The 71,932-nt window shown below is 43.9% G+C and overlaps 2 protein-coding genes and 3 long non-coding RNA genes across 7 annotated transcripts; 1 reads left to right on the top strand and 4 right to left on the bottom strand.

Moving 5' to 3' along the window:
• Positions 1 to 29,781: 29,781 nt before the first annotated feature.
• On the bottom strand, positions 29,782 to 33,728 carry LOC140578718 (kelch-like protein 10). The gene is made up of 5 exons (XM_072700552.1): positions 33,660 to 33,728; positions 32,846 to 33,335; positions 31,984 to 32,598; positions 31,312 to 31,461; positions 29,782 to 30,191 (listed from the first exon to the last, which is right to left on the bottom strand). The coding sequence occupies exons 1-5, from the start codon at positions 33,689 to 33,691 to the stop codon at positions 29,865 to 29,867; spliced, it is 1,614 nt and encodes a 537-aa protein (XP_072556653.1). The 5' UTR covers positions 33,692 to 33,728; the 3' UTR covers positions 29,782 to 29,864.
• A 3,012-nt stretch (positions 33,729 to 36,740) lies between these two features.
• LOC140578855 (uncharacterized) lies at positions 36,741 to 38,065 on the bottom strand. Of its 2 annotated transcripts, XR_011983137.1 has the most exons (4): positions 37,955 to 38,065; positions 37,582 to 37,690; positions 37,086 to 37,156; positions 36,741 to 36,862 (listed from the first exon to the last, which is right to left on the bottom strand). It is a non-coding gene; the product is annotated as an uncharacterized lncRNA (long non-coding RNA). The 2 variants fall into 2 exon arrangements; XR_011983136.1 differs by having other exon boundaries at positions 36,808 to 37,156.
• A 320-nt stretch (positions 38,066 to 38,385) lies between these two features.
• Positions 38,386 to 40,880, bottom strand: LOC140578854 (uncharacterized). The gene is made up of 4 exons (XR_011983135.1): positions 40,604 to 40,880; positions 40,386 to 40,492; positions 40,138 to 40,306; positions 38,386 to 38,424 (listed from the first exon to the last, which is right to left on the bottom strand). It is a non-coding gene; the product is annotated as an uncharacterized lncRNA (long non-coding RNA).
• A 21,989-nt stretch (positions 40,881 to 62,869) lies between these two features.
• On the bottom strand, positions 62,870 to 63,903 carry LOC140578789 (uncharacterized). 2 transcript variants are annotated; one of them, XR_011983060.1, is made up of 2 exons: positions 63,140 to 63,903; positions 62,870 to 62,982 (listed from the first exon to the last, which is right to left on the bottom strand). It is a non-coding gene; the product is annotated as an uncharacterized lncRNA (long non-coding RNA). The 2 variants fall into 2 exon arrangements; XR_011983061.1 differs by having other exon boundaries at positions 62,870 to 62,978.
• Positions 63,904 to 65,881: 1,978 nt separating this feature from the next.
• Positions 65,882 to 71,672, top strand: LOC140578693 (kelch-like protein 10). Its single transcript, XM_072700494.1, has 5 exons — positions 65,882 to 66,094; positions 67,910 to 68,399; positions 68,647 to 69,261; positions 69,728 to 69,877; positions 70,994 to 71,672. Exons 1-5 carry the CDS (start codon positions 65,949 to 65,951, stop codon positions 71,318 to 71,320), a joined length of 1,728 nt encoding a protein of 575 aa, XP_072556595.1. The 5' UTR covers positions 65,882 to 65,948; the 3' UTR covers positions 71,321 to 71,672.
• The last annotated feature ends 260 nt before the right edge of the window (positions 71,673 to 71,932 follow it).

Genomic DNA, 71,932 nt, shown 5'->3' with positions numbered 1-71,932 from the left:
CGCCCCCTCATAATCCTTGTGTGAAATCCCGATTATTACCAGCCGTTTTGTATTATTTACATTACATCCTGTGTATTTCAGTCCGCGTTCGAGTATGTTTCCCCAGTCCTGTCATTAACGTCTTTCGTCGTTGCTGCCAGTCTGCCCCGAATGTACTGTTTCTCCCCAATAAACCCGAATTCCTGGCTCTCCGTATCCCTGGTCTTGCTTCCCCAGATGTGATTACAACAGAATGACAAGGGCCATTTGCGCAGGGGTCATGTCTTGCCCGCCCTGCCCCCTGGCTAGCCTTCGGTCCCTATGGCTCTTGTTCAGCAGCCGCCGGTGGGTCATCCGGCCCCGGTTCGGCAGTCGCCTTCAGTTCCCAAGCCTCCGGGTCGACGGTCGCCTGCGGGTCCATCTACGACGCCTTGTCGGTCACCTATAATCCCTCCTGCGATGCTTCGTCTGACTCTTTGATCACCTGCGCCTTTGCCGGCTGCGGCGATGCCTGTTCTGTGCGTCCGTCCTGTTCCCGGTGGCCCGTTGATGGTTTTGCTTTTGTTTTCCAGGTCTCATCTCCCCCATCCCATCTCATCACTCCCCTTGGGCTCGCTCGGAGTGCGTGCCTTTTGGGGGGGGGTTCTGATGCCCAGAATGCGTGCCTTTTGGAGGTTCTGTCATGCCCTGCTCATCGGATTCTCCTGTGTGCCATGCCCCCTCATTAACCTCAAGTGAAATCCCGATTGATACCAGCTGTTTCTTATTATTTACATAAAATCCTGTGTATTTCAGTCCGCGTTGGAGTATATTTCCCCAGTCCTATCATTAATTTTTAATGACATCCTTCTGGCTACAGATTCAGGGGACTATGTGATTCTAGTTCTTCTACACTTGACAGCTGCCTTCGACACAGTAGATCATAATATTTTAATATCTCGTCTGGAGCACTGTGTAGGCATTCGTGGTATTGCCTTGGAGTGGTTCAAATCGTATTTGGCTCAGAGAACTTTTTGTGTTAGGCTAAATGATTTTAGATCCTCCACTGCTTCACTGTTATGTGGGGTTCCGCAGGGCTCCATACTTGGGCCTCTGCTATTTTCACTGTATCTCCTGCCTCTTGGTTCCATTCTTAGAAAGCACAAAATTGCTTTCCATTGTTATGCAGACGATACTCAGGTTTATGTACCCCTAAAACGCAAGGATGCCTACTCCATACAAACTTTGGTTGTATGTTTAGAAGAAATGAAAGCTTGGATGGTGGTTAACTTTTAAAATTTTAATGAGAATAAGACGGAGGTGATAGTTTTTGGGCCTGGTGACACCAGTGGGTCTTCTTCTCCTGTGGACATGGGCCCTCTGGCACAATATGGAAAGCATGTTGTCACAAAAGATAATGATCTTAGATTGGACAGCCAGATCAGTGCAGTGGTGAAATCCAGTCTCTTTCAGCTGAGACGTTTAGCGAAGATAAACATTCTATCAAAAGATCTCTTTACAACTTTAATCCATGCTTTCATTACAACTCGGTTGGACTATTGTAATTCTTTGTATGTTGGTGTTAGTCCACATTGTCTCGTGTACAGCTGGTGCAAAATGCTGCCGCACACCTCTTAACTGGCACACGGAAGAAAGAGCACATTACTCCTGTGTTATCCTCACTGCATTGGCTGCCTGTTCATTTTAGAGTTCATTTTAAGATTCTTATATTTGTTTTTAAGTCTTTAAATGGACTTGCCCCACCCTACCTCGTTGAGCTGCTACATTTGCACTCTCCTTCCCGGCTGCTCAGATCGGCTGGTCACTTGCTTCTGGAGGTGCCGAGGACACAGCGGAAGCTCAGGGGGGATAGGGCTTTTTCCGTTGCAGCTCCTAAACTCTGGAATTCGTTGCCACTTCACATCAGACAGGCCCCTTCACTGCCCATTTTTAAATCTGCTCTCAAGACCCATCTATTCTCCTTGGCTTTTGATCCAGTGTGAGTTGTTGTTAGGGCTGAATGATATTCTGTTTTGACATCGAGCGGTAGTCACATCGCCGGAACATACGATGTGAAGGGTAGAAGCCCATGGTGTATTAAGAGAACGGTAGCACACAGTAAACACGAGTTTGTTGTATGACTTGTTGCTGGGGTGACATGCACGTTCCGCGTGCCTGCACAGTGATTGGTTCACTGTGCCGCTGCTCACCACCACAGACTGCATCTTGCAGTTGGTGAGTAATGACCATGATCTTTATCCAAAATAAAAATAAATTTTTACTAGGGATGAGCGAGTACAGCATTATCTGTATCTGTATCCGTATCTGTTAACCATATGAATTATCTGTATCTGTAGCTGTACTCGGAATGGGCGGGGCCTAACCCGGAAGTGGGCGGGGTTTGACCTGGAAGTGGGTCGGGTTGTCTTTAAATGGGTGGGGCTTTAACCGGTATGTTATTTTAAGCATGCAATTGATATGGGTTGATTAATTATGAAGTAAATTATGAAGTAAAATGAAGTAAATTATGAAGTAAAATGTAATGAACAAGAGTTTTCATCTCAACATAACTTTCTTTTTTTAACTTTTAATTTTTTTATGATCAGTGTGATTTCTTTTTTTTGGTTCTTTTTTATTTTTTTTATTTCCACACCAGGTATGTGTGAGTGAGTGAGTGAGTGAGTAAGAGAGAGACAGAGAGAGAGAGAAAGAGAGAGGGGGGGAGTGTGTGTGTGTGTAGCTTAATTTGTAATATTAATTATACCACAACTACCTTTATTTTTTTTTATAAAATACAGCAAGAAAGTGTCAGACACTCAGTGCGTGAAGTAAAAAAAAAAACTGGCTAGAGCCAGCTGACGGTTTAAAAAAGAAAAAAAAAACTCCAACAGGCAGAGACGCGAGTCGCATTCTACAAACAAACCTGAAGCTGAAGAAACCCTAAACGTTAACGGAAAAAAACCCGCGATCCTGAGTGACTGAGGGAGCGACAGAGAGAGAGAGAGCGCTGTTCTCTTCTCTTCTCAGTGTTCTGTGTGTGAGTGAGCAGAGCGGGACACAGCAACACAATAAATCTGTATGTGTGTAGGGGAGGGGCGCTGTGACTAGTCTATCACAGAACGCAGACACAGTCAGCTACCCAATGAGAATTTTTATTCAATCCGAGCACAGATATTGACTTGTATTACTCGTATGATACTCGTACTCGTCAAAAGTGCTTTATCCGTACCGGATACTCGTTTCAGCCGAGTATCCGGCTCAACTCTAATTTTTACTCAGCTTTTACTTAATAACCTGTCCTGAACCTGACAAAACTTGTAAAATGAATTTGGTGCATGTGTGTACGTAGAGCTTTAAAACGTAAGAAAAAATACAGACACTAAACATTTAATTTTAAACAAAAAATAGTTTTATGAGCACATTTGAGGAGCTCTTTTCCAAAACGCAATAACTCTATTTCAATAGTTTTCAGGGAAATTAATTGTTTTACCTAGACCCACACATTTTGTGAATATTCAATTTATCCTGTTAAAATGTTTTTTGCTTAGTCTGAAAATGTTGAATAATGATTATTAAATCAAACAACTATATTGTTGTTGATAAATTCAAAGTAAATTTTTTTTCTTTTCAAAACGCTATAAATCCATTTTCCATTTTTCCCAAAAATTGATGGTTGTCTTTTTTTAAAAGTCTTTTGTCTTTTATTTTTCATGTTCGCAGTTATTAATAAACAATTAAAATGTCCATCCATCCATCCATTTTCTCCCGCTTTATCCGAGGTCGGGTCGCAGGGGCAGCAGTCTCAGCAGGGAAACCCAGACTTCCCTCTCCTCAGCCACTTCATCCAGCTCCTCTGGGGGAATCCCGAGGCGTTCCCAGGCCAGCCGAGAGACATAGTCCCTCCAGCGTGTCCTGGGTCTTCCCCGGGGCCTCCTCCCAGTGGGACATGCCCGGAATACCTCACCAGGGAGGCGTCCAGGAGGCATCCTAATCAGATGCCCGAGCCACCTCATCTGACTCCTCTCAATGCGGAGGAGCAGCGGCTCTACTCTGAATCCCTCCCAAATGACCAAGCTCCTTACCCTATCTCTAAGGGAGAGCCCAGCCACCCTGCGGAGGAAACTCATTTCGGCCGCTTGCACTGGCGATCTCGTTCTTTCGGTCACTACCCACAGCTAGTGACCATAGGTGAGGGTAGGAACGTAGATCGACTGGTAAATCGAGAGCTCCTTCACCATGACAGACCGATGCAGCGCTCGCATCACTGCGGACGCCGCACCGATCCGCCTGTCGACCTCCCGCTCCATCGTCCCCCCACTCGTGAACAAGACCCCGAGATACTTAAACTCCTCCACTTGGGGAAGGATCCCATCCCCGACCCGGAGAGAGCATTCTACCCTTTTCCGGCTGAGGACCATGGTCTCGAATTTGGAGGTGCTGATTCTCATCCCAGCTGCTTCACACTTGGCTGTGAACTGTCCCAGCGAGAGCTGAAGGTCACGGTCCGATGAGGCCAACAGGACCACATCATCTGCAAAAAGCAGAGACCTAATCCTGAGGTCACCAAACCGGACACCCTCAACGCCCTGGCTGCGCCTAGAAATTCTGTCCATAAAAGTTATGAACAGAATCGGTGACAAAGGACAGCCCTGACGGAGTCCAACCCTCACCGGAAACAAGTCCGACTTATTGCCGCTCATGCAGACCAGACTCTGGCACCGGTCATACAGGGACCGAACAGCCCTTAAAAGGAAGCCCGGCACCCCAAACTCCCGGAGCACCCCCCACAGGACTCCCCGAGGGACACGGTCGAATGCCTTCTCCAAGTCCACAAAACACATGTAGACTGGTTAGGCAAACTCCCATGAACCCTCCAGAACCCTGCGGAGAGTATAGAGCTGGTCCACTGTTCCGCGGCCGGGGCGAAAACCACACTGCTCCTCCTGAATCCGCGGTTCGACACTCCGGCGGACCCTCCTCTCCAGAACCCCCGAATAGACCTTACCAGGGAGGCTGAGGAGTGTGATCCCCCTATAATTGGAGCACACCCTCTGGTCCTCTTTCTTGAAGAGGGGGACCACCACCCCGGTCTGCCAGTCCAGAGGCACTGCCCCCGATGTCCACACGATGCTGCAGATGTGTGTTAACCAAGACAGCCCCACAGCATCCAGAGCCTTCAGGAACTCTGGGCGGATCTCATCCACCCCCGGGGCTCGACCACCGAGGAGCTTTTTAACCACCTCAGCGACCTCCGCCCCCGAGATAGGGGAGTCCACACCCAAGTCCCCATACTCTGCTTCCACATCGGAAGGCGTGTTAGTGGGATTGAGGAGGTCTTCGAAGTACTCCTTCCACCGACCCAAAACGTCCCGGGTTGAGGTCAGCAGCACCCCATCCCCACCATAAACAGTGTTGATGTTGCACCGCTTTCCCACCCGAAGCCGTCCGGAAGTCGTTTTCCATGGCCTCGCCAAACTCCTCCCAAACCCGAGTTTTTGCCTCAGCAACCGCCGAAGCCGCATCCCGCTTGGCCTGCCGATACCCGTCAGCTGCCTCTGGAGTCCCACAGGCTAAATAGGCCCAATAGGACTCCTTCTTCAGCTTGACGGCATCCCTCACCACTGGTGTCCACCAGCGGGTTCGCGGATTGCCGCTGCGACAGGCACCGACTACCTTACAGCCACAGCTCCGGTCAGCCGCCTCCACAATGGAGGCGCGGAACATGGCCCATTCGGACTCAATGTCCCCCGCCTCCCCCGGGACATGGGAAAAGTTCTGCCGGAGGTAGGAGTTGAAACTCCTCCTGACAGGGGATTCAGCCAGACGTTCCCAGCAGACCCTCACTATACGCTTGGGTCTGCCAGGCCTGGCCGGCTTCCTCCCCCACCAGCGGAGCCAACCCACCACCAGGTAGTGATCAGTTGACAGCTCCGCCCCTCTCTTCACCCGAGTGTCCAAGACATGCGGCCGCAAGTCCGACGACACGACTACAAAGTCAGTCATCGAACTGCGGCCTAGGGTGTCCTGGTGCTAAGTGCACATATGAACACCCTTATGCCTGAACATGGTGTTCATTATGGACAATCCGTGGTGAGCACAGAAGTCCAACAACAGAACACCACTCGGGTTCAGATCGGGGGGGCCGTTCCTCCCAATCACGCCACTCCAGGTCTCACTGTCATTGCCCACGTGAGCATTGAAGTCCCCCAGCAGGAATGCTCTCCAACACCCCTTCTAGAGACTCTAAAAAGGGTGGGTACTCTGAACTGCCGCTCGGCGCATATGCCCCAACAATAGTCAGAACCCGTCCCCCCACCCGAAGGCGAAGGGAGGCTACCCTCTTGTCCACCGCGGTAAACCCCAATGTGCAGGCGCCCAGCCAGGGGGCAATAAGTATGCCCACCCCCGCTCGGCGCCTCTCCCCACAGGCAACTCCAGAGTGGAAAAGGGTCCAACCACCTTCAAGGAGACTGATTCCAGAGCCCAAGCCGTGCGTCGAGGTGAGCCCGACTATGTCTAGCCCGAATTTCTCAACCTCGCGCACCAGCTCAGGCTCCTTCCCCATCAGAGAGGTGACATTCCATGTCCCAAGAGCTAGCTTCTGCAGCCGAGGATCGGACCGCCAAGGTCCCCGCCTTCGGCCACTGCTCAGCTCACAATGCACCCGACCCCTATGGCCCCTCCTACGGGTGGTGAGCCCATTGGAAGGGGGACCCACCTGCCTTGTTCGGGCTGTGCCCGACCAGGCCCCATGGGTATAGGCCTGGCCACCAGGCGCTCGCCATCGAGCCCCACCCCCAGGCCTGGCTCCAGGGGGGGGGCAATTAAAATGTCTCATTGCAATACTTTACATATTCCTAATCATTACTTTTGCTGGTTCTTTGTGACAGCTTTTAGGTGCCGTTTACATGAACGCGTCCTGCATCAGCACCGAAAACTTAGAGAGAGAGAGAGAGAGAATAAGATTTTTTTACTTATTTTGAGGAATTATAGCCTAATGAATAAACATCTGTTAAGAGCGCAGCCACGCTGGATTGCAAGAACGTTCACTAGGCTAAAATTAAGTTCGGCGCTTATTGGGGTTTGGAAAGAAACTGCATCTTGCAGTACATTTTAAACAAGGAAATTATTATTGGCGTTTATCGCGTTTTGGAAAAGAGCTCTTCATTTATTGTTTGAAATAAAACAGTGTGCTTCAATAATTAAAGTTCGCAATGTTTTGTTTGTTTTCTCCGCTTAGAAAATGCAGTGAAAAAGGATGGCCGCATTGATCGTGCTATAGGAGTCTGCAAGAAGCTGGTGAGCCACTTCTCTCACAGCTGGAAGGCCAGCGATGCCCTGGCAAAAGTCCAGAAGGAACTCAATCTACCATCACATTGTCTCATCTCAGAATGCCAAACAAGATGGGGTTCCAGACAGATGATGATCAGCAGGATATTAGAGCAGCAGCAGGCTTTAACTCAGGTCCTGTCTGCAGACAAGAAGCTGCGGCATCTAATTCCAACCTGGCAAGATATAGATGTGCTGGAATCTGTAAGCAAGTCACTGGGCCCAATGCTGGATTTCACTGATGTACTTTCAGGGGATGAATACGTCAGTGTCTCCTTTGTAAAGCCAGTTCTTCAGCTCTTCAACACTTCACTACTGGAAATGCGAGAGGAAGACACAGACCTGACCAAGAACATAAAGAAGAAGATGCTGGACTACCTCAATGAGAAATACGAAGATGATGATACTCAGAAGCTGCTAGATATGGCATCTTTTTTGGACCCCCGGTTCAAGATGGACTTCATCAGTGCAGACAAGAAGACCCAAGTTAAGGCCAGAGTGGTATCACAGATGATGGAATGCCAGGAGAAATCAAGCTGCAGCACTGACGTGGAGCCCAACGTTACCAGTGCACCCCAGGCAAAGAAAGCAAAGAAGTCATTGGGAAGCTTTTTTAAACAGAGACAAACTGAAGCAAAGGGTGATTCCTCTCTGACCCTAAAGGATGCTTTGGAAGCAGTTAAACACTTACCTGCTAACACCTCCAATAGACAAAGAGGAGGATCCACTTGCATGGTGGAAAGTACACAAACTAAGCTTTCCTCATCTCGCCAGACTTGCCCGCAAATACCTATGTATTCCTGCGACAAGCTCGCCGTCAGAGAGACTTTTCAGTACTAGTGGCAACATCGTCACTTGCCAACGAACCTGCCTCAAGCCTGCAAAGGTTGATAGACTTGTGTTCTTAGCTAAAAACCTTGAGTAAGCAAAGCATACAGCATACATAAGCATGCATGATCATGATCATGCTAAAGAATACTCAGTTTAGAGGTTTTATTTCATTTTGTTTAGCCATGATTATGATGATGACCAACACTGTTTTACTTTGGCACTTTTGCTAAGAAAAGTTGACTTAAAAACAAAAGATTGTGAACCAAAATGCTTATAAGTTGTTTTATAAAAAAAAATATATTGAAGTTATGTTATGAACCAATCAAGGGGATTGGTGTTGCAAAGCTGCTGTTTAAATGTGTTCAGCTTTTCTGTTTAGAAGATTTAATACAAAATATATAAAAATTTTATTTCATTTTGTTTATTTCATATATTTAGCCATGATTATAATGACCAACACTGTTTTACTTTGGCACTTTGGCTAAGAAAAGTCGACTAAAAAGATTGTGAACCAAAATGCTTATAAGTTGTTTTATAAAAAATATATTTATTTTAAGTTATATTGTTGTAAACCAATCAGGGGGGTTGGCGTAAAGCTGCTGTTTTATTTAAAAATGTGTTCTGCTTTTGTGTTTACAGAAATGTTCGAATTTTGGAATAAAATATTAAGTGACCTTTTTGTCACTTGTAATGAAGCTTGCTTATTAGTGAAATTATTAATATGTAATTATTGGTAATTATTGACTTTAGCCTGGATTGATGGCTCTCAATATCGCAATATATATCGTTTGGAAAAAAATATCGCAATGTAATTTTTTTCCAATATCGTGCAGCCCTAGTTGTTGTTCATATTCATGTTTAGTTGTGGTTATATTATGTTATGTTATTTTATTTTATTTATTTTTTGATTTTATGTACTTTATGTTCCTATGTTCAGCACTTTGGTCAGTGGTTGCTGTACGTAAAGGGCTTTATAAATAAAGTTGACTTGACTTGACTAATGTCCATCGTTGCTGCCAGTCTGCCCCGAATGTGCTGTTTCTCCCCAATTAACCCCGAATTTCTGGCTCTTCGTCTCCCTGCTCTTGCTTCCCCGGATGTGATTATGACAATAGTGATACTTGGATTAGGTTACTGACCACATTGTTCACCAGGTACTTAGTAATTGTATAGGACTACTTTTTTAAAATGACCTTCCCTGAACTTGAAAAATTGCAAGGACTGCAATAGCTGATTTGAGATCAGGCTTTCTCATATCTTCATACTGGCCAGACATAACAGCACAGAGAGTTTAAGTTTCACTAAAACTTGGTGCGCTTTTCCACTGCACCAAGTACAGTACTTTTGGTCCTTTCGCATTTCCGATCGAGTACCAGTACTAAAGGTTCCAGTACCGAAAGTGTCAAACCAGCAGAAGTACTTCTTCAGTAATTTGGTACTTTGGAGTGGGACTTGAAACGCTTTCTTTGTCGAGGGGTTATGCATATAGTTACTAGCATTTTTTTTTTCTTTCAAAATGTATTAGAGTGTAATTGTTTTAATGTGCATGGAATACTGGAACTGTAGAATTTATTGAAGATGAAGGCACTATAATAAAAATGCTCACCTTACATTTTTCTTCTGTTTTAGTAATTGTCTGATGGCTGAACAGAAATCAAATCCTTTATGGCAGCATTTCACCAAGTAAACACCAGGAAAAGCCAGGTGCAAAATCTGTAGCAGACTGGTGAGCTTGGGAGCTGAAGAAGGAAAAAAGAAAAACACCACGAATTTGTGAAGTCACCTGAAGTGTCACCACCTCCAGGTTTATAAAGATGCCCAGGAAGAAAAAGCAGTAGCTGCTTCTGCAGCCAAATTAATACAGCCCACTGCAGCAGAAATGTTTGATGCTCAACGGAAGTGGCAGAATTCTGATCACAGGTAAAAAAAAATTGACACTTTAATTACAGAAATGATTGCCACAAACAACCAGCCAAGGATGGCCAGCGATGTCTGGTGGTCAAACCGGGAAAGGACACAAAACACTGAGACAACAGGAGCTGACCCTGACACCATTCCTACTATAGATTTGTCATCAGATGAATCTGCCTCTTGGCATACTGCAGGGTCCATTCCAACCTCCTCCGAAGCTGGATATTGAGTACAAGGTATAGGATTTAGTTCTGTCCAATGTACTTGCTTGATTGGGCCCACTGCACCTGATGGCTAAATCTGATAGACATTCCCACGGTCATCTTTACACCCAATCACTTCGTAATGCGCTGCTCTTCAAGCGTCCTGAATCTTGTTTCTTCCAGTGGGACGGTTCCTTCTACACACTAGCATGCCATGGGGCAGAGTGGTTAAAAGCTCACCACAGTCTTGGTCTTGTTCTGGGCCCCTAAGCTCCAGCTGCCACTTTGCACTTGCATAGACAGAAGCCAAATGTTCCTTATGTTGTTCCACCCAGTGAGCAACATCTCTATCCTTGGCCTCGTCTGTCATTCCTAACAGGAAATCCACTGGTAACTTGGGCTTCTGTCCAAACATAAGCTCATAGAGAGAGTGCTTGGTAGACTGATGAACAGTGGTATTATAGGCAAACAGGAGCTGGGGCAGACACTGTGGCCATTTCTGTTTTTGTTCCGGAGGTAAGGTTCATGCAGAGTACGGTTAAACTGTTCACACTGACCATTGCCTTCGAGATGATAGGTGTAGTTCTGGTGTTTTGTATGCCATAGATGTCACACAACTTTTTCAATAATTAATTCTCAAAACTTCGGCCTTGATCGCTATGAATATGGCTGGGTACTACATACTGTTAGAACCATCTTTCCGTCAAGACCTTAGCTACCATGCTGGCCCTCTGATCCAGAGTGGCATTGGCTTGGGTGAATTTGGAGAATACATCTGTCACCACCAGAATATTCTCCTGTCCGTTGCTAGCCCGATCCATCAGGGTGAAGTCTAGAGTCTCTTGTAGATCCAAAACCTGAGCTGACTAGCTATAGCTGCCACACACTGTTTACATTTGAGACACCACTGCTGTACGGCCTTCCACATCTTAGGCTAATAACATCTTTGCCTTAGCAGGACAACAGTCTGCTCTACCCCCTGATGGCCATGGTTGTCATGAAGACTACTCAAAACCTCCTCTTGTAAACTACTAGGGAGTAACAGTTGTAAAACACTCTCTCCCTCTGGGGGTAATTTCACGGCTCTGTAGAGAGGTATGTGCTCCTCACACATATGCGGCCACTTCCGGGCCAGTTCCCTTAGCCCCTCAGGGCCCTGTTTCACCTCTGCCGGAGTTGGGGGGTTTCCTTTCCTCGAAAACCATAACACTGTACTGATCAAAGGATCCAAGGCCTGTAGCATGACTAAGTCCGCCTTCTCCCATATAAGCACTGGTCCCACAGCCTGGATCAAGGCCATGAGGGACCCGTTTGTGGCTTCTATAGGGGTGACAGCCGGGACAGAAATGCCCAATGACACCAGGATCTCGCTCTGCACTTGTGAAGGCAAACAGGACAGGGTATCCACATTTGTGTTCACTCTCCCCGGTCAATATTTAATCTTGTAGTTAAATAATTCTAGTTGGGACACCCACTGTTGTTCAACTGTCTAACTTGACGGTCCGCAGGTAGCTTAAGGGATTATTGTCTGTGAAGACTATGAAATTAGTGACTAGCAGGTACTCCCTAAACTTCTCAGTCACGGCCCATTTCAGAGCCAGAAGTTCCAATTTCATGGAACTGTAATTAGACATATTGCGTTCCGAGGGTCACAACCCACAATTAGCACAACCTACTGGCCGACGCTGTCCATTCTCCTCCTGGGAGAGGACAGCCCCCAGACCCAGATGGCTGGCATCTATCTCCAGAATAAAAGGCTTCGTAAAATCGACATGCTTCAAGACTGGAGCACTGCCCAGATTTTCCTTCAGCTTAAGAAAGGCTTGCTCACACGACTCATCCCAGAGCTGCACAACCAAGCAGAATTCTCTCTTTGCCCTTTTCACCTTTGGTTCCTGGCAAAGGCCTACTAGCCTATGCAAGGAGCCTGCAATAGTGGCGAATCCCTCCACGAATCTACAGTAGTAAGAGGCAAAGCCCAGAAAGGAACGCAAATCCGTGAGACTGATAGCTTTCCTCCAGCTAGCAACAGCACTAACCGTCTCTGGGTCTGTAGACACTCCGGCCGCTGAGATCACATGCCCCAAGTACTTCACTTCCTTCTGGAAGAGATGGCTTTTCGATAATTTCAGCTTGAGGTTATGTTGTTGAAGGAGGCCCAGCACCATCTCTGTCTGCTCCAGATGTTGCTGGAAAGAGCTGGAAAAGATGACTATATCATCTAAATACAACAGTAGAGCCTGAAACCGTTGATCTCAAAAAATCCTGTCCATCAACCTCTGGAAAGTGCTGGGTGCATTGCACAACCCAAATGGCATCCTGCAAAATTCAAACAGGCCAAAAGAGGTGCAAAAGGTAGTCTTTTCCACATCTTTGGGGCAACTGGAACCTGATTATAACCACTTGTGAGGGGCAGCCGCCATCTTTAAATTTCCCCATGTCAGTCACTGCCTGCCCTCCTGCACAAATACCAAGGGAAACTAAAACAAGGAAAGCTAAACGTTTTTGGTTAAATTTTATGTTTTCCGGAGTTTTCTTAAGCACTTGAGATTGGATGTATGCTTCAACATTTATTGGGATTCCTAATTGTTTCATATACTTTTTGTAGTAAATCATCAACATGCCTTCCCAGGTCTTCGTAAAAATTATTATATTTTCTCCAAATTACATATTATAGCCAGCTGAGTTCAGAGTGGTGAGTACATTTTGCATGGCTTGGTCAGCAGAGTGAAGAGCAGATGACTACAGAGCCAAACGAAAGATGGGATGAGGGTGAAGACTATCGCTATAGAACTAATCAGTGTTGTACGGTTAGTCACCTTTGCGCTGTTACGCGTCCGACTGATTTAAACCTGAGATGCCCCCCCACAAAATAGTTTTTCTATTATAGTTTTTGTAAGTACTTGAACTTTTATTTTTGTGTTAAATGCATATATACACATATCACATTAAAAAATTGTATCTCAATCCCCCTTCTTTACCCATTGTGGCTTTTTGTAAATCTTGGGTCAGACATTTAGGAGAAAATGGCTCTTTGCTTTAAAAAGGTTGCCGACCTCTGGCCTAACGGGAACATTAGTTTAGATAAAGAAACACCTGGACTACATGCACCACTGATGTCTCCCGTCTGTGTTCTTTTCATTTTTAAACAGGGTAGTACATTAAATAACTACTGTTTCATGTCCCAAATGTTACAAACAGGTGTTTAACTGTGTGGTAAAAATAGTAAAGTAGTGTTTTAAAGTGCAAGATTGCTCGGCAGGACCAGCGAAAGTAATGGCGTGTTGCTTCTTAAAAACCGAACATTAACATGGTTTGTGAAAAAGGTGTCCATGTTAAGAGTGAGCAGTCAGCTCAGTTGTATTGTGTGAATCTGGGCAACAGCCACAGACTTCCATTTGGTGAGTGTGTCTCCGTTAAGGCTACATGCCTATCCTGCAAGCAGCTCTTTTTTAACAATACCAACAATTCATAGGACATGTTGTGCCCAACGTATAAACAGTCCAAAGGTGGTGCTAGACACGGACACCTTGTCTGGTGAAACTCAAACAAGATCTAAAGGAGAATGAGTACAGTGTTATGGCAAGGCACAGCATAGGCAGAAAAAGGTGACGTTCCACAGTGTGGCTCCAGCACAAAGGGGTTTATTAGGAGGACAGAATGGGGAAAAACGCAAATTAAAGGGATCATAACAAGCTCAAAACGAGACGGGAGCAATCAGAACTTAATCTCATTTGTCTATAGAGGATAACTGCAGTCAGTGTTTAGAAACACAAGATAAACCAAATAGTATTACTGTGGAGTCTGGCCAGTACATATTGCAAGAAAAGCTGAAGATTCCCCAAGATGTGTCATACCTCTGCAAGGATTTGAATGCAATAATGAAAGCAGCTTCAGTGATACATGAAAAGTTGAAAAGTTCTATCTTAACAGAAAACTGCCTGCTACTTGTCAACAATCAAGATGAAATTGTATTACATCCGGCATCTACAGGACACAGACACTGATGCAGAACAAAGTATATGGCTTTATTTTTTGTCAGGCTTAGACAGATATGAACTTACCCACAAATGAAAACTTTTATTTTCTGGACTGACCAGTGGCCAGCCTGAGAATGCAGGCAACAGCTCCCACACAACGCATTAAATGAAGAAGTTTATTTCTACAGTCAGGACCATAAATATTTGGACAGAGATGTTTTTTAATTTTTAAGTTCTGTACATTACTATGGAAGCGTAATGCATTCACTTAAGAAAAAATAATTCTGCTCTTTTTTTCTGAATTAATGACATAATTATCTCAGAATTTCTGAGATAAATTTTTCATGTAACAAAAATATGCTGTCACGTTCAGCTCCGAACACTCCTCGTGTGTGCCACGCCCCCTCATTACCTCCTGTCGGAATCCTGATTGTTGTCACCTGTTCCCTATTCCGTTTGCCTTGTCTCTTGTATTTAGTCCTAGTCTCAGTCAGTCTTGTCAGATTAGTCATTGTGATGTCATGTAACGTTCGTCTGTTTGCTTCCCCGGTCCTTTTTCCCTAATTAAATCCCCGTTATTCTGACCTCCTGGCTCCGTTTCCCTGCTTCCCTGTTTGCCTTCTTGCGCAACGTGACAGAATGACTAATCTCTCAACCAAGCTCATCGCTGTCGGGGAGGACCTCTCGATCGACGAAGAGGTGATCCACTGGACCAACCTGCTGGAACTCCGCGACGATCCAGAGGCGCGCCCGCTCGTAAAGAAGTGTTGGAAGCTCTTGAAGAAGAGAGAAAATCTCAGTGAGAAACAGCTTCTCGTAAGGGTGGAAGAACCCCTTCGTCGGCTGAGAGAGAGAGTGGCTGTTTGCTTCGGCCGCTCAACCCCCCAGCTCCAGAAGGAACCGGCGTAAGCAACGCTGAACGCGGCAAGAAGGAGAGGCAGAGCCTGCTCCCTTACGACCGTGGGGGAAGACGCCACGAGTACCGCCCGTAAAGGGGTAGTCCCAGGCACACCGGATCTGCAATCAGCTCCTGTTGCCGCTGCCCTGCCGCCTGCTGCTGCAGGTGCCGCCGCTTTACCAGCGGCACCGCCTGTCCTGCCTGACCCGCCTGTCCTGCCTGACCTGCGGTCCCTGCAGCTGCCGCCGCTCTGCCTGCGGCAACACCCGAGGCGCCCCCTGCTGGCCGCGTGATGGCGGCGCCCGCCGAGGCCACACGGCCAAGGTGCCTACTGCAACATCCCATGGGGTTCCTGAGCCACAGCCCTGTCTGGAGGATGTCAGCAGGTTTCACCTCCTGCAGGAACGGTACTGGCGGGTGGTTGGCAAACCCGCCATAAGAGACTCCCTGGAGGCAGCTCCGCTCCTGGAGCAACTCCGCAGGGAGTTTGCCACGGCAGCCCCTGATTCCCCACTCCAACAGCTAGCCCGGGTGGAAGAAACCCTGAGGCAGCTGCGTCTGCGGCCTGCTGCCGCCGCTCCTCCTGCAGCGCCCCCTGATGGCCGCACATTCGCTCTGCCCGCAGCACTGCCTGAGGTCACCGCTCTGCTCGTCCAGCCCGGCTCTCCTGTCCAGCCCTGCTCTCATGTCCTGTCCATCCAGCCCTGCTCTTCTGAACTGCCCGTCCAGCCTGTGGCCACGCCCGCGGCTCCGACAACCTCACCTGAGGCCCTGCCTCTAATTCCCCCAGCCCTGATCACTGTCCCCGAGGAGGTCCCAAACTGTTTGACTGCTGCTCCTTCCTCCGGGGAGGAGGAGGGACTTGAATCGGATCCCTCGGGGATTGCCCTATGGACCTCCCTCGAGACTCCCTCACCCTTGCTTCAGCGAGGCAGACACCCCCCTGGACCCCGCCTGTCAGTTTCCTGTATGGGACGGGGACACAGGCGTCGGGCCTGGGATCCGCCCACCCGGCCCCCTGGCTCGCCCTCACTCGCTTTGGCTGGGGCTCGGGGCGCGCCTGCGGCTCCTCCGGCTCTGGGTCGGCGGTTGCCTGCGGGTCCCCCTCCGCGGCCTCGTCCCCCGGTCTTGGTCCCGCCTCCGACTCCATGTCGGTCACCTCCGGGCCCACCTGCTTCGGCTTCCTCCTCCTGCCTGCCTTCGTCGGTGTTCCGTCCTGTTCCCTCCGTGTCCCCTCGGTCTGTCCCTCGCCCTGTCTCCTTGTTCCCTTTGTGGTCCCCTCCTGCTCCCTCCTTCCTGTCGCCTGCGGCCCCTCCGGCCGCCGCCCGTCGCCCGCCTGGGCTCCCTCTGGCTCCCCTTTGTCCCCCTTCCATTCCTGTCTGGTCTCCCCTGTCTGCTCCTCCTTTCTTCGTCCCGCCTATTTCTCCTCCTTGTCCCTGTGTTCCTCCTCCGTGCACTCCTGGCCCCTTCGTGTCGCCTGTGGGTGCTTCCTCCGTGTCCCCCTTCTCTGTCTGTCTGTCTGGGTTTCCGGTCTTGTGTGGGGTTTTGTCGTGGGTCTTGCCCCTGTGCCTGTTCTGTGTCTCGATTTTGTTCCCTCTTCCTCGTTGATGTCTTGCTTTTGTTTTCCAGTTCCAGTCCCTCGTCTCGTCCGTCGCCTCCCCTCGGGCGCGCTCGGTGTGCGCGTTCAGCTCCGAACGCTCCTCCTGTGTGTCACGCCCCCTCATTACCTCCTGTCGGAATCCTGATTGTTGTCACCTGTTCCCTATTCCGTTTGCCTTGTCTCTTGTATTTAGTCCTAGTCTCAGTCAGTCTTGTCAGATTAGTCATTTTGATGTCATGTAACGTTCGTCTGTTTGCTTCCCCGGTCCTGTTTCCCTAATTAAATCCCTGTTATTCTGACCTCCTGGCTCTGTTTCCCTGCTTCCCTGTTTGCCTTCTTGCGCAACGTGACATATGCTCTGTTTTTCTGAATTAATGAGATACTGTTTTCATGCAGGAAAAAAATACGCTCTTCTTTTGAATTAACGAGATACTGTTTTCTTTAAAAAATACATGGTCTGATACATGGTCTCTTGATTCACCACATGGCCAGCCTGAATGCATTTCAGATGCATCATCTTGTATCCGTGAAGCATGCCGTACTGGTCCAACTGATCCTGGAGAAACACTGCAATGTCCTGCACATCAGAATGGGATTTCCGTCTGAACAACCGCAAAACCTTGAGGTGCCTGTGCAAAGTCGACAAACTAGTAACAATGCCATCTATGGTACTTAAAACAGTGAGTATTTCCCAGTGTTTCAAACCTAGACCAAAATAAAACTGGATTAATCTAAGGTGTGACATTGTGGAAGTGAAATCGAGCTCTAAACTAGGCAAAATTAGAGTTTTTGAGGTTAATTTAGAAAAACACAACACTTCTTTTTACATAAAAACAGACCAGAATTATTTTTTCTCAAGTGAATGCATTATGCATTATCCGTACATTACCACAATAGATTTTAAAAGACACAAGTCAGATGCAGTTGAAGTGCAGACTTTCAGCTTTAATTCAGTGGGTAGAACAAAAACATTGCATAAAAATGTGGGGAACTAAAGTAATTTTTCTACACGATCCCCTCCTTTCAGGGGCTCATAAGTAATTGGACAAATGAATATAACTGCAAATAAAATATTCAGTTCTAATACTTAGTTGAAATCCCTTGAAGTCTTGAACTCATGGACATGACCAGACGCTGGGTTTCCTCCTTTTTAATGCTCTGCCAGGCCTTAACTGCAGCAGCTTTCAGTTGCTGTTTGTTTGAGGGTCTTTCTGTCTGTAGTTTAGTCTTTAGCAAATGAAATGCATGCTCAGTGGGGTTGAGATCAGGGGACTGACTTGGCCATTCAAGAATATTCCACTTCTTTGCTTTAATAAAGTCCTGGGTTGCTTTTGCTGTGTGTTTTGGGTCATCGTTCATCTGTATTATGAATCGCCATCCAATCAATTTGGCTGGATTTGAGCAGACATGATGTCTCTGAACACCTCAGCATTCATTCGGCTGCTTCCATCATCAAGAAACACTAAAGACCCAGTGCCACTGGCAGCCATGCAGGCCCAAGCCATCACACTGCCTCCACCATGTTTTACAGATGATGAGGTGTTCTTTGGATAATAAGCTGTTTCAGCCCTTCTCCATACTTTTTTTCCCCATCATACTGATACAGGTTGATCTTGGTTTCATCTGTCCAAAGAATGCTGTTCCAGAACTGTGCTGGCTTTTTTAGATATTTTTTTATTCTAGACTTTCTTTTCTTAAGGCTTATGAGTGGCTTGCATCTTGCAGCGAACCCTCTGTATTTGCTTTCATGCAGTCTTCTCTTTATGGTAGACTTGGGTATTGATACGCCTACCTCCTGGAGAGAGTAGTTCACTTGGCTGGCTGTTACAAAGGGGGTTTCTCTTCACCATGGAAATGATTCTGCCATCATTCACCACTGTTGTCGTCCGTGGAATTCACCAAAGCTTTCTTTCTTTCTCAGGATGTACCAAACTGTGGATTTTGCCACTCCTAATGTTGTGGCTTTTTCTAAAATTGTTTTTTTCTGTTTTCGCACCCTAAGGATGACCTACATACTGCGTTCATTTGACTGCATGTTATATTTTCACACCTCAATCTTCCAAATGCAAACAAGACACCCCAAATCAACTCCAGACCTTTTATCTGCTTAATTGATCATGAAAGAACAAAGGAAATGCCCACACATATCCATGAAATAACTTTTAAGTGAATTGTCCAATTACTTTTGGCCCCTTTATAAAGAGGGTGGCATGTTAATGAGCTGAAACTCCTAAACCCTTCATCCAATTTGAATGTGGATACCTAAAATGAAATCTGAGAGTCTACACTTTATGTCCATGCCCATTGTATAACTTCAATTGGAATATATTTCAGTAAACAGGTAAAATAGTAAAACTTGTGTCAGTGTCCAAATATATATGGACCTAAATGTATTTATTTTTTATGGCGGGGTTCATTCTGTGATGCATGGCACATCACTCCTCATCCAAGACTTCTGCAACCCCCAATCAACTACTCGTCATCCCCATTGTGGTTGACAGTTTAGTTGCATCTAATACATCCTCAAAAAATGCAGTAGTTCTGCAGATAATTAGAATGTCCTGCATGTTACCAGTATGCTATATGATATTTCAATTTGTTGCAGGTCCTACATTCATCCCCCAGTTTTTTTTTCTAACAGGCGACAGTTCAAAGTTCAAGGTCACTCACCGTGGTCCAGTCACAGTCCTTGAAAAATATTAAACTGCTGCACTTGTGTGGCACCCTAAAGACAGTTGTTTTTATTCTACAGTGCTACAGCATTTTATTTTATGTTTGATTTTTGCTTTTGTATTGCACACACTCTAAGGAGAGTAAAGCTTGAGGTTTACTATAAATTTTATTTTGCTTTTGTATTGCACAAACATTGAAAAGTGTGGATTTATTTGTTTTCTGGAAAAGCCTTTCATTTTGGCTACTTGAATATCTAATGTAGATACAGGGAATAAAGACCCGAATTTGTATTTGTGTGTGGAGTGTGATTTCCCTGGCCACAGCTACATATGAGCCTTGTTAGCAATTACGTAGCAGTATAATAATAATAATACATTTTTATTTATAATGCCCTTTACATCATAGGATCTCAAAGGGCTACAAGTTAAAATAAAACAGACAAAATAAACAATTTAAAAGTAAACAAATTTAAAACCCCTAAGTGGGGGAACCAAAGGTTTTGTTAAAAAGAAATGTCTTAAGACGCTTTTTGAAACAGTCAGTGGGTTGTGGTGCCCTCTTGAAGGCAGGGAGGGCATTCCACAGGCGTGGAGCAGCAACACAGAGAGCCCCATCTCCCATAGTCTTCAGATTGGTTCTGGGTGTGTGGAGGAGGTTTGAGTGCGTAGAACGGAGGTAACGTGTTGCGCGTTGTGGGTTGATAAGTTCTTTGAGGTAGGGGGGGGAGGCATGTCCATGGATGCATTGATGTGTAAGAAGCAAAACATTATATTCAATCCTGGTGGAGACGGGAAGCCAGTGAAGTGAGTGGAGGACGGGAGTGATGTGCTCATGTTTACGCACTCATCAGGATCCTAGCTGCAGAGTTTTGTATGTATTGGAGCCTCAGCAGGCTCTTGCTAGGAATCCCAAAGAGAAGTGCATTACAGTAGTCCAGTCTAGAGGAGATAAAGGTATTGCAACACAGAGTTGCCACACACCTCTCACACAGCTGGTGTGACACTCATGCTTTCAGACTTGAATGCTCATGCAAGAAATCTTTTAGCAAGTCTATAAATGGTGTACAAAACATTTAAAAACAGGCTACAGTCTTCCTTGTCACACTCTGTCACACATTGTTATTAGCCTCCATTCACCTTTATGCTAGGAGCTTCATCATTTGTTCATGATTAACCAATATGTATAGATACTATAGTCTGATATAGACCTATTGACAAACCTTTAATCTATAATGCAATATAGATACCTTCTTAATATGGTATAATGGTTGGTATAAGAATTAATAAAGCATTACAGCATCTTATATTGACAGTCATAAGGCATTACAGTGTTGATTATAATATAATATAAGCTCCAATGAAGCTCTTATTGATACCTTCATAATGCATTATAATAAAAGAATTAAGGATGCTTTGTACTGCATGTTGAATGTAACTATACTGCATTATAGATGAGAGCTTCATAAGGCATTCATAATGCATAATAAAAATGGTGATAATGTGTTATGAATTTGTTCATAGATGTTTATAGACATGACATTCGTAGAGTGTTACCCAAATCATTACTACTTAATCATTATTACAAATGATTATGAATTTGTAAATGATTTGTTCATCATTAACTATAGGCTTAGTAATTATTTAAGAATGATTTGTATGTGATCATTTCCTTTAATTCATTTATAAATGTTTACTACGGTTTTGTAAATGATTAATTAACCCTTAATTAAATGTTATGAATGTCTTAGAAATGTCTTAGAATTTGTAAATGATTTGTTCATTAACTACAAGCTTCTAAATGTCTTAGTGAGGTTTTGTAAATGATTAGTTAATGTTTAACTAAAGGCTTATATATGTGGTATAACTGAACATTATTATGAAGTGTTATCCATAATTCTTATGTCATCAAACCATCACTCTATAGGAGGGTGGAGAAATGTGGCACACTTTGTCCCAACTCATCTAACACCACCTCGTGGCTACATAAAGAATGGAGACCCCTAGCAACTTGGGATTGGAAGTCCTGTATCAGCACTGTCTAAAACCCCCAGGTACTAAGTTTCAAGTCTGCATGACCAATGGAGTTTGAGATATAAAATAAAATTATAATTTCACCAAGGGTTTGTCACCATCTTGTGGAAAAATGAGAGAAACACAGGCGAAATGAAGAATACACATTTACAGATAAGTTTGAGTTATTGCCAAAATAGGACACGGGAGGATGTTTATGGAGTAACAGATGTTGATGGTGTACCAGTCAGACCTTTGACATAGATCTTCTACCTAGAGACCAACAGGATAATCTAAAAATACTCCATTCTTACATCTTCCAACATGGGCGTCATTTACAGTGGACTACCCAGCGATAGTACATTAGTCAAAGTCAAAGTGAACTTTATTGTCATCTCAACTATATACATGTATACAGTGAGACGAGACAATGTGGCTCCAGTTCTTACAAAGTACAGATAAACCACTAACTTGCACCATCCGGGTACTTTCAGTGCACTGAATTTTGGCTTAGTTGTCAGTGTGTCAGTGACACACCCCATGGTCAAAGTCAAATTACATCAATGAGTCTGTTCTCCATGCCAGAGAGTTGGCAGATTGAAGGCAGTACTCATGATGTTATGGTACAAAAATCATATCCACAATGTCACGTAGTTACAGTATGTTATGTGTTAACATTATGTTTTCTGATTACCTTACCTAATGTCAGGATGTAGAGATAGAACAATACAGGACCAAATACTGATCCCTGTGGCACACCAAATTTGACCAGTGATATTGATGATGGAGTACATTTATCGGACACCTGAACATATTGATTCTGATTGGTCAAATAGGATTTAAACCACTTCATCATCATTCCACACGACCTAACATCAAATTAAAGTCTATGTAATAGACCAGAATGGTCAGCCATGTTGAAACCCACACTAAGGCCCAAAAGCATTGTGCTGCAGTCACAAAAAGAAATTGTGAATGCTGTAAGATGTTGCCAATGAATTAAAACATGTAAATGATACGCTGTGTGATACTGAAGTTGTAACGCTGTTCCATTTGGTGGAAAATTTGGTGGCTCAGGGTCAGGTTCATCTTGCCTAAGCTCTTCAGATACCGGCAAGCCACGATATTGTGCCAGATTATGCAACACACTTTTTGCGGACTGCATGTATAGCAGCACCCCAGCAGTCTTGTCCAGGCAGCGCCAGCAGCCTGAAAGCTGCCCTACAGTGTGCTCCACCACCGCCGAGCCCGAAAATTGGGGGCAACATTATAACGCCGCTCCTCTGCATTCTATGGGTTTGCTAGCAGCATGAGAAGCCATGACTTCAGTGGGTAACAACTGTCCCCTAAGGAATTGTCAAATGGTTAAATCAAACAAAGCTTACATGTAGTATTGGGCCAAATAATAAAATGGGAAAAATCGAGCAGCTAGCCATCACGTACTACCCCATTTTTAAGTTTGTTTCCAACACTATTATTTCTGAAAATGAACAAATCATGGGTTGAGCCATCTAATCACAACATTAATGCAGGGGTATCAGAAGCATTTTGAATGGGGGGGACACACTGGCATAAAACTAATGTGGGGGGATCCAAACGAATAATCATGAAATGTGAGGGGGACACGTCCCTATCAGATTTAATGGCGGCGACGCCCATGCATTAATGAGATGTTCGAATCGCACATATTTTGTACATTAATAGAGCGAAAGTTATGGCGTTAAATCAGTGCCAAAACTGAAGCTGTCACGTGACTCAGCGGCGCCAGGCTAGCAAACAGGCGCGGGCGCACACACACACAGAGACACACACACACACTGTCACGTTCGGGCAACGGCGAACTGGCAAGCAGGCGAATGGAGCCGTATACACGGACAGAAGGGGTTTATTAAGGGAGGGATGACGGACAGGCATAAACACGGTAACAATACAATGACGGATCTGGCATACATGGGGAGACGCGGACTCATATACACAAGACTAGGCAAACGAAACAGGAAACAGCTGGGCACAATCAGGAAAGCACACGTGGATAATGAGGGGGCGTGGCACACACTAGGAGCGGACGGAGCGGGGCGTGACATAACCCCCCCCCAAAGGCGCGCACACCGGGCGCGCCCGAGAGGAGGCGACGGACGGGACGAAACCGGGGAACAGGACCTGAAAGACAAAGCAAAACATCAACCAAAACCAGGGAACAAAGACGAGAAAAACGACAAGACCCGACAAAGGACAGGAAACGCAGACAAGCAAACAGAGAAGAGGGACACAGAGGGGACACCCACAGGCGACACGAAGGGGCCAGGAGTGTACAGAGGAGGAACAAAGGGACGAGGAACAGACACAGGCGGGACGAAGGGAGAAGGAGCAGACAGGGGAGACCAGACAGGAACGGAAGGGGGACAAAGGGGAGCCCGAGGGAGCCCAGGCGGGCAACGGGCAGCGGCCGGAGGGGCCGCAGGGGAGAGGGAGGAGGGAGCAGGAGGGGACCACCCGGGGGCCAAGGGAACGGGACGAGGGAGTGACGGAGGGGACACGGAGGGAGCAGGAGGGAACACCAGTGCAGGCGGGCAGGAGGGGGAAGCCGCGGCAGGCGCAGCCGGAGCCGGCGAAGGCGCCGTCCGACGCCCAGCCGGAGCAGGGGGGCCCAGAGGCGACCGACATGGAGCCGGAGGAGGGACCGAGGACCGGCACCGAGGATCCAGGGGGGGACCCGGCGGCGACCGCCGACCCCGAGCCGGAGGACCCGCAGGCAGCCACCGAGCTACAGCCAGGGGCCGAACGGGCGAGCCAGGGGGCAGGGAGGGCGGGACGCGGACCCGACGCCTGTGTCCTCTGCCCTTACGGGACACTGAAAGGCGGGGTCCTGGGTGGTGTTGGCCTTGTCGGGGCAAGGGCGAGGGAGTCAGGAAGGAGGTGCCCGAGGGTGTAGACTCGGGCAGAGCAGGGGGCGTGGCCGTAGGTGATGCAGCCGGAGCCGCGGGCGGGGCAGCCAGAGCCGCAGGCGGGGCAGCCAGGGCCGCGGGCGTGGCCGGATAGGCGGCTTCAGGCAGGGCCGCGGGCAGGACAGGCAGTTCAGGTGCCGGCAGGACCGGCAAAACAGGCAGTTCAGGTGCCGGCAGGACAGGCAAAACGGGCAGTTCAGGTGCCGGCAGGACAGGCGAGACGGGCAGTTCAGGTGCCGGCAGGACAGGCGAGACGGGCAGTTCAGGTGCCGGCAGGACAGGCGAGACGGGCAGTTCAGGTGCCGGCAGGACAGGCGAGACGGGCAGTTCAGGTGCCGGCAGGACAGGCGAGACGGGCAGTTCAGGTGCAGGACAGGCGAGACGGGCAGTTCAGGTGCAGGCAGGACAGGCGAGACGGGCAGTTCAGGTGCCGGCAGGACAGGCGAAACGGGCAGTTCAGGTGCCGGCAGGACAGGCGAGACGGGCAGTTCAGGTGCCGGCAGGACAGGCGCCGCCGTCACATGGCCAGCAAGGGGCACCTCGAAGGGCAGCTTGGGTGTGCGGCCAGCAGGGGGCGCCGCAGTCACTTGGCCAGCAGGGGGCGCCGCAGCGGGCCAGCAGGGGGCGCCACCATCACGGGGCCAGCAGGGGGCGTCGCAGCGGGCGCCGCCATCACGTGGCCAGCAGGGGGCGTCGCAGCGGGCGCCGCCATCACGCGGCCAGCAGGGGGCGTCGCAGCGGGCACCGTAGGCGTAGCGGTGGTAGCTGCAGGCGTGCGACCAGCAGGGGCCGCCTGGGCAGGCACCTCGGGCGTCCGGTCAGCAGGGGGCGCCTCGGTGGGCGCCGCCAGCACACGGCCAGCAGGGGGTGCAACCGCGGCGGGTGCCGCCATCTCGCGGCCAGCCGGGGGCACCGCAGCGGGTGCCGCAGCCAGAGTGGTGGCAGCTGCAGGGACTGCAGGCAGAGCAGGCAGGACAGGCGGGTCAGGTGGGTCAAGCAGGACAGGCGAGTCCAGCAGGACAGGTGGGTCAGGCGGTGCCGCTGGCAAAGCGGCGGAAGCAGCAGCAGGCGGTGCCGCGGGCAGAGCGGCGGCAGCTGCAGCAGGCTGGACAGGCGGGTCAGGCTGGACAGGCGGGTCAGGCGGTGCTGCAGGCAGATCGGCGGAGGCAGCAGGCGGTGCCGCGGGCAGAGCGGCGGCATCAGCAGCAGGCGGTGCCGCGGGCAGAGCGGCGGCATCAGCAGCAGGCGGTGCCGCGGGCAGAGCGGCGGCATCAGCAGCAGGCGGTGCCGCGGGCAGATTGGCGGCGGCAGCAGGCAGCGCAGCCGCGGGCAGATCGGCGGCGGCAGCAGGCAGCGCAGCCGCGGGCTGGTCCGGAGCATGCAGGTACGGAGCAGGCAGGAGGGATGCCGAGCGTGTTGGCGCTGTTCCTTTAAGGGCTCTCGGCACCCGGGGAATAGCGTCTCTTACGGCGCGTATTCCTCCGTGTCCCAGACGCTCCGGCCGGTAGAAGTACGCTTCTAAGGGAGGCGGCTTCTCCGGCGGGAAGCTGGCCAGGCTGGTTGCGGCGGTGTCCTCCCAGGCGGGGAGCAGAGAGCAGGCTCCTAGGTAGAGCGTTGGAGCTGCTTCCGCCAGCTCTCTGCTCCGCTTCTCCCGGCTGCTAACCAAGCGCTGGCTCAGGCGGCGAAGGCACTTACGTGCCCTCTGCAGCGGGTACTGTTGTCCGGGCGGGCGCTCTTCCTTGAGGAGGTCCGCGCCCCGGGTGGCCAGCTCCAGGGCTACCGGATCCTCCAGGACCTCGGCCTGGGATTGCCAATACACGAAATCTTGCAGGAGACCGAGCCGGTGGTGCTCGGTCTCCCGCGTCGTGTTGTTGTGGAGATCCGTCATTCTGTCACGTTCGGGCAACGACGAACTGGCAAGCAGGCGAATGGAGCCGTATACACGGACAGAAGGGGTTTATTAAGGGAGGGATGACGGACAGGCATAAACACGGTAACAATACAATGACGGATCTGGCATACATGGGGAGACGCGGACTCATATACACAAGACTAGGCAAACGAAACAGGAAACAGCTGGGCACAATCAGGAAAGCACACGTGGATAATGAGGGGGTGTGGCACACTAGGAGCGGACGGAGCGGGGCGTGACACACACACACTATAATATTTATAATAAAGTATTATAATAATGGGTCGCTGAGTCGTGCTCGCAATAATTAAACAGCACGGATAGTTCGGGGTTTAATCATCAGATGGCGTTTATTACACCCGCACTACTACAACCCACACACCGGCACTGCTCACCGTGCACGTCGCCCCGTTTACTCCTCATACACACGGTGGGCGCACGCACACATACACACACTACATACAACAATAAACATTAACCACTATACATGACATAACACACAGCACATTTATAATCACACAAGCGATTACTGAGAACTATTTACAAGCTGGCATCATTCTGACATGCCGCGCTGCTGGCCGGTACCTCCGCACTACAGTATTTATTTACTTATAAACTTTGTCCAAATTCTGTCCTGGGTTTTACCTAATAAAAAAAAATCACAAAAACACTTAAAGGTAATGAAAATTAATTCAGCTATACTACAAGATTTGGTATCGATCCGATACCAAGTAAATATAGGGCAAGTATCGCCGATACGATACCGATATCGATACTTTTTAATAATTAAGGTGGATGCATCATTAAATTGCTAAAGCTGAATTAATTTTCATTACCATTACATGTTTTTGTGTTTCTTTTTATTAATTGGTTAAAACCCAGGGCAGAACTTGGGCAAAGTTTATGAGTAAATAAATACTGTAGTGCAGAGGTACCAGCGGGCAGCGCCAAATGTTGGACTGATGTCAGCTTGTGAATAGTTCTCAGTAATCGCTTGTGTGATTATAAATGTGCTGTGTATAGCGGTTAATGTTTACTGTTGTATGTAGTGTATGTGCATGTATGCGTGTGCCCACCGTGTGTATGAGGAGTAAACGGGCCAATGAGCACGGTGGGCAGTGCCAGTGTGTGTGATTGCAGTGGTCCAAACAATGTTAAAAAAAAACAATGTGTCCTGCCCCAATCGTCCGCTTCTTCCGTGTGCCACGCCCCCTCGTTAACCCCGTGTGGAATCCCCATGTGATCAGCTGTTTCTGGTTCTCGTCATTAGTCCTCTGTATTTCCTCTGCATTTCAGTTTGTTTCCCCAGTCCGGTCATTGTATTGTCCGTCTGCGTTTTGCCAGCCTTGCCTATAATTAAACCCCGTATTCCCCGATACCCTGACGTCTGCACCTTTGTCTCAGTTCCGTCCCTGCTCGGCCCGACAATATTATTATAATTAAATTTATTAATGGTTTGTTGTTAATATTAAAATAATGAATAAGAAATCTTTATTTTTAAAAGTATTTTATTATATAACAATTACTGTTACTGTCTATCGTTGTCTAAATGTATTTTTACTGTCTAAATATATGTATTCAGCTAGTGTAAACATGCAGGATGCTATCACAGCGAATGCAAGGCTGAGACTGAAGCTTTACCCTTTGTTTCCGCTGAGAGACGTGCCGTGTGACTCATTTCTCCACACGTACAAGTTATCTTAGGTTGGCAGTTTGACTTCTGAGATTCAGATCGAGCTCTAGGTAATTATTTTTCAAACTGGTTGGTTCGACTTTTAAGAAATTCGAGTTCTAATGAGTTTGAGAACTGAGATACCACTGTGTGTGTGTGTGTGTGTGTATATATATATATATATACAGTATATATGAACGAAATAATTTATTTCCTGGCTCATATGTCCTGTCAAACTTGGCTCATATATTCCAATGCATATACTGTAAAACCATGGATTTCAAAGTGAATTTTCTTAAAAATGGTATAGAGAAAGTTGCCCAAATTTGATGGAGGTATAGCCTAGGCCCTTGCCTTTCAGCAGGTACCAGAAATATTTATGCCTTCGGGGATAATCCTGATAAATGAGTTGTCAAACTTGGCTCAAATATGCCAACGCATGTACTGTAAACCCATGGATTTCAAAGTAGATTTTCTTAAAAATGCTACAGTGAAAGTTGACCAAATTTGGTGGAGGTATAGTGTAGGGCCTTGCCTTTCATGTGGTAGCAGAGATGTTTGTACCTTTTATGGAAATCCTGAGAAATTACCTGTCAAACTTGGCTCATATATTCCAATGCATGTAATGTAAACCCATGGATTTCAAAGTGGATTTTCTTAAAAATGCTACAGTGAAAGTTGACCAAATTTGGTTGAGATATAGCCTAGGCCTTGCCTTTCAGGGGGTACCAGATATGTTTGCAGTGTTAGGAAGGTTACTTTTAAAATGTATTCCACTACAGATTACAGAATACATGCCCCAAAATGTAGTTTGTAACGTATTCCATTAAGTTACTCAATGTGAGTAACGTTTTCTGAATACTTTGGATTACTTAATACATTGGCATGCTTTTTACAACTGCATGAATGTAGCAATCACATCCTGCAAATTCTTGTTTGTTTTTCTCTACCAATTGGCTGTTAAGCCCAAATCTCCCTGAATAGACAATATATTTACTGTAGAAGAGCAAAGACTTGGGTATGTTAACATAAGATGTTTTGTCTGCTTAAAGATAATAAAAAAAAGCCATTAAAATTGTGCCGGACAGAGTAACTGTGAATATCACAGCATAGACTCCATTACTACTCCAATACTACTGTATTTATATGTACAATATAAAAACAGCACAGCTTCCCATAACTGAAGCATGAGTGTCCCATCTTACCAGAGATAATGCCGCACACAAATACTGGCATTTGAGTTGTATACACCCACAATGGCGATTCGACCCACAATACACTGCAGCTATAGCGAGTGTGCCATCATTTTTGAAAGTGTAAAATATACTACTACTAGCCTATTATTATTATTATTATTATTATTATTATTATTATTATTATTATTATTATTATTGGATACGCCAGGCAACAAGAAGCCCGTGCCATTCACCCTTTTGCAGATCTCGTCTTTGTTTTGGGACATTAAAAGCCTTTGAGACGGATGTAGCACTAAATGCTGGGAAATTATTTTCTCCTTACTATGAAGTTTGGCATCTTGAACAAGCGTCGAGAAATAGCTTACAGCCTGTAGGCTTCTCCGCAGCCGTCAAGGTTTAAGCAAACTGCCAAAATCATAATGTTTATTTTTATGAAGAATACAGTGAAATGCTTTTTCTGGCAAAAAGTACCCCCGGCTGTGCTATACATACAAAAGAAATAAGTACTAACATCACAGAAAGATAAAGATAAAGAAAGATAAAGTGCATATAGTATATATAATACACATAAGTATAGCCCCTCCCCCCGCCATTTTTTTTTCCTTCGGATATGCATCAATCTCATTATTAACTTTTAGTGCACTCAGTTGACGAAAATAAGTCATAGCAACAGAAAACTTTATTCCATGGGGTTGTAGTATAGGGTTACCCATTGGGCATTGTCTTTCAGGCGGATGGGTTTTTCGCCTATTGGGTGCTCATCAGGGACTCGCGCGGGGCAGCGTACTCTACGATGCTGGGGAGCGCCGGCACTACACAGCAGCTGAGGCCGCTGCGGGGTATGCCCATGTCTTGGGCACGGTACCAACTGCCGGTCTCAGCATCATAGCACTCCACTTTTGTCGTGCTTTTGAACCCATCGAAGCCCCCAACCACGAAAAGCAGGTCATCCACCACCTCAATGCCGAAGTTGCAGCGAGGGGTAAACATGGGGGCCGTAGCACGCCAGCGGTCTGTCAGAGGGTCATAGGCCTCCACACGCTGCAGACTCTCCAAACCGTTGGAACCACCGACCTGCAAGATGCCAAAGGTAACAGATTCCTCAGATACCAAAGGGATGGGCAAACATCACCTTTCCCAAAGTCATAAACTACGTTTAAGGAATTTTAGGTTTAAGATACCAGGTTCCTTAGAACCTCCCATTGTCTATGTATGACACAAGTGTATAACTCATTTGTGTTTGATATACATGTCAGCCTAACTGCAGTGACAAGAGGGAGTTGGGTGACAGCATTTCTCAGCTGTCACAAATGACTGCATATGCTTAAATCTTTTGCTTTTATTATTATTACTACTACAAAAATGCTTGCAGTTAAACAGTGAAAAAAGCAACAATCTGAACAAAAATGTCTCGAACTACAAAATATAACTGTAATCAAAAAACTAAACCGTACTACCCATTCGTTTATAGATTGGAAATGAATGCAGGGTGGCTAAAGAAGGCACCATATATTTTTATGTGTATTGAGATAAGCATTCACAGCAGGTTATTTCTGATACTGAAGTAAATTGTTTTGTTTGGTTTAAGCCAGTGGTTCTCAAACTTTTTCTGTCATGCCCCCATTTGGAAGCAGAAGAAACCTCATGCCCCCACCCCCCACCTAAGCAACCATCTTTCAGATCAGCCAGACACCCCACCCTCACATTTTTAATTTATTGATATAACATCACAAACAATTTCTATTAAACTATTAAACTGTCTTTAAGCAAAATATATCAAGAAGATGAATTTGAATTAATGCAGTAAGAGCAATATCAGCTAGGCAGACCTCACCGTCTTTTAAACTTCGGTTTTAAGTGATTACCTTAAGACGATGTCTTTGTCTTAAAAGTGTTGCCTGTTTTTCATTTCATGTCAAAAATCTGTCCATTTTAGAATTTAAATGGTCAAGTTGTCAAGATTCTACAGATTTGTAGGTTAGTTTATTACTCACACGTGAAATGGATTTGTCATTTTTTCCTGGCTACAGGCATGCCCCACAGTTTGAGAACCACTGGTTTAGATGCATCTCAGTCTGTGACATTTACATCGTATGGCCATGAAATAGCAGCAAAGTTAAAAAATTGTGACTGTCACTGGTAAAACATGACACTTGACACCCATGGTTCAAGGTACGAGACAGTAGTCACTCACTGCGTAGATTTTGTCATTAAAAGCAATGACTCCAAGGCCATGCCGGGCAGTTCTCATTGGTGCAATCGTGGTCCATTGGTCAGTAAGTGGGTCGTAGCACTCAGCAGTAGATAGGATTTCAATCCCATTGAAGCCTCCACAGATGTATACCTAGGAAAACCAGCAAAAAAGCTATACTTTGTATGATTGGTGATAAGAGATGTGGAAAGAGTAAATGCAAATTTTGCTATTTCATGTTGAATCCATACATCTATCTCCCATCAAAAGTTTATTTACTACAGGGTCATGGTGAACAATGTACAAGCTGGGGGATTTAAACATCATTGTGACACAAACATCAAATTACGTACTACGGATAGTGCAGCAAGACCAGTTCATGTATCTCACAAGTTTTTGATTGTCGGAGGAATTTCACAAACACAGAGCCTGATCGGAACTCATTTACTCATGCTATTAAACTATGAAACCACAGTGCTACTCAATGTGCCACTAATGCAGATCAGTTATGCAAAGTGATTTAAGTTTCATCCAAATACTTAAATTTAGTGAAGTTGGCAATTATATACTAAAATCTGTCATTTGAACAGAAGGAGACCTGCTGAATGTGTATAATAATCAAATTCTTGGGGAAAATGAGAGTCAACACACCCAGATGCCCCTACATTGACCCACCTTGCCATGTATGGTGGTGGCACTGGCGTCACTTCGCCGCTCATTCATGGGCTTGATAAGGCTCCATTTGTTGGTCTCTGGGTCATACCGCTCAGCCGTTTTGAGGTCTCCGTGGCCATCAAAGCCGCCCATGGCATAAATATAGCCATCTAGCGTGGCCACACTCACTTCACAGCGGCGCGAGAGCATCGGGGCCACCTGGTGCCACGTCCGCGTGATGGGGTTGAACTTTCTGACGGTGTTCAAGCAGGTTCCGTTGTAGCAGCCCCCAATGTAGTACACAAACCCTTTGAGATATACAACCCCATGGTAGGCGCAGGGGATGTCCCCCTCCTGCGTGACGTCCAGCCAGCGGTCGACCCGGGTGTCGTAGGCCTCAATCCCATTGACCGGGCTGTCGGTGGAACCACCAGTGGCCAGCAGGATTGCAGAGGGCAGACGTGGACGGGTCAGTGGGTTTTGAAAGTCCGAATATGGTGGAACATTAATTTCCAGCTCATATATGGACTTCAAAACCTCACTAATGATGACCCTGCACTCCTCACTGGCCTTCACAAGGTCATTGTTTTTTACAGTCCTCATGAAGTCTTCAATGTTCATACGAGCCATTCGCACCTACACAGGAAATCAGATGGAGACACTTGTTTCATGTAAGACATTTGAGTGTCTTATGTTGCCCGTTAATTTGTTTCTCAGGGTGTACTGCCGATGGTAATACTTGGAAGTCTACGTTGTAGACTCAGTGGACATGAAAATGAAGGTTTAGTTTCTATCTACAGTAATAAGAACTAGGAACTTCACTTAATTTGCGTTCTATTGTTATTTCCACATGTCATTGAGAACATTGTAAAATTATAGTCACCTTGGGCAGCAGCATTGAAATATGGGCCTTGCGGCTGGCAGGCTCATGCATGACCCAACGGAGGATGGCGTCAAACACCACATCCTCCTGTCTGACGTTGAGCTCATCCCTTTCAATGATGTCACATAGCTGGGGCAGGGAGAGCTCCAGGAACTCCTCTGACGTGCTGGCAACCTCTGTGAAGTTCTCTAAGATGAACCGGAAGGCTGATTGGTGCAGCTTGGGGCAGTAGCAGACGTCAGCAATTCTGCAGATGCCAATGCAGTTGTCGGCGCAGAGCTGGTCCTCCAGGAAGTCACTGCAAGTCTGCAGGATCTCTGGGATGTTCAGCTGATCAGCAGCTGTCAGGAGGCTCTCCACATTGTCCACCGTGATGGGCACAGTATGCGTGTAGGCATACTCAATGATTAGCCCTAGTGCTTCGGAGGAAATGCCTGGGATTACGTATTCACGCTTCCCCTTGACATTCCAGCCACTGGTGAACAGGGTCCTGAAAAACAATGCAGATGTGACATTTAATAAATATGGGTTTTGCAGATAGAGTTAAATAAGAGGTTTTCCAGCTCTTTTGAACCACGGACCTCCAAATGAAAATCAACCAGAACTAGGGACCTCCTACCGCAGATGATCACCTAGGTAACTAAAAACTAGGGAGCAGAAGGGGGTGAGCATTAATACTTATATTTCTGGCAGTGGCTCCCCTTCAACATAATTATATGTCAAAGGTTAATGTGGTACACTTAGCAACTGTACCTTACAAGTATTTAGTAACCCAGTAGTACAACATCAACACACAAAAATGTATTTAAAATACTTTCTGTTATTTCTGTCAGGTGAGTGCCGCATGAACGCCGACCGTTTTTTCTGCTCATTGGAGCAAATCAAAGCGACCACACGGGCGTTCAGCACCGGCGTTTGGCCAGCTACGCGTTCAGGTGGCGTCAAATAAACGCTGCATGCAATGTTTTCTTGGCATCAAAATCCCGATGAACGCTAGGAAAACGATGCTATTGCGTTTACATGACGTTCGGTTGGTGTTCCGGAGGACCGAATATGTCCCACGATTCTGTACGGCAACTGAGAGAAACCACATTTTACAGAAAATGTGATACTCGTAATATCGGTATTGTACCAGCAGTGAGTTAATCAGCTGCTGGTACAATACCGATATTACGAGTAACCCAAACTGACGGATCAACTGGTGCTAATATTTTCACTTAAAATACCAATTTAAAAAGCTCAGTAGGCAACTGGAAATTTGGACATCTATAAGGAAAAACTCATTTAACTGATGTGCCATATCTGCTTTCTCTTTTCAACTGTCTTTACTCATAGGGTTCAACTGCAGTTAATACGAAATTACAAAAGCTGTAGAAATATTTCACACGGTGCGAAATCGAGTTAGATACTGGTATCTTTCCGTGTGAAATGTTCAGCACAAATAACCGTATCTTGTCTTTGCTATTTTAGTAATAAACTTTGAAAGTACACAGTGACTAAACAAAATATAAAAAATATATCTTCCTGTTCATATTATTTTAACGGATTTTTTTTTTCCAATTTCAGTCATTGCATTTCATGTTTGACCTTTGTAATATACGTACGTTTTTATTTTACAGTAAAATACCGTTATAACGGGCTTCAAGGGACCTGGCAAAACAGTTTGTTATTTCCAGAGTTGCTGTATGCCCAGAACACAACTACAGGACACCATTTACTCATGCCCCACCCCAGCAGACACACTTGTGGTACAGATTATTATATTGTACATGTAGTAATCCAACTTTACCTGAGCAGATGAATGACTATTAATAATCCCGACTACGTATCTACGCTGGATATCACCGGCACGCCAGGCGCCTTGTTGGCGTAGCTGCATGTCCGTTGTATATAGCCGAACAAAGCTACAGCTAAAAGCGGCCCTGATGACCAAATTGTTTGTCTGTTATAAGCTAAATTCCATAATATGTGAGTCCGCCATATCCGATTCTTTTCCTACATATTCTTAAAGGCGCACGGAAGGGACCAGCGGACCTCGTCCGTTATAGATATTCCGTTATAAGCGAGTCCACTTTAACGGTCTTTTACTGTAAATATTTTGGAATTAATTGGAATGCTAAGACGTGATTTTATATGCTTTATTATATTGATTATGTAGCAATGGTTGTGGTATTGGGAGTTTTACGGTTGTCATAATAGCGCCCCCTGAGGCTCAACAGGGTTTGCACCACGTTATTCACGAACTCCCGCCAGTCTGCGTTATACCTGGCTGGGAGAGGTACGTGTCTCAGGCAGTTGATTTGTAAAAAAAGAAAACCAGATTTTCATTTCTAAATGTAATTTAAGTTGTATACATTGATTATTACATGGGTGATATGAGGGCTTGAGAAGAGGGTTGTTCTGTGTAACTTATTTTATTTCTAAAGTGAACTTTGAGAGCACTAGATAGCTAACCAACTAGCCACATTTTTTTGCAGCTCTGTATGTTAGCGTTCAACATTTTATCTTCATGTAAAGCAGCCTACATTATCTCAGTTTATTTCTTCTATGTTAGGCTTGGTCTTACGGTGACGATTGAATCTCCGAATGTGCTCTCTGTTAATTTCACAAATGTATGTATTCTCATTATTACGATTGGAAAATAGTTTGTACATCGAAAGTTCATTATGTTGGATGAAGTTACGATGTGAAAAAGGAGGAAAACTTTCGGCACAGGGAAATGCAAATGCGTTTTAGTTCGTGCACCTTAATGCATGGATTAAAGTTCTCAGTCGCTATGACGGATTTCCGTCAACTGCATGAGTGCACTAAAGGCTATGAATGGGTGCCGTGGCTGGCCGGTGTTCTGACGATTTGTCCTACTTTGTCGAAGTATCCTACCGTAGTTTATTTCGACAGATATATCTATCGATTGGTGCTACCTTATCGAAACATCCTACCTTTATTATACACATGGGTAGATCATCTCGATGGGGTAAATAACACTATCTAAACATCCTACCTTTATTATACACATGGGTAGATCATCTCGATGGGGTAAATAACACTATCTAAACATCCTACCTTCATAATGCATATGGGTAGATCATCTCGATGTGGTAAATAACACTATCTAAACATCCTACCTTCATAATGCATATGGGTAGATCATCTCGATGGGGTAAATAACACTAACTAAACATCCTACCTTCATAATGCATATGGGTAGATCATCTCGATGGGGTAAATAACACTAACTAAACATCCTACCTTCATAATGCATATGGGTAGATCATCTCGATGGGGTACATAACACTATCTAAACATCCTACCTTCATAATGCATATGGGTAGATCATCTCGATGGGGTAAATAACACTATCTAAACATCCTACCTTCATAATGCATATGGGTAGATCATCTCGATGGGGTAAATAACACTATCTAAACATCCTACCTTTATTATACACATGGGTAGATCGTCTCGATGGGGTAAATAACACTAACTAAACATCCTACCTTTATTATACACATGGGTAGATCGTCTCGATGGGGTAAATAACACTAACTAAACATCCTACCTTTATTATACACATGGGTAGATCATCTCGATGGGGTAAATAACACTAACTAAACATCCTACCTTCATAATGCATATGGGTACATCAGTAACACATTTCCAAGGACTGAAATATACTGCAAAGCTGACACATTATATACAGTATAGTATAACAAAATATATATTACATACAACATTATAAAGTATGTGTAATATTTTCTATTGAACATATTAGGTGAAGCTTTTAAGGTCCATAAAGCACCTTATTTGAGGGCATTTCAAATAAAACAATAGCACATCATAGGAAGAATAAAAAGGCTTTAATTTACATACATTAATGAACAATAAAACACTCCAACAAAGACCAAAGAACAATACTTATTTATCTATACATTTTTTACAAACATATGCTATTTCAATTGTTTCATTGTATTTTGCACATTGAAAATGTGCCCAGCGACTGCACATATCACACTGCACCTGAAAAATAAAACATAACGATTAGTCTGAATATGGAAACAGTAATAATAGTGACTGATTCAATTAACTATTTGGTCCAATGCGGCCAAGCAGGTGTAGAAGCAGTTAATATGTTACTTGTTACGTTATATTACTAGACCCCAAGAACAAAATTATGATGAGTGAAAATGAGCATAGTAGGATATTATATTATTGTGGATGGTACATGTTGAAATATTGTTACCATTTCAATTGTGCTTTTGTTGGGATCATCTTCCAGCATGGAACAAACCAAGCAATAATCCTCTGCATTGCCTATAATCACAGTTGTTCTCATTAATATACAAGCTTTAACATGAGTCATTTGATTAATTTTCAGTATTTTGAAAAAGCAATAGTAGTGTTAGGTGTAACATACTGCTGTTATTCAACATAAGAAAATAATCTTCACTCAATATTTAATTTCCTTTCAATTATTTTATTGCTAGTATGTTAATATTTGCGGCTTCTGACAAAATAATTCTTCAAGCAAACCTAACTTAAAATTTGAAAGTGTGTTGCATCATGTTAGGTTTTCCAAAATGCAATATCAAAGATGTTAATCAGATATCATTTCAAACAAGTATTGGACCTTAGAACATTGGGATGCTCCTTTCACATTAACAGAACTTTTGCAGAACAATCCTTATGAGCTGTATGATAAAATATATTACTGTATGTGAATCATATCGTTGTATTACCTCTGTATTCAAGGAGAGCACAGGATATGTTCATCCTTGCAGTTCTCATGGCAGACTCACTGGTCAACACATCCATTAGCCCTCCTTTTGTGAGGTAGTTCTCCGCAAACTGTAAAAGAACCCTTGAATTATCTTTCCTAAACATAATGTCCTGAATATCTGTAGACTCATGACTAGTTTAACTGCTCACACGTAATACAAACAAGTTACTGATTTAATTTAAGAACAAGACCTTAAAACTGTTACCATTACGATTTTGTAATATAGTGATTACACATTATGACATGAATCAACCCTTCAACATTTTTGAAATGTGTCTGTTTGACCAGCTTTAGTTAAAAACCTCAAATCATAAAGAAAGGCTTATAATTACCTTCAATAGCAGAACTCCACAACTGTGGGAGTCTTTCTGCTTGTTGTGCTCCAATGTCTGGAACTGCCATTCACCCCCATCATCATATCCTTTAAGTCTTAGACAGTTCCTGTTGTTCAACACAGATACAGAATACAGTCTGCTAAAAAGGAAAACTGGCAACAATTGTGAGCCAGACTCTCTTCGTAAGTTTTGTTACCTCCAGCTACTGTACGTTGAATCTTTCGATCATAGTGGCCTTCCTTTCCCTCTGGATCAATGCATCAATGACCTGTATTGAATAAAAATTAAATTGAATTAATTAAAAGCATAAAACAAATTTGATTAACAGTAATAACAGTGTTTCACTCCAACCTCATCAGCAAGCCAATTAGTTCCTTGCAGTGTCCTGAAGGAAGTGTCATAAAGCTTGTATGGTCCCACAGCTGCTTCCACCTGCCCATGATCTCTTGCAGCCCACAGCTTCATGACTGGAAAGAAAGAAATATATATTTGTATGTGTGGTTTTAACGTAATCTGTGAACAGTTGAAGATGGCCAACGGGCTCTTATAGTCTTGAAAAGGCAATATTGTACAGGGGATGGACATGTAAGGATTGATTGACCTTTTATCCTGCTTGTATGAAACAGGCTGAGTAACCCTAATCAGAAATGATTGGGGCTAAAAGCGTTTATGAGTCTTGGAACACTATTTAGATATATTTATGTATGGGATTATTTTAGTTCATTCTAACCAAATTCATAAAGATAACATCCCTTCAAAAATTTCCTCCTTATACAAGTCAATTTAAAAAATTTGCAGTCTTAAAATTTCATTTTTCTTTATAATAATTTGTCGCCTCATGAATTATGCCGAATGTGTTTCAGTTATTTAGGGTAGTTTGTACATCCCCTGTACTTCACATTCAGCCAACAGGCCAACATCATGTACAATAAGAACCGGGGCCAAACTGGCAACAAATGACCAATTGGACAGAACAGCCAAAAGGTCAACATCATGCAAAGAAAGAACTGGCGCCAAACTGGCAACAAGAACGTTCATGTTAGGACCTTCGTCTTGTGTGTTTGTGGCATCTGTCTGGATCTTCAGTATTGCCTCAGCACATGATTTAACCTCTTTGGAGGCATGCAATGTTTCCTCTTTTTTGGCTGATGCAAAACAGATGACTGAAGGCCGTGAAGGAACTTGTTTTTTTTCTGAAGAAATTTCTGAAGAAGCATCCTGCTGATCAGCTTTTGTCTTCCTCACTTCAGATTCCAGGATAGAAACAACTGAATATGTGCACTGGCCTCTTCTGTAGGGCTTGAGGTGGCTGGTATTGTACTTGTTTTTCAAAGTCATTCCCTCAAAATTTTTTAGGGTAACTACTTTACCACTAATGGACACAATAATGTACGGCCCTGAGAAATCTGGCTCCATTCTTCCTCCTTTTCTCCCACGTTTCCTCATGTTGAGAAGCAGAACCTCATCATCAGGACTGTACACCACATTTCTGTACTTCTTCTGGGCTTTCCTGTCATATGCATCCCTTTGTTTTTGCTGAGACTTTTCTATGTTCTCATCGGCTGTTTTTCTAACAGACTCCATTTTTTGATTTTTCTGATTTAAAAATTCTACGTAACTATCCTCCTCAGGAAGAATAATGGTGGTGAGCTACAATTAAAAGTGCAAATGTAACAATATGGTAACTTAGACATTAACCATAAGAAAGTTATTTTTTAATAAAAAGAAATAAATATAAAACTAGTACATCTGTTGAAGAAACAGTAATCTACAAATAACAGGGCCAAAAGCATGGCAAATACAACAGAACAACTACGCAACAGTTATTGTTAAACCACACACACTACTGCTAATCACTGCCTCCTGAAGTCAAGGTCACCGACAGAGTCTGAGTAACACACAAGACATACATGAACAATTTCACATCTTCAGTTCACCTAACATCCAAGTCTTTAGGCTATGGGAGAAAACTGAAATACCAGGATGTAACCACTAATCATGGAAATGTCATAGGCATGCTAAGCAATGCCTCTATGAACTAGCACAATAAATAACTCCAAATAAGTGAATTATTTCATCATTTATCATCTACTTCTAATTTATATGATGTCATCAAATCTTCATTATTCATAATATATAATAATATAAATTTACACACAGAGCTGTAAGTAAACACTCACCGGCAAGTCAACTGGAACCTCTGAGGGGAACAATGCTTCTCTCCCATACATAAGTAGAAATGGGGAGTGCTTTGTTGTAGTGTGAATTTTGGACCTCAATGAAAAAAGTGTGGCGTCCAGAAACAAGTCCCAGTTGTTCTGCTGGTCGTTGACTAATTTCCTTAGGGCTCTAAAACGCAAGCATGATTACTAAAAAAATTAAATATTGTAAATAAATGTACCCTAGGGAACCTTCAAATAATACTTACCGTTTAATGTTGTCATTAGTTTTCTCATCCAGACCGTTTGTCTGGGGATGATAGGCTGCAGTCACTCTCCTCTCAACCCCTAGCACCTGACACAGCTTCTGGTTTAGCTTAACAACAGCAAGAAAAGTAACAGTAATTATTTTATTCAGATACATAGACAGATACAGTACATAGAGAGTATTAATAATTATTACTGTGAATATAAAATAAAAGCTTACTTCATTAACAAATTCCCTGCCTTGGTCAGACAGGATTCGTTTGGGGCATCCATGCCTATATATTATGGAGCACAGATACCGTCCAACCTCTCCAGCAGATTTTGTTTTTAATGGATATGCTTCGACCCACTTTGAAAAGTAATCAGTGGCAGTCAAAATGTATTGGTGGCCTTCTGATGTTTTTGGCAATGGGCCCGTCAGGTCAATTCCAATAAGGTCCCAGACAGCAGACACCTTTTAGACAAGCAATTTTTCAAAATATAAATAAACAAATCATCCAAACTAACAAACATTGCTCAATAGCAAATTGATTGCTTATGTTGCTGCACAAAAGAGTCAATGAAGGTCCCAAAGTAAATTGTGAGATTTTTTTGTCTACTATTACACATTTACCTTAATACACTGGAGTGGCTGAGCAATAGTCAAAGGTTTCCCAACCTTTTGGCATTTGTCACACTCCAAAACCTTTAACATGAAAATAATCAAAGTAAAAACCATACACAATATTTTAGATATTTAAAATAAATATTATTTTTATTTAAAAAAACAATAATATGGAAAAAACATACCCAGTTGTCAACATCTACAGACATGCCAAGCCAGTAAAATCTGGAGCACATGGCAGTGCGGGTTTTCAATACACCTGTGTGCCCGCCAATAGGAGAGGAGTGGAACTACTTGAACAGCTCCCTTGCCTCCTTTTTGGTCTTGATGACCCTCCTACTTCCAAAGAAGAGTTCCCCTTCTATATTGAAAGTAATACTTATTTAATGCCAGAATTAAATTGATAGAACATCAGATATATAGTGTTTATTATACTAACCCTTCAGAGTGAATTTGGAGGAATATCTCCCGAGGCCTTGTCTCTGAGACTTACCATACCCATCAGGGTATGATCCCGCAGACAAAAAGTTGAAAATTTCTTCCCACTTTTTTTCCATAGCTTAAAAAAGCAAAATAAACAAGTTCTAATTAGCACATTAAATTAACAGTTTATTTATTACACACTATGTCAACAAAAGCAACATATTACTTGGCATGAATGGTATATACACCGTATATGTTATATTTTATTATGTTCTTGTATTGCTTAGATTTGCATTTCCAGTATTTCTTCTCTTATTGTTTCATTCCTTATATACATCTGAGCTATATATAACGCACCATTTCAGGTTGACACAGTGATAGTTTTGTTTTGCTTACACTATGAAGATCTTGATAACGTCTCAAAACATAATAAGCACATTTAGGGAGGGCCACTGTTCCCCGCAGCTTAAATACAGCAAATAAAATGTGAGAGGAAGCAAGATTCTAAGAAGGAGTCCTAACAGAGTGAGTCTTTTAAGCATGGACCCTGGGTGTAAGACAAAATATATGGGAAATGTATTGTTAGTTAAATATACACAGCATAAAAAACACCATGGACAGTATTTAAACACTGAAGACACAAAAGGATCAACACCCACTTTTCAGTCTGTTTACTGGGAATGTTGCAGTTGAACTTGTTTTAGGTGAATATTTATCTGATTCATTTATGTATATTCCAGCAACTGTAACTATTATTATTGGCATTCAATGTATGTGGCCATTTGAACATTTTCTGAGCACAAATTGTAGCATACACTTGCTTAGAATAAGACATTCCATTCTGTTTTTCTACAAATGCATTATTGTCTGTGCTTATCTTAGTTGAGAGTAAAGCAATGATTACCAATTATGATGATCTGTCAAATATGTAACGTCAAAACATAATCAGGCAGGGCAGGCATTTACGGAAATCTGTGCATTGCGCATGCGCCCGCCTATCGGCCAGGCAGGTATACACATAGATGGGTATACAGATCAAATAGTGACGTACACGGAAAACCAGTGTGCGCATGCGTCCGCAGATCGGGCGAGGATCGCCGGCTGCACAAACTGGAGCCGCCTTCGTGACGACACGGATTTTCCTTATTGGCTAAAAAATGTAGTCACACGCACGATATCCCAGGGAGTTCCGATGCGTTATGGAGAAGCCTCTGGCTGCAGCTGCGGGAGGGCGGGGTTGGATGGCCACGCCCACGTCCAACATTAAAGCGGAAACCAAAGCGAACTCGTAGAAAGGAAGCGTTGTAGTGCCTGTTATGTTAGTAAGCTAAAAATCTTTAATTTGTGTCCCAGTGTAATTCCAGTCCTATCTATTATTTTGTTTGTCAATGTTTCTGCTGGACACACTATTGACTGTCAATTATTGCACAAAGATTTTACTGTGGGACCCACATAGTTGTTTGTGGTTGTTTTGCTGCTGGTTAAACGTTTCCGTCAGTTAGCTGACTATCTAGACGACTCACTATCAAAACTACAGTAACGAGGTAACGACCTTCTTACTGATAATATAGTTTCCGTGTAGTTAACAAGACTTAACAATTAAAGACTCAGATATTACTGTCTGCTCAAACGACTGTTCAGCATGCTTCCTATGGGTGTCTAGTTATTAGCAAGTTAGCAACGCCACTGTGGTAGCATCCATTAGGGCTGTGCCATATAGCAAAATATTTTTAGCATGATCATATCAAACGATATTGATAATTATCATGATGTAATTCAAGTCATTATTTCATTACTATTAATTAGGTATGCGCGTATCCCCGATATCGCGCTACCTGGATTTTTTCCAAAGCCGTGATACTACCCGAGCATGGGGCTGCAGTGCACTGCGTGTCTTGTGTTGCTCGTCATTGTTTTATGTGTTGTTTTTTCTGGAAACACAAATAATTGTGATGTAGTTTACACCTTCCCCTTCAAGACGAACTGAAAATTTTCCCGAAGATGCAGCAGCAAAGCGATCAGTTTTTAAAGTGAAAATTTCAGTCACGGAAACACGTCTGCAATTTCTTAAGATAAGTTATGAGAAGCATAATTCTTTAATGAGTCGATTTTTTATGATCTTATTTCAATGTCTGGCAAGTTTCATCCAATTTTATGGATTAGCAGTCCTGATTTTGGGTTTGCAAGATAATCATAATGGGTAATGACTGGAGGCCTGGCCGCCATCTTATTTCTCGTTTTATGTGATTGAATATTAATTATTTTGATTAATTAAATAAATTTTATTTAATTAATATGAAAAATGCTCTTGCCTTCTTCATCTTTTTACAAGCTTTCCATTGATACCAAATTTATTAAGATAGGACAAGAAATAAGAAAGTTACAAGCAGTTAAGAGTGCATTTGTTTTCGGGTCACAGATTTTCTATTGTTTTAATGGTGATTCTTGACAAATTGCGAGCAATATTACTGTTTTTTAAATTCGATAACTTTCTTATTTTATGTCACAGAATAATGGTCTTTACATCATTGGAAATGTCTCTTCAAGGTCTTTCCAATGACATAAAGAAAATGTCATTTTATTCCTTTTAAAAATTTTAGTCACATCCCTATATTAATGCTCTATTTTTGCTTAAAATGCCCTTAGAATTACCCTTAGATTGAGAACATTTGAATAAATCATATAAAATATTTTTTTTTGTTTTAGAGCGTAACACTAGAAAACGCAGACTGTACGTTTTGATGCTAGGTTGTTTCTCTTTTGTTTCAGGGACCGCAGGTCTGGGCCATATGTCCTAAAAATGATATCAATGATATAGCAAAATATTTATCACAAATGCATATGTAGAAAACAGACTGACAGGTGGTTTTGAGTTTTTCTGATTATGATGCCCGAATTGTTTTACTAATAGTTATGGAGAATGTGACCAATACTATTAAATTACACCAACAACAGACTCATACCTCAATGGAAGTTATGTAAAAATAGTATTTTATGATTTTTAATTATGCAGATGTTTAGGCTATATTATAATGCCCAGGATACTCAAGTTGATGATGATACAGTATGAATGTTCTGATGATATTTTATCGATATCACTTCAGGGATTCTTTAATGAGGACATGCAGCCTGGGTTCTGCAGGGAGTTCTGCCAACACCTTGCGGAAGACTTGGGAGTATGAATAAGTGGGTGGATGGATGGGAGTGTGAGTGAGTGAATAGGTAGGTGGATGGATGGGTGAGGGAGTGAATGGGTGGATGGTTGGGTGGGTATGTAAGGAAATTAGCAAATTGGATGACTTTTGAATTAAAAAAATAACAGCTACTGTGCCTTTGTTTCCTTGTCTACACACAGACCACACACATGATCGAACCACATTTGAAGTTTTATCAGCTTTTCATTAAAAAGCACAGTAGCACCAAATTATGAGTTATGTTGAAATAAGTGGCACCTCTGTATCATTTGTGAATAATTTGTCATCTATATCAACATTAAATTATAAGCAAGTTTATTTAATTTTAATGTTAGCACTGAAATAACTTACAGTGCCTTTGGAAATGCAATAAAATGCTGACTTGGAAGATGTTTAACTATCACTTGTAATTGAGTAAAATGGTGATAACTGATGTTACGAGCTCCGGTCTAAGGTTGAAGCCCCACAGAAAGGAATGGGAAAGGGTAAGGGGAGGACAAGACAATCAGGGAACGGAAATAGGGAACACAAGTATATATATTTATATATATATACACTCACCTAGAGGTTTTTTAGGAACACCATACTAATACGGTGTTTGACCCCCTTTCGCCTTCAGAACTGCCTTAATTCTACGTGGCATTGATTCAACAAGGTGCTGAAAGCATTCTTTAGAAATGTTGGCCCATATTGATAGGATAGCATCTTGCAGTTGATGGAGATTTGTGGGATGCACATCCAGGGCACGAAGCTCCCGTTCCACCACATCCCAAAGATGCTTTATTGGGTTGAGATCTGGTGACTGTGGGGGCCATTGTAGTACAGTGAACTCATTGTCATGTTCAAGAAACCAATTTGAAATGATTCGAGCTTTGTGACATGGTGCATTATCCTGCTGGAAGTAGCCATCAGAGGATGGGTACATGGTGGTCATAATTGGATAGACATGGTCAGAAACAATGCTCAGGTAGGCCGTGGCATTTAAACGATGCCAATTGGCACTAAGGGGCCTAAAGTGTGCCAAGAAAACATCCTCCACACCATTACACCACCACCACCAGCCTGCACAGTGGTAACAAGGCATGATGGATCCATGTTCTCATTCTGTTTACGCCAAATTCTGACTCTACCATTTGAATGTCTCAACAGAAATCGAGACTCATCAGACCAGGCAACATTTTTCCAGTCTTCAACTGTCCAATTTTGGTGAGCTCGTGCAAATTGTAGCCTCTTTTTCCTATTTGTAGTGGAGATGAGTGGTACCCGGTGGGGTCTTCTGCTGTTGTAGCCCATCCGCCTCAAGGTTGTGCGTGTTGTGGCTTCACAAATGCTTTGCTGCATACCTCGGTTGTAACGAGTGGTTATTTCAGTCGAAGTTGCTCTTCTATCAGCTTAAATCAGTCGGCCCATTCTCCTCTGACCTCTAGCATCAACAAGGCATTTTCGCCCACAGGACTGCCGCATACTGGATGTTTTTCCCTTTGCACACCATTCTTTGTAAACCCTAGAAATGGTTGTGCGTGAAAATCCCAGTAACTGAACAGATTGTGAAATACTCAGACCGGCCCGTCTGGCACCAACAACCATGCCATACTCAAAATTGCTTAAATAACCTTTCTTTCCCATTCTGACATTCAGTTTGGAGTTTAGGAGATTGTCTTGACCAGGACCACACCCCTAAATGCATTGAAGCAACTGCCATGTGATTGGTTGATTAGATAATTGCATTAATGAGAAATTGAACAGGTGTTCCTAATAATCCTTTAGGTGAGTGTACATTGAATGCCACTAATAATAGTTACAGTTGCTGGAATATACATAAATGAATCAGATAAATATTCACCTAAAACAAGTTCAACTGCAACATTCCCAATAAACAGACTGAAAAGTGGATGTTGATCCTTTTGTGTCTTCAGTGTTTAAATACTGTCCATGGTGTTTTTTATGCTGTGTATATTTTAACTAACAATACATTTCCCATATATTTTGTCTTACACCCAGGGTCCATGCTTAAAAGACTCACTCTTGCTTCCTCTCACATTTTATTTGCTGTATTTAAGCTGCAGGGAACAGTGGCCCTCCCTAAATGTGCTTATTATGTTTTGAGACGTTATCAAGATCTTCATAGTGTAAGCAAAACAAAACTATCACTGTGTCAACCTGAAATGGTGCGCTATATATAGCTCAGATGTATATAAGGAATGAAACAATAAGAGAAGAAATACTGGAAATGCAAATCTAAGCAATACAAGAACATAATAAAATATTAGGTCACTGTGCAGATAGCATTAGCAGTGGTAAGTTCAAGATCAATTTATCTTCAGGTTGTCAGCAACTCATTTATTGTGGAAAGTGAAGAATAAGTGAAGAGCAAAAACACTATGAGGGTAGTCAGTACTTGCTTTATATACAAATTATTTATTGCAAACAGTGTAAAGTAAAAATTCTGTTTTGAGAAAAGAAAAAAAAACACTTAGAAAAGTGAAGAGCAATAACAAAAATGTACAGTCCTACAGCAGTGTCACGCAGGGAGAGGGAAGGAGACCAGGATCCAGAAATGCGGGGAAGCAAGCGTTTATTTCGATTGAACAGGGGTTGTTCAGATGGAGCCGTAAGCTCCGTAAGGGGAAACGGGGCGAAGCCCGATCTCCGGGGAGCTCGGGAGATGGCGAGTTGGCAGATCAATCCGGAGGCGGCGAGCAGAAAGAATGGTCGAAGTCCGTAAGCTGAGGTCGAAATCCGAAGTGTCAGTCCGATACACTCACGCGAGACGGGGAGACAGGAGGGCTGGTTGACGAGGAAAGCCGGGCTCAGCGGGACGGACGGATCAAGGACGGGAGCTGGGCTGAGGAGGTAAGAGGCAGGAGTTAAGGGGCGCACACAAGGAGGACAGGCAAGGAATGGGAGTAGTGGGAGACGAAAGACAGAAATACGCTTGGTAAGGCTAATCATGAGCTCAATACTTCGCGACTTGGACGAGCTCCACTTTGCCCTTATGTAGGGGCGGTAAGTGACCTGGCGCTGTCCGCCCATGTCGGGTCCGCCCCCGTGGGCGTGACAGTACCCCCCCCCTGACGACCGCCTCCAGGAGGTCCACGCCGTTTGGGGGGACGCCCACGGGGTCGGGGCGCCGGCTTGTCAGGATGGAGCCGATGAAATTCCGCCGTCAAGGCAGGGTCCGACACCTCCGTGGCCGGCACCCAACTTCGTTCGTCCGAGCCCGTGCCGGTCCAGTCCACCAGATATTGTAGACGGCCCTGTCGCCGTCGGGAATTCAATACAGCCCGCACCACGGGTTCGGGATCATTCGGCACCGGAGCAGGGTCTTCCACTGTCAAGTCCGGGGGAGGACGAAGAGAGCTGTATTTCACAGGCTTCAAAAGGGACACGTGGAAAGTCGGCGAAATACGGTACAGTCGAGGCAACTGGAGTTTGACAGTTACCGGTCCCACCTTCTGCAGTATCCGAAAGGGTCCTATGTACCTGGCGGTGAACTTACGGCAACCCGGGATCCGGAGGTTCCTGGTCGACAACCACACCTGTTGTCCAACACGGAAGGGAAATCCCGGACGCCTGTGCTTGTCGGCTTGAACCTTGTGTCTAATAGATTGTACGCGGAGGGCACGCTGTATCCTCCGCCAGGCGCTCTGGCTCTCCTGATACCAGGCGTCTACTTTGGGGACGGTCCCCACAGGCGCATCCCAGGGGAACAGGGGAGGTTGGAAGCCCAGCACGCACTGGAAGGGGGTAAGGGCGGTTATTGGACTCACCCGGGAATTGAGGGAGTACTCTGCCCATACGAGGTGAGATGTCCACTTGGCGGGGTTGGATCGAACTAGCAGACGGAGAGCCTTAGACACCTCCCGATTAGTCCGCTCAGCTAAACCGTTTGATTGCGGATGATAAGAGGATGTCAAGCTGAGGGTAATATTCAGTTTCTGGCAAAATTCACGAAACACTCGGGACGCAAACTGAGGACCCCGATCAGATACAATATCTTCTGGAATGCCAGTAAACCTGAAGAGTTCCTGTATTAACACGTCGGCAAGCTCGGCAGCAGAAGGTAATTTCGGTAAAGGCACCAGACGACACATTTTCGAAAACCTGTCTACGATGGTAAGGATAATGGTTTTTCCGGCAGAGCGAGGCAGGTCGGTGATGAAATCCATCACCACGTGCGACCAAGGTCTGGAGGGGACAGGTAAAGGTTGCAACAGCCCCCCCGGGCTGAGGTTGCTGGACTTATTGCGAGCACATTCAGGGCAGCTGTCCACAAAGGCGCGAACCTCTTGTTGCCATCGGGGCCACCAATAGCGGCGGGACACCAAGCGCTGAGTCGCCGACACCCCTGGATGTCCCGTCCCGGGCTGGGAATGAATCCAGTGCAATAATGGTAAACGGTGCGCTCGCGAGACGTACCTCAATCCGGGGGGGCATCCAGAGGGGGCGACTCCGTTCTCGTTCTCCAGCCGGATTCTCTCCTCCAATCCCCATGTGATTGAGGACACAAAACAGGAGGGATCGAGGATGGGAACCGTGCGATCCTCGTTCTCGGGGGGATCGTACTGTCTGGACAACGCGTCCGCTTTCCGATTTTTCTCCCCCGGAAGGTAACTCACCCTAAACGAGAAACGGGAAAACCAGTGGGCCCAGCGTGCCTGCCGAGCAGAGAGACGTTTGGCGGACTGCAGGTATTCCAAGTTCCTGTGATCGGTTAACACTAGGAAGGGATGGCGAGCCCCCTCCAACCAATGTCTCCATTCCTCCAAAGCCAACTTCATTGCGAGCAGCTCCCTATCACCCACATCGTAATTACGTTCGGCCGAGGATAGTTTACGAGAGAAGTAGGCACAGGGGTGACGACGTCCAGTCTCAGGATCTCGCTGAATCAGCACAGCACCCACACCTGACTCGGAAGCGTCCACCTCTACCTCGAAGGGGAGCTCTGGTCGTGGTTGCTTTAGGATAGGTGCGGTACAGAACGCACGCTTGAGACGGTCAAACGCTTGTTCCTCAACCGATGTCCAGGGCAAACGGGTTGGCTTGCCGCGGGTGAGGGACGTGAGGGGGGCAGCCGTCTGGCTGAAATTCCTAATAAACCGCCGATAAAAGTTCGCAAAGCCTAGGAAGCGTTGCAACTCTTTTAGAGTGCGGGGAGGTGGCCAGTCCATGATCGCTGTTATCTTCTGTCCGTCCATGGCCACCTCTCCGGGTTGTATGACATACCCCAGGAATTTCACCTTTCCCTGATGGAATTCACATTTCTCCCCTTTCGCATACAGGTGGTGCTCCCGGAGTCTCTGCAGCACTTGCTTCACATGTCGTACGTGTGCCTGCTTGGAGGGTGAATAGATCAAGATATCGTCGATGTACACGATAACAAACTTATCCAACATGTCATGAAATACTCCGTTCATAAAAGACTGGAATATGGAGGGGCTGTTAGCTAAACCGTACGGCATGACTCGGTACTCGTACTGCCCCCTACTGGTGATAAACGATGTTTTCCATTCGTCGCCCTTGCGGATTCTCACCAGATTATACGCGCTTCTAAGATCCAACTTGGTGAATATAACCGCCTCACGTACTTGCTCCAATGCAGATGGGATCAAGGGAAGGGGTTCTCTCCTCTTCACGGAGACAGCATTCAGAGCTCGGTAGTCTATTACCGGCCTTAGTCCCCCATCCTTTTTCTTGACGAAGAAGAATCCTGCGGTCATGGGCGAGGTGGACGGCCGAATTATACCCTGGCGTAGTCCCTCCCGAATGTAGGTTTCCAAGGCATCTTGTTCCTGTAAGGAGATGGGATACAACCTACCGCGTGGCATGGAGGTTCCCGCCAGTATATCAATGGCACAATCGCAGTCTCTGCGGGGAGGGAGGCTGAATGCCTTCTCTTTACTAAAGACGTCTGCGTAGTCCCGATATTCCTCCGGAATGACGGACAAATCCTCTGGTTCAGGGCTCTCCACACCTGTTGCCTTACACGGGAGAGATAAGCATTCTCCAAGACATAGTTCCGACCATGATGTGATCTCTCCGGCACGCCAGTCTATACTAGGATTATGTTTTCTCAGCCAGGGGAGCCCGAGTATGAGGGGGTCTTTGGCTTGGGGTAGAACATACACCTCCATCTGCTCCGTATGCAGTGCCCCCACCGTCAACATAAAGGGGTGTGTCCGGTGTTCAATTGTTCCTTCCCGAATGTGTTCCCCAGTGACCCCCTGTACCTTAATGGGGAAAGCTAGCTGGTGGAAAGGAATCCGCAACTGACGCGCCAGGTTAGCGTCCATGAAGTTACCTGCTGCCCCGCTATCGAGGAGTGCCCGTACAACCCGATGTGCTCCATTGTACCACACTGACACCGGTACCGTGAGCTGCGTAAGGGAAGAGAGAGAGACGGAGAACACACCTACCGGCAATGGTGGCTCCTCTCGCCGAGGCCGAACGGGGCAAGCGGAAACGGCATGTCCCACTCCCCCACAGTACAGGCACAAGCCTCCCTGCGTTCTTCGTCTCCGCTCCGTAGTGGTGAGCGGTGATCGACCGATCTGCATGGGTTCGGTCGATTCGGATCCGGGAGCAGGCAGGGCTCGCATATGATCAGTCTGGCTCCTCCGGCGACGGCGATCTCTCACTGTATTATCCAGCCTTACGGCTTGGCGTACGAGTTCATCAAACGAGGAGACCTCACCCCTTGAGGTGAGCTCGTCTTGTAGGTCAGGATTCAGGGCTCGGAGGAAGATGGTTTGTAGGCAATCATCAGGCCATCGTAGAGCCGCTGCAATGGTACGGAATTCGAGTGAGAAATCCGCTGCGGTCCGGTTCCCCTGGCGACAGTCCAGTAGACGGAAGCCTGGACGTCTCCCGACTGCCGGGTGGTCGAATATCTCCATAAGGGCACGGTGGAACTCCCCACCAGAACGGATCAATGGACTTTGGTCAGTCCAGAGGGCAGTAGCCCACTCGCGAGCTCTTCCGGTAAGCAGTGATATCGTGAAACGTACTTCAGCTCCGGACGTGGTGAACATCTCCGGGTGTTCCTCGACGTAGAGGCCCACCTGCATCAGAAAGCCCCTGCATTGGTCGGGATCTCCATCGTACCGTTCCGGAAGGGCGATGGGCGGTGGGACGCTGGGACGTGGCGGAGAACCTGGCAAAGGCACTTGCGCAGCTCGAGCGGTGAGGAGCTGCTCCATGGCAGAAATGCGATTCTCCAAGCTCCCCGCTGGATCCATTGCCAGGCGAAGTATTCTGTCACGCAGGGAGAGGGAAGGAGACCAGGATCCAGAAATGCGGGGAAGCAAGCGTTTATTTCGATTGAACAGGGGTTGTTCAGATGGAGCCGTAAGCTCCGTAAGGGGAAACGGGGCGAAGCCCGATCTCCGGGGAGCTCGGGAGATGGCGAGTTGGCAGATCAATCCGGAGGCGGCGAGCAGAAAGAATGGTCGAAGTCCGTAAGCTGAGGTCGAAATCCGAAGTGTCAGTCCGATACACTCACGCGAGACGGGGAGACAGGAGGGCTGGTTGACGAGGAAAGCCGGGCTCAGCGGGACGGACGGATCAAGGACGGGAGCTGGGCTGAGGAGGTAAGAGGCAGGAGTTAAGGGGCGCACACAAGGAGGACAGGCAAGGAATGGGAGTAGTGGGAGACGAAAGACAGAAATACGCTTGGTAAGGCTAATCATGAGCTCAATACTTCGCGACTTGGACGAGCTCCACTTTGCCCTTATGTAGGGGCGGTAAGTGACCTGGCGCTGTCCGCCCATGTCGGGTCCGCCCCCGTGGGCGTGACAAGCAGACTGTCCTTTTTCATTTGACAGGTTATTCTCGGGTGAAAGTCTTCAATCTCACTAGAACAGACAAAAAAAAGTACACAGTTAACAATGTTACATGCACCATTTAACCTTGCAGGTCTTTTCCTGCAACTCTTATCTTCTGCTGTGCTGAAGACCAGCAAGGAACAAGTTCTGTGCTTCCTGTGTGGACACACCTGTCAGCTGAGCTAGAGCACAGATGATGGACTAAACAAAACAAACGAAAATACATATAAAACACTGTTGTACTAAAATCATGTAAGGTTGTCATTGTATTTCAATAAAAGAACTAATAGACAATTAAAAGCAAATATAGTAGAAGATACATTTATATGGGAACCTTTCGGATCTGTAGGGAAAACCATGAATGAGAAAGACATGAGGAAATATATTACTCGTCAAAATCCATGTCAGTGTTTCTGCCTGTTGCTATCATCTGTCATAAATATCATCATTGACATAAAAAAAGAATTTTGGTGAAACTGCATTAAATTAATTGTACAAAATCTGTCGATTCAGAAGCTTTCAAGGAACCTTTTTCACTTGGATACCATAGTGATAGAATATCCTACATCTGTATTTACAGTAAATTGATATGCATCCTTTATTCATGTTAAGCTCAGATACTTTAATAGAAAAAAAAAACTTTAATGCACATAACATATATACAAGCATAGTAAAACAGAATGTGGGCTTGCTTTAAAAATATATTCACTGAATTATTGACTGATTTGGTTGTACTGAGATGCAGAGACTTATGCAGGGCTAAAATAAATAATAATAATAAAAGTTAATAATCAACATAAAGAATTCCATGGCAATTCATTAGTCAACACAGTTGACTACAAAGTCATCAAGACGGCAAAAGACATTTTCAACAATATTAAAAATTAAAATAACCTACATTTTGGGTGAATTGATATCGAATTTGACATGGCTGCACAAACACCAGTACTTCTATGCAAGAAAACTATACAGATTCAATAATAACACATATACCAGTACCTAACTCGATTTCGCACCGTGTGAAACAAGCAGATATAAATTAACATACCTTCGGCGCAGTTCGCTCGTGTCCCTAGGCGAGAGATCACCGACTACTTCTCTACCTACACGCTGTGTAGCTGGTGTCGCGCATGTGTACGCAGATCGGACCAGGATCGCAAATCGGGGCCGGCCAGCCACGGCACCCATTTATAGCCTTTAGTGCACTCCTGCAGTTGACGGAAATCCGTCATAGCGACTGAGAACTTTAATCCATGCATTAAGGTGCACGAACTAAAACGCATTTGCATTTCCCTGTGCCAAAAGTGTTCCTCCTTTTTCACATCGTAACTTCATCCAACATAATGAACTTTCGATGTACAAACTATTTTCCAATCGTAATAATGAGAATACATACCTTTGTGAAATGAACAGAGAGCACATTCGGAGATTCAATCGTCACCGTAAGACCAAGCCTAACATAGAAGAAATAAACAGATAATGTACTGTAGGCTGCTTTCAGGGGCGATTCTAGGTTCAGAGCTTTGGGGGTGCTGAGCACCCAGAGAGCTGCCCAGCAAGGCAAGATACACTTTACTCGTCACAATGAGACTTTTTCCCTGCCTCTTTCAGTCCCCGCATCCTTAAATGTCTCCAGTTGTCCCGAGTTCTATCTGACTGTCTCCTTTGTGCATTTAAACCCCTGTTCCTCCCTGTCCTTTTCGTCTGTTGTCTTCGTCTCCATCATCAGTCATCATTTTACCATCTCTGTGCAAGTCTGCAAATTTCTTTATTAAATCCTAAGAGTTTCTCTGTGCCTGGGTCCTTGTCAAAAAACATGACATGACTGTTTTGTACATTTTAACAATTTAATTCCAACATTTGTGTAAGAAAAGCAAAACACTTTTTGGAATCAAATTTGATAAAGGTTTTTTTAAAATGCTGCAAAAGACCACTACTGCAAAAGAAGAATGGATTGGAATAAAAAAATACATATCCTAACCTTAATTACTGGAGGAGAGTAATGAATGATGCTAATAGTGAGTAAAAAGTAAACGGAGTGCATTTTTTGGACAGGAATTCACTTTTAATGTGTATGTATAATATAATACAGATACATAAAAAACACCCTCAAAAAATAGAACAGTCTGTGAAATACACAAATGTACAAAATATTAATAAAAAAAATTATAAAGATGGAAGCAACTTTGCCTATGGTACAATGTATGCAATGTATGAACAGATCTTTACTGCAGATACTACTATGACTCTGCAGATTTGTTTTTTTATTTTAACCTATGTCGCCTCACCTTGTGGCTGGCAAATCTGTCTATCACTTTTTGGTGGTCAACTCTCTCAAGCATCTCTTTCTCAACTGACATCACAGCCAGGTTACAGTGAGATTAATCTAGATTAAAAAAATTAATCATGCCCACCACTAATTAATATAAAAAAATACTATTAACATCACTAATAAAAAACTCTTCTCTCAGTGTACTTTCAATCAAAAGGCAAATAACCAAACCACGTGTACATTTAATAAAATATATGACTATTTAAACACTGATCCAACATTATTCTTGATTGACAGATCATGATCTTCTACTTTTACCTGAATGCCCGTCCTTTTTTTGAAAAAACTTCCTTATATCCATTATGAACCTGGCTGTCTTTCTGTGCAAAATACACGCACACACTCACACACACACACCAGAAGTTATAAAGTTAATGGGCATCCAGTCAGGGGTCAGGGTAAAATGCGGACTGTTTACAAACAGCGGATTCCGTGTTTATATACAGACGTGTCGCAAAAGACGCACGCCGCGTAGACAGATCACGTGGCATAGAAAGAAACCCATACGACGTTACCTAATCACGGGGTGCGTTCGAGGTGTGTCTGCAGCTGACGTTACGTGGAGCGTGATCTGCCGTCGGCAGCAGGGGTGGAGTATACGCTGGATGTAAACAAAGGGGTATTCGAGGAGCTCAGGAAGGCGCAGCAGCTGCGCGTTCAGCCAGTGCAATTTTGTCATCCATATTACAGAGTACAATACGATTGTCCTTATTGTTGTTAATGTTTAACAATTATTTCATTGTTGGTTTTTTTGAAAAATAAAATTGAAAATATATAATTTGTTGAGCGTTCTCTAGTCGTGTATAATTTGCATTTGGACGTCCAGCTACCATGAACGTCACAGTTTGTGGGTGCCTGTTCTGGATGAGTAAAATAAATCGTAATAAATCAATAAATAAAAATTTTTCTTTCACCAATAAAGTGTATTCTTAAGTATTTTTGTAGATCTCATATCGAAACACTATCGAACTATATCTTCGTGTTGTCTGGTTTCATTTTCTCATATAAGTAAGGCTACTGTACACCTTGCAAACACTCATGTGAAATATCTACACTATTATAGAAACGTCACATTGGTTGGCACTGTATAAGTCATTATATCAGAATTATTACAAGAAAGAAAAAGAAAATTGCAAAGCAGATCTGTTACATTTAAACATGGAAGTAGCATGTAGAAATAAGTCCCCCAGGGTTGGCATATACAGTAGTAGTGGAAAAGGCTAAATTTGTATTTTACGAAAACATTTAAAAGTGTTTGGGGCAGGATTTGTAATTATCCATTTTGTCCTATACACTGTAACAATAGGGAAACTGCCCTACATAATCTAAAAGTCCACAGAAGTGGCATGTAGAAATGAGGCCCCAGAACATGTGATATATTGCCAGGAAGGTCAGAATTTGTACTTTACAAAAATTTAAGATTGAAGATTCAAAAGGTTTATTCGTCATGTACACAGTTGTACACACACAACATGTAGTGGAATGTAACCCTGGTCACTCTGAGCAGCTGTGCATGATAAGAGAGTAACAAAATATAGAAAAAAATAAGAAAAATAATATGATAAAAAATATATGAAATGTTCAGCTGTACATAATCTATACATAAGTGATAGGTAAGAGGTATTTTGCTGTGCAATGTGCAAGAGGTCTGAGGTACTGTATGTGCCCATGATTTGGACAGTGTGAAGCAGCACCTAGAGGCATTGAGTATTGTCCTGATTTAGGAGCATTATGACCTGGGGGAAAAAGCTCCTCTTTAACCTTTCCGTTCTGGGATGCATTTCCCAAGACCATAATGGAGCAACACTGTTGTAAAGTTGCGTAGTTTGAACTACAGTTCTTGAGCTGTAGTTAGAAGCTTAGTCCCGGGTAAATACATCAGCGATGGTGGAAAATGCAGTCTAATAAGGGTATAGTCACCGTGTAAGTAAGAAATTTAATAATCTTTCATAACTAATAAGGAATAATTTAGCTCTACAATCACATATAATGTGAAGTTGTCTGAAAATGTAGTTTGAAACGTAATTGTTGTGTGGGTCTCTGGTCATAAGTATGGTAACTGTCGGTAGTGAGCAATAGGGACACCTTGCTGGGTGATGCGGGAAGAATCCTCTGTGTGACCCATCTGTACGTTGACGTCGAAATTCAACTCACCAGTGGCACTTGCACTCTCATCTAGCACATATTGTATGTTCTAGTCACTCTTTGGCTTCTTCTCATGTTTAGAAACATGTGTGAACAGTTTTGAGTCATTGTGTTTAAATGATGACTACTGTATGGTGGCTGTGCTAAACTTCTGCAGCCTGTGTTTTCTATTTTGCATCAAAGTTCACCACAGTGCTAAATGTGTTTTGATGAATGGGAATGTGTTTAGAGTTTTGCTCAAATCTGCAAATTGTGTTTAAAGTTTCACCAGAAGAGTGATTGATTCAATAAATGAGTTTTGGCAATTGGAAGTTTTGTTCCAAGAATGAGGTTTAGTCTTTTAGCAATTCAGAAAAACTGTAACAGAAACATAAGGCAAGGTAAACTTTAACTTACCAAAGCTCTTTGGGGCGGTCAAACCAGATGTGTCCAGTTTGTACAGATACTGCACAGTTAGGGGTAAAAGGCTGTTATGGGCAGGGTTAATCAATTGTACAGTTGTGCTTAAAATGGGGTATAAAATCCTTCAAATACTACAAAAGTTATGTAAGAGAACTTTTGTTTTCTGTCTTGTAAACAGGTACACCTACTCTTACAGTTTTAGACTTGACAGGTTTTAAAGAATTTTATATTATATTATATTATATTATATTATATTATATTAACATGACTATAGCGAATGTCTGTCAGCCCCTTTTGACAGAAGGGCCTTTTACCTATGTTTTCACAGAATCTGAGCCGGAAAAGTCAGATTGCTATGCCAAGAGTACAACTAATTTGAGATAATGCAAAAAACAGTGTGTGTGAAGTCATTTGAAGACTGAATTGTGTTACAGTGGAAAAAAAAAAACCACAACAGCACAATAAAGGGCAAGTCATTCAGGCAAAGTCAGTCAGAAGGGTGTGTGAACATGCTTGGCAAACTGGGTGATAAGTATAATGATGAATGCCTGCTCACCAGTAAGTTCATGCTTATTTCCTTACAGTATCTCTTGAGGAGGCCTGCCAATGGTGTGGACAGTTTCAAAATGAAGATGGTGACTGGATGAGGAAATTAATGTAGTCATTTGATAGATGTGAAAATATGGCTACTTGTCCTAAACTGTATGTTGTTAATCCCACTGTAGATACTCTGTGATGGATGCCAGAGGTGGCAACACCGTGTCTGTACTGGCATGACCAAGAGCCAATTCAAACACATAACAAATGTTAAACGGTATTGCACAGCTTGTGAAGAGGAGTCTTCTTTATAAAAACGCAGCCACACTACAGTGGTATGCAAAAGTCTGCAACCGCTTGTTAATTTAGCATTTATTCCAACTTTTGACCTTTTATTTTTAACCCCTTCGTTGAGCCAATGCATTTATTTGAAAACAGTGTTACAGGGGACACAGTAATAAAAATCAAGTGTTTATTCTAGCTTGGATTTACTTTTCTGAGTTTGTTTGTTAAAGCTCCCATGTCAGTTGTCTTATTGAGTAATATGCGTAATGTACTTCTCTGGCCAAAGGTGCAAAATAAATGTGTATACTTCATATATAGTAGAACAGACATGCGTCAAGCTTTCTTCATGTTCGTGTAGGTGGCCTTGAAAAAGGACTTTTTGTGTCTCAGTGATGGCTCAGTATCTGGTGGGCCACACTTTGTTCTTCATCACCTGCCTGCACCATGTTGGCTTTGAGTGAACCAGTTTGATGAGGTGATCATGGCTGATAACATGATTCCAGGCTGCAATGAGTGACTCAGTCAACTCATGTTGTGATTTTGGATGTCTCTTGGATATCTCCAAAGCCACCTTGTGCCACAAGTTCTCAATCGGATTCAGATCGGGAGATTGGGCAAGCCAGTCAATTGATCGATGTTGTTCTGACGCTTCCAGTTGATCACCTGTTTGGAGCAATGGCACGGTGCATTGTCATCTTGGAACAGGAACCAGCTTGTAAACAGCTGCTGCAAATAAATATATTGGCTCAACGAAGGAGTTAAAAGTAAAAGGTCAAAAGTTGGAAAAAATGCTAAATTAACAAGTGGTTGCAGACTTTTGCATACCACTGTAGTGTGGCTACGTTTTTATAAAGAAGACTCCTCTTCACATGCTGTGCAATACCATTTAACATTTGTTATGTGTTTGAATTGGCTCTTGGTCATGCCAGTACAGACACGGTGTTGCCACCTCTGGCATCCATCACAGAGTATCTACAGTGGGATTAACAACATACAGTATAGGACAAGTAGCCATATTTTCACATCTATCAAATGACTACAGTAATTTTCCTCACCCAGTCACCATCTTCATTTTGAAACTGTCCACACCATTGGCAGGCCTCCTCAAGAGATACTGTAAGGAAATAAGCATAAACTTACTGGTGAGCAGGCATTCATCATTATACTTATCACCCAGTTTGCCAAGCATGTTCACACACCCTTCTGACTGACTTTGCCTGAGTCACTTGCCCTTTATTGTGCTGTTGTGTTTTTTTTCCACTGTAACACAATTCAGTCTTCAAATGACTTCACAAACACTGTTTTTTGCATTATCTCAAATTAGTTGTACTCTTGGCATAGCAATCTGACTTTTCCAGCTCAGATTCTATGAAAACATAGCTATAAGGCCATTCTGCCAAAAGGGGCTGACAGACATTTGTTATAGTCATGTTAATATAATATAATATAATATAATATAATATAATATAACACAAAATTCTTTTAAACCTGTTAAGTCTAAAACTGTAAGAGTAGGTGTACTTGTTTACAAAACAAAAAACAAAAGTTCTCTTACATAACTTTTGTAGTATTTGAAGGATTTTATACCCCATTTTAAGCACAACTGTATAATTGATTAACCCTGGCCATAACAGCCTTTTACCCCTAACTGTGCAGTATCTGTACAAACTGGACACATCTGGTTTGACCGCCCCAAAGAGCTTTGGTAAGTTAAAGTTTACCTTGCCTTATGTTTCTGTTACAGTTTTTCTGAATTGCTAAAAGACTAAACCTCATTCTTGGAACAAAACTTCCAATTGCCAAAACTCATTTATTGAATCAATCACTCTTCTGGTGAAACTTTAAACACAATTTGCAGATTTGAGCAAAACTCTAAACACATTCCCATTCATCAAAACACATTTAGCACTGTGGTGAACTTTGATGCAAATTAGAAAACACAGGCTGCAGAAGTTCAGCACAGCCACCATACAGTAGTCATCATTTAAACACAATGACTCAAAACTGTTCACACATGTTTCTAAACATGAGAAGAAGCCAAAGAGTGACTAGAACATACAATATGTGCTAGATGAGAGTGCAAGTGCCACTGGTGAGTTGAATTTCGACGTCAACGTACAGATGGGTCACACAGAGGATTCTTCCCGCATCACCCAGCAAGGTGTCCCTATTGCTCACTACCGACAGTTACCGTACTTATGACCAGTGACCCACACAACAATTACGTTTCAAACATTTTCAGACAACTTCACATTATATGTGATCGTAGAGCTAAATTATTCCTTATTAGTTATGAAAGATTATACAATTTTTTACTTACACGGTGACTATACCCTTCTTAGAATCAGGCGCGTAGCCAGTAATGGGCCAGGGCGGCACTGGCCCGCCCACATTACTCCCTGGCCCACCCAGGCAAGTTTGATCAAAATACATTTTTAGTTTATTTTTATTGTTGAACATGATGGTTAGACGGTGTTTTGTTATTGCCTTTGCCGAATATTGCAAAATAAAGGTGTGTTTTTGCAGTTTGTTTGTCTATTATTTTTTCTACTCTCTAAGGTTTAATTATTATTTGAGTAATATTTTTTCTAGGAAAAAATATAGGCCCGCTCACTTTTTCAATGGCCCGCCCAAAATACAATTTCTGCCTACGCCACTGCTTAGAATGCATTTTCCACCATCGCTGACGTATTTACCCGGTATTAAGCTTCTAACTACAGCTCGTGAGTTGTTTGAAATACGCAACTTAAGGATAGTGTTTGCGAACGTTCCTTCGAACTATGGTTTTGGGAAACGCACCACAGAACGGAAAGGTTAAGGAAGAGCTTTTTCCCCCAGGTCATAATGCTCCTAAATCAGGACAATACTCAATGCCTCTAGGTACTGCTTCACGCTGTCCAAATCATTGGCACATACCTCAGGCCTCTTCCACATTGCACTTATATACCTCTTACCTATCACTTATGTATAGATTATGTACAGCTGAACATTTCATATATTTTTTATTTTATTATTTTTCTTATTTTTTCTATATTTTGTTACTCTCTTATCATGCACAGCTGCTCAGAGTGACCAGGGTTACATTCCACTACATGTTGTATGTGTACAACTGTGTACGTGACGAATAAACCTTTTGAATCTTGAATCTTCAATCTTGAATTTTCGTAAAGTACAAATTCCGACCTTCCTGGCAGTATATCACATGTCCCAGGGCAGGATTTCTACGTGCCACTTCCGTGGACTTTTAGTTGAAGATTATTTATGGCAGCTTCCCCATGGTTACTGTGTACAGGGCGAAATGCACATTTAGAAATCCTGCCCCGGGCACTTTCATGCATTTCCGTATAGTACAAATTGCGAGCTTTCCGGCAGTATATCACATGTCCCAGGGCAAGATTTCTACGTGCCACTTCCGTGGACTTTTAGTTGAAGATTATTTATGGCAGCTTCCCCATGGTTACAGTGTACAGGGCGAAATGCACATTTAGAAATCCTGCCCCGGGCACTTTCATGCATTTTCGTAGGCTATAGTACAAATTGCGAGCTTTCCGGCAGTATAGCACATGTCCCAGGGCAGGATTTCTACGTGCCACTTCCGTGGACTTTTAGTTGAAGATTATTTATGGCAGCTTCCCCATGGTTACAGTGTACTGGGCGAAATGCACATTTAGAAATCCTGCCCCGGGCACTTTCATGCATTTTCGTATAGTACAAATTGCGAGCTTTCCGGCAATATATAACATGTCCCAGGGCAGGATTTCTACGTGCCACTTCCGTGGACTTTTAGTTGAAGATTATTTATGCCAGCTCCCCCATGGTTACAGTGTACAGGGCGAAATGCACATTTAGAAATCCTGCCCTGGGAACTTTCATGCATTTCTGTATAGTACATATTGCGAGCTTTCCGGCAGTATAGCACATGTCCCAGGGCAGGATTTCTACGTGCCACTTCCGTGGACTTTTAGTTGAAGATTATTTATGGCAGCTTCCCCATGGTTACTGTGTACAGGGCGAAATGCACATTTAGAAATCCTGCCCCGGGCACTTTCATGCATTTCCGTATAGTACAAATTGCGAGCTTTCCGGCAGTATATCACATGTCCCAGGGCAAGATTTCTACGTGCCACTTCCGTGGACTTTTAGTTGAAGATTATTTATGGCAGCTTCCCCATGGTTACAGTGTACAGGGCGAAATGCACATTTAGAAATCCTGCCCCGGGCACTTTCATGCATTTTCGTATAGTAGAAATTGCGAGCTTTCCGGCAGTATAGCACATGTCCCAGGGCAGGATTTCTACGTGCCACTTCCGTGGACTTTTAGTTTTAGATTATTTATGGCAGCTTCCCCATGGTTACAGTGTACAGGGCGAAGTGCACATTTAGAAATCCTGCCCTGGGAACTTCCATGCATTTTCGTATAGTACAAATTGCCAGCTTTCCGGAAATATATCACATGTCCCAGGGCAGGATTTCTACGTGCCACTTCCATGTTTCAATATAACAGATGCTTTAATTGCAATATCCTTTTTCTTTTATTTATTTCGTGTATTAATTCTGATAAAATGGCTTGTAGAGTGGCAACCACGTTTCTACGTAGATATTTCACAGGAGTGCTTTCAAGCTGTACAGTAGGCTATAGCTGTACTTATATGAGAAAATTTAATCAGATAACACCAAAACAGTTCAATAGTGCTTGGATGTGAGATCTACAGAAATACAGAATTACAATAAAATACTGACATGTTTGGTGAAAGACATATTTATTTATTGATTTATTATGATTTATTTTATTCGTCAGGAATTAACAGGCATCCATGAACAGTGACGTTGGTAGCCATGGACATCCACATCTGTCTGACGGGAAAAGAGAGGGGAAAAATGTAGATTATCCTCGACCAGAGAACGCTCAACAGATAATATATAGAACATTTTCACATGTTTAACAAATTAACAATGACATTAATGTTAACATTAAGAACAATACGATTTCGGACATCCGTATTGTACTGACTGCGCAGTTGCACCGCAACGCTGAGCTCCTCCTTTTGTTTACGTTCGGCGGAATCCGGCGGAATCCGCATTTTACCCTGACCCTCCAGTCAGTTAGCTACCTTAGGTTTAATATTCGGAACATGAAAAAATAACCAGATTCTCTCGTTCCATTTCAAAGAGGACTGGTAAAACGGTTGGCAATTTAAGTTTTTAGATTTAGGCTATATAAATTTCAATGGGAGCAACAGGACGGTCAAAATATTGCTGATTTTCCTACAGAGTAGGGCGGATTGTAGGGTAGCAAACATCGTCAGAAAACGTGTTTTCAACACTGCAGTTTACCTGTGAGGGTAATGTTTTTCAGCTAATAAGAGACATGGTCTGACTCCTACTACCGAACTATATAAAGAAAGAGTTACTGAAGGTTAAATGCAGCTAACATGTCCTGTTTGAAGCCAAGTACTCACACCACCGCTCCAATGCGTCTCAGCCACCATTGCTGGAGCCAGTCAGAGTAGCGGAGAGTGAAGCTGGAACGAACCATTTTTCGGGGCTGGGGGGGGGGTATCTATACTAGTTATTAAAATATTACATCTGAATGATTTTTCATATTTTAATACTGTCTCACATAAACAGCATGAACTGTCAAAAAAAAAGTTAGAAATCTTTAGGGGTGCTTTTATTCATTTTGGGGGTACTGAAGCACCCCCAAAAATGGGCTAAAATCGCCCCTGCTGCTTTACATGAAGATAAAATGTTGAACGCTAACATACAGAGCTGCAAAACAATGTGGCTAGTTGGTTAGCTATCTAGTGCTCTCAAAGTTCATTATGACAACCGTAAAACTCCCAATACCACAACCATTGCTACATAATCAATATAATAAAGCATAAAAAATCACGTCTTAGCATTCCAATTAGTTCCAAAATATTTACAGTAAAAGACCGTTAAAGTGGACTCGCTTATAACGGAATATCTATAACGGACGAGGTCCGCTGGTCCCTTCCGTGCGCCTTTAAGAACATGTAGGAAAAGCATCGGATATGGCGGACTCACATATAACGGAATTTAGCTTATAACAGACAAACAATTTGGTCATCAGGGCCGCTTTTAGCTGTAGCTTTGTTCGGCTATATACAGTACAACGGACATGCAGCTACGCCAACAAGGCGCCTGGCGTGCCGGTGATATCCAGCGTAGATACGCAGTCGGGATTATTAATAGTCACGCATCTGCTCAGGTAAAGTTGGATTACTACATGTACAATATAATAATCTGTACCACAAGTGTGTCTGCTGGGGTGGGGCATGAGTAAATGGTGTCCTGTAGTTGTGTTCTGGGCATACAGCCACTCTGGATATAGTAAACTGTTTTGCCAGGTCCCTTGAAGCCCGTTATAACGGTATTTTACTGTAAAATAAAAACGTACGCATATTACAAAGGTCAAACATGAAATGCAATGACTGAAATTGGAAAAAAAATCCGTTAAAATAATATGAACAGGAAGATATATTTTTTATATTTTGTTTAGTCACTGTGTACTTTCAAAGTTTATTACTAAAATAGCAAAGACAAGATACGGTTATTTGTGCTGAACATTTCACACGGATATGATTGAAAGTATTTTACTGAGATTAGATAATATTAAACAGTAATAATGACACGTGATTTCAACCCAGAAGGTTCCCCATTGGCTATGGGGATCGAACCAGCAACTTTCGCGTTATAAGACAACAGCATAAACCACTGTACCACCGTGCAAAGCATTTGTAACATTTACGTAACTTGTGCATTTAGTCTGTCTGCAATTCATTGCCAAGCCAACTCCCTGGCTGTGTTTATGGCCACAGTATTGCCTTTTTTTTAACGATTACATCTTTGTATTTTTCATACAGCTCCATCAGCAGCGTTTGTTCTGCGGCGGAAAGAAACACCGCTCAGGTTTTACAGGCTTTCCGACTCATTTGGTCGATCTATCGTTCATCCATTCATTTGGACTTATTAAATATCGCGGGTGTGCGCACTAAGTGAGACTATGCAAGTCTGTCTTGAATGAACCTTGTTCAGTTAAAGCTGAACTGCGTTCGTGGAACGACATGAGGCTAAGTTTAGAGATGGAGCTAGGTTGAGTCTTGCCTTTCTTTAGCTACTTTCATGGAATACCCCCCAGTTTTAAAATAAAAGAAGGATTTTGGTGAAATAAACACACCACATTAGTCATATAAAATAGAAAATAAGAAAAACAAAATTGCCTGTCCTTTTCCCTGTTACACTCACAACCATAATCCGCAGATAAAATTCTTATTTGTCTCTTTCACACATCCACACACTCACTCATCCAAAAAATCCAGCGTTAAAAAGCGGTTACTTCTGTGAAGAGAAACACACCCGGCTCCCCCGCATTCTCCAGGGAAGGGGGATTAAAGTTACCCAGCCGGCAGGGCTCGTATCATTTCTCTAGTTATGCTGCCAGCCCTAAAGCAAACGCAGTTCCTATTCTTCTCTAAACATAATTAAATTCTGAGATAGACACAGTATTCTTACAAAAACTGTTAAAAAATGGTTTTACTCGTTCATTTTGCACAGATGATTGTACAAGCAGATTTATACAATTCTGCAAGAAAAATACAGATTTGAAAAAATACAGAAAAATATCTTACAACACTGCGAAGTAAGGACTGACTTTGAATTCTAGAACTTATTTCTGGTCTGTTTAGATGTCATGGAATGGCAGATGACATCAAAGACCATAAATGATGTCACAGAGGGAAGTATATAAAGGGCGATTTAACCTTTGCATTTCAGTCTGATACGATAAAGTATACAACATGGAGCCAGAAATTTTGTCCCAGAGTTTTAAAATTTTCAATGACCTGCGGCTGAAGGGGGCACTCTGTGATGTAGAGTTTGTGGCCAATGGTGTTAACTTCAAAGCCCACAAAATAATTATGTGTGGCTGCAGCTCCTATTTCGAGTGAGTAGCTGTGATCCATACTGTATATGCTAATGATGTCAAAATTTGGAGTGAGATTTCTCTCTTTTTCTGCATGACAATAAGGCCTCGTCCACATGGACGTTCGAAATGAACGCCCTTTGAACGCCATAGGTGTTTTTCCTGCGTTTTGTAGCTGCGTTTGATTGGCGTTTCACTGGCGTTCGCTTGAGATTTAAACAAGATGACGAAATCACATTGTAAAGTTCTAGTTTTATATTTGAAAATTACTTTCAATCGTGCATAATTTGCGTCTTTCATTTTCAGTTTTTTTGTGATTTTTTTCAGGTTAGGTGTGTGTGTTTCAGCCGCAGTTTTCTGAGTATGTCACACGGGTAATAAGTAGCCAAAGTTATGCTGTACTCTCGAATCCATCCATAATTGTTGAGGTATTGGAGAGAAGCGGGGTTTATATATTAATTGCTTAAATTTGGGGGGGATCAGCTGCAGTGTGTAAACTAATTTTTAAGCTAGAGATCCAAGATGCATTTATGTAAATTTTATTTACATCCACACATCCAACAATCTCGATCCCCACTGCTTATCCTGATCAGGGTTGCAAGGCTTTATGATAATTACGGTGTTCTGTCGATATATGCTGCCTTGTCGAAAAATGCTACCGTAGTGCTAATAGATAGCTCTAACCCTAACTCTTACCCTAACCCTAACCCCCCTAAAACCCTTACCTTAACCCTAACCCCTAAAACCTAACCCTAATCCCAAAATGGTGGAACTGCACATGCGCAGAAAGCCTCGATAGCACGTCTCGATAGGTAGTATTTTTCGACAGAACAACGGCCGTAATTGCTGTAACACTATAATTATTTATATCGCATGATTTTATGCTGAAATATTTCTACAGCTTTTGTAATTTCGTATTAACTGCAGTTGAACCCTATGAGTAAAGACAGTTGAAAAAAGAAAGCAGATACGGCACATCAGTTAAATGAGTTTTTCCTTAAAGATGTCCAAATTTCCAGTTGCCTACTGAGCTTTTTACATTGGTATTTTAAGTGAAAATATTACCACCAGTTGATCCGTCGGTTTGGGTTACTCGTAATATCGGTATTGTACCAGCAGCTGATTAACTCACTGCTGGTACAATACCGATATTACGAGTATCACATTTTCTGTAAAATGTGGTTTCTCGCAGTTGCCGTACAGAATCGTGGGACATATTCGGTCCTCCGGAACGCCAACCGAATGTCATGTAAACGCAATAGCGCGTTTTCCTCGTGTTCGTCGGGATTTTGATGCCAAGAAAACGTTGCATGCAGCGTTTATTTGACGCCACCTGAACGCGTAGCCGGCCAAACGCCGGTTCTGAATGCCCGTGTGGTCGCTTTGATTTGCTCCAATGAGCAGAAAAACAGTCGGCGTTCATTCGGCACTCACCTGGCGCCACGAACGCCAGAAAAACGCCTGGTACAGACGTCCGTGTGAACGAGGCCTAAGTATCTATGATAACAGAAAGTATTTTAAATACATTTTTGTGTGTTGATGTTGTACTACTGGGTTACTAAATACTTGTAAGGTACAGTTGCTAAGTGTACCACCTTAACCTTTGACATGTAATTATGTTGAAGGGGAGCCACTGCCGGAAATATAAGTATTAATGCTCACCGCCTTCTGCTCCCTAGTTTTTAGTTACCTAGGTGATCATCTGCGGTAGGAGGTCCCTAGTTCTGGTTGATTTTCATTTGGAGGTCCGTGGTTCAAAAGAGCTGGAAAACCTCTTATTTAACTCTATCTGCAAAACCCATATTTATTAAATGTCACATCTGCATTGTTTTTCAGGACCCTGTTCACCAGTGGCTGGAATGTCAAGGGGAAGCGTGAATACGTAATCCCAGGCATTTCCTCAGAAGCACTAGGGCTAATCATTGAGTATGCCTACACGCATACTGTGCCCATCACGGTGGACAATGTGGAGAGCCTCCTGACAGCTGCTGATCAGCTTGACATCCCAGAGATCCTGCAGACTTGCAGTGACTTCCTGGAGGACCAGCTCTGCGCCGACAACTGCATTGGCATCTGCAGAATTGCTGACGTCTGCTACTGCCCCAAGCTGCACCAATCAGCCTTCCGGTTCATCTTAGAGAACTTCACAGAGGTTGCCAGCACGTCAGAGGAGTTCCTGGAGCTCTCCCTGCCCCAGCTATGTGACATCATTGAAAGGGATGAGCTCAACGTCAGACAGGAGGATGTGGTGTTTGACGCCATCCTCCGTTGGGTCATGCATGAGCCTGCCAGCCGCAAGGCCCATATTTCAATGCTGCTGCCCAAGGTGATTATAATTTTACAATGTTCTCAATGACATGTGGAAATAACAATAGAATGCAAATTAAGTGAAGTTCCTAGTTCTTATTACTGTAGATAGAAACTAAACCTCCATTTTCATGTCCACTGAGTCTACAACGTAGACTTCCAAGTATTACCATCGGCAGTACACCCTGAGAAACAAATTAGCGGGCAACATAAGACACTCAAATGTCTTACATGAAACAAGTGTCTCCATCTGATTTCCTGTGTAGGTGCGAATGGCTCGTATGAACATTGAAGACTTTATGAGGACTGTAAAAAACAATGACCTTGTGAAGGCCAGTGAGGAGTGCAGGGTCATCATTAGTGAGGTTTTGAAGTCCATATATGAGCTGGAAATTAATGTTCCACCATATTCGGACTTTCAAAACCCACTGACCCGTCCACGTCTGCCCTCTGCAATCCTGCTGGCCACTGGTGGTTCCACCGACAGCCCGGTCAATGGGATTGAGGCCTACGACACCCGGGTCGACCGCTGGCTGGACGTCACGCAGGAGGGGGACATCCCCTGCGCCTACCATGGGGTTGTATATCTCAAAGGGTTTGTGTACTACATTGGGGGCTGCTACGACGGAACCTGCTTGAACACCGTCAGCAAGTTCAACCCCATCACGCGGACGTGGCACCAGGTGGCCCCGATGCTCTCGCGCCGCTGTGAAGTGAGTGTGGCCACGCTAGATGGCTATATTTATGCCATGGGCGGCTTTGATGGCCACGGAGACCTCAAAACGGCTGAGCGGTATGACCCAGAGACCAACAAATGGAGCCTTATCAAGCCCATGAATGACTGGCGAAGTGACGCCAGTGCCACCACCATACATGGCAAGGTGGGTCAATGTAGGGGCATCTGGGTGTGTTGACTCTCATTTTCCCCAAGAATTTGATTATTATACACATTCAGCAGGTCTCCTTCTGTTCAAATGACAGATTTTAGTATATAATTGCCAACTTCACTAAATTTAAGTATTTGGATGAAACTTAAATCACTTTGCATAACTGATCTGCATTAGTGGCACATTGAGTAGCACTGTGGTTTCATAGTTTAATAGCATGAGTAAATGAGTTCCGATCAGGCTCTGTGTTTGTGAAATTCCTCCGACAATCAAAAACTTGTGAGATACATGAACTGGTCTTGCTGCACTATCCGTAGTACGTAATTTGATGTTTGTGTCACAATGATGTTTAAATCCCCCAGCTTGTACATTGTTCACCATGACCCTGTAGTAAATAAACTTTTGATGGGAGATAGATGTATGGATTCAACATGAACAGCTTTTTCGCTGATTTTCCTAGGTATACATCTGTGGAGGCTTCAATGGGATCGAATTCCTATCTACTGCTGAGTGCTACGACCCACTTACTGACCAATGGACCACAATTGCGCCAATGAGAACTGCCCGGCATGGCCTTGGAGTCATTGCTTTTAATGACAAAATCTACGCAGTGAGTGACTACTGTCTCGTACCTTGAACCATGGGTGTCAAGTGTCATGTTTTACCAGTGACAGTCACAATTTTTTAACTTTGCTGCTATTTCATGGCCATAAGATGTAAATATCACAGACTGAGATGCATCTAAACCAGTGGTTCTCAAACTGTGGGGCATGCCTGTAGCCAGGAAAAAATGACAAATCCATTTCACGTGTGAGTAATAACTAACCTACAAATCTGTAGAATCTTGACAACTTGACCATTTAAATTCTAAAATGGACAGATTTTTGACATGAAATGAAAAACAGGCAACACTTTTAAGACAAAGACATCGTCTTAAGGTAATCACTTAAAACCGAAGTTTAAAAGACGGTGAGGTCTGCCTAGCTGATATTGCTCTTACTGCATTAATTCAAATTCATCTTCTTGATATATTTTGCTTAAAGACAGTTCAATAGTTTAATAGAAATTGTTTGTGATGTTATATCAATAAATTAAAAATGTGAGGGTGGGGTGTCTGGCTGATCTGAAAGATGGTTGCTTAGGTGGGGGTGGGGGCATGAGGTTTCTTCTGCTTCCAAATGGGGGCATGACAGAAAAAGTTTGAGAACCACTGGCTTAAACCAAACAAAACAATTTACTTCAGTATCAGAAATAACCTGCCGTGAATGCTTATCTCAATACACATAAAAATATATGGTGCCTTCTTTAGCCACCCTGCATTCATTTCCAATCTATAAACGAATGGGTAGTACGGTTTAGTTTTTTGATTACAGTTATATTTTGTAGTTCGAGACATTTTTGTTCAGATTGTTGCTTTTTTCACTGTTTAACTGCAAGCATTTTTGTAGTAGTAATAATAATAAAAGCAAAAGATTTAAGCATATGCAGTCATTTGTGACAGCTGAGAATTGCTGTCACCCAACTCCCTCGTCACTGCAGTTAGGCTGACATGTATATCAAACACAAATGAGTTATACTCTTGTGTCATACATAGACAATGGGAGGTTCTAAGGAACCTGGTATCTTAAACCTAAAATTCCTTAAACGTAGTTTATGACTTTGGGAAAGGTGATGTTTGCCCATCCCTTTGGTATCTGAGGAATCTGTTACCTTTGGCATCTTGCAGGTCGGTGGTTCCAACGGTTTGGAGAGTCTGCAGTGTGTGGAGGCCTATGACCCTCTGACAGACCGCTGGCGTGCTATGGCCCCCATGTTTACCCCTCGCTGCAACTTCGGCATTGAGGTGGTGGATGACCTGCTTTTCGTGGTTGGGGGCTTCGATGGGTTCAAAAGCACGACAAAAGTGGAGTGCTATGATGCTGAGACCGGCAGTTGGTACCGTGCCCATGACATGGGCATACCCCGCAGCGGCCTCAGCTGCTGTGTAGTGCCGGCGCTCCCCAGCATCGTAGAGTACGCTGCCCCGCGCGAGTCCCTGATGAGCACCCAATAGGCGAAAAACCCATCCGCCTGAAAGACAATGCCCAATGGGTAACCCTATACTACAACCCCATGGAATAAAGTTTTCCGTCGCTATGACTTATTTCCGTCAACTGAGTGCACTAAAAGTTAATAATGAGATTGATGCATATCCGAAGGAAAAAAAAATGGCGGGGAGAGGGGCTATACTTATGTGTATTATATATACTATATGCACTTTATCTTTCTTTATCTTTATCTTTCTGTGATGTTAGTACTTATTTCTTTTGTATGTATAGCACAGCCGGGGGTACTTTTTGCCAGAAAAAGCATTTCACTGTATTCTTCATAAAAATAAACATTATGATTTTGGCAGTTCGCTTAAACCTTGACGGCTGCGGAGAAGCCTACAGGCTGTAAGCTATTTCTCGACGCTTGTTCAAGATGCCAAACTTCATAGTAAGGAGAAAATAATTTCCCAGCATTTAGTGCTACATCCGTCTCAAAGGCTTTTAATGTCCCAAAACAAAGACGAGATCTGCAAAAGGGTGAATGGCACGGGCTTCTTGTTGCCTGGCGTATCCAATAATAATAATAATAATAATAATAATAATAATAATAGGCTAGTAGTAGTATATTTTACACT

Source organism: Paramormyrops kingsleyae, chromosome 16 (assembly GCF_048594095.1).
Source record: "Paramormyrops kingsleyae isolate MSU_618 chromosome 16, PKINGS_0.4, whole genome shotgun sequence".
NCBI lineage: Eukaryota > Metazoa > Chordata > Actinopteri > Osteoglossiformes > Mormyridae > Paramormyrops > Paramormyrops kingsleyae.
This window is presented reverse-complemented; position numbering and strand designations above follow the sequence as displayed.

What these genes read in the sequence shown, in the direction of transcription:
- LOC140578693 (XM_072700494.1), top strand. Translation starts at nt 65,949, where the DNA reads ATGGAGCCAGAAATTTTGTCCCAGAGTTTTAAAATTTTCAATGACCTG. An exon ending in GGCTGCAGCTCCTATTTCGA is followed by an intron (nt 66,095 to 67,909) that starts GTGAGTAGCTGT and finishes ATTGTTTTTCAG; the next exon opens with GACCCTGTTCACCAGTGGCT. An exon ending in TTAATGACAAAATCTACGCA is followed by an intron (nt 69,878 to 70,993) that starts GTGAGTGACTAC and finishes GGCATCTTGCAG; the next exon opens with GTCGGTGGTTCCAACGGTTT.
- LOC140578718 (XM_072700552.1), bottom strand. Translation starts at nt 33,691, where the DNA reads ATGCGGCACTCACCTGACAGAAATAACAGAAA. An exon ending in CCTGACAGAAATAACAGAAA is followed by an intron (nt 33,336 to 33,659) that starts GTATTTTAAATA and finishes ATTGTTTTTCAG; the next exon opens with GACCCTGTTCACCAGTGGCT. An exon ending in TTAATGACAAAATCTACGCA is followed by an intron (nt 30,192 to 31,311) that starts GTGAGTGACTAC and finishes GGCATCTTGCAG; the next exon opens with GTCGGTGGTTCCAACGGTTT.